Source organism: Lolium rigidum, chromosome 1 (assembly GCF_022539505.1).
Source record: "Lolium rigidum isolate FL_2022 chromosome 1, APGP_CSIRO_Lrig_0.1, whole genome shotgun sequence".
Lineage (NCBI taxonomy): Eukaryota > Viridiplantae > Streptophyta > Magnoliopsida > Poales > Poaceae > Lolium > Lolium rigidum.
This window is the reverse complement of record NC_061508.1, coordinates 203,858,726-203,930,814: the sequence shown is the minus strand read 5'-3', so window position 1 is coordinate 203,930,814 and position 72,089 is coordinate 203,858,726. Positions and strand designations below refer to the sequence as shown.

Sequence of the window (72,089 nt, the reverse complement as noted above, 5' to 3'; positions counted from 1 at the left end):
ATTGCTATATTTGTGCTAGAGCTTTGATTTTGAAAACATGAAACAATTTTGTCAACGGTAGTAATAAAGCATATGCATCATGTAAATTATATCTTATAAGTTGCAAGCCTCATGCATAGTGTACTAATAGTGCTCGCACCTTGTCCTAATTAGCTTGGACTACCTGGATTATCACCGCAATACATATGCTTTAACCAAGTATCACAAAGGGGTACCTCTATGCCGCTTTGTACAAAGGTCTAAGGAGAAAGCTCGCATTTGGATTTCTCGCTTTTGATTATTCTCAACTTAGACATCCATACCGGGACAACATAGACAACGAGATAATGGACTCCTCTTTTAATGCTTTAAGCATTCAACAACAATTAATTCTTTTCTCATTAGAGATTTGAGGATGTTTGTCCAAAACTGAAACTTCCACCATGGAACATGGCTTTAGTTAGCGGCCCAATGTTCTTCTCTCACAATATGCATGCTCAAACCATTCAACTCAGTGTAGATCGCCCTTACTTCGAGACAAGACGAACATGCATAGCAACTCACATGAAATTCAACAATGAGTTGATGGCGTTCCCCAGTAAACATGGTTATCGCACAACAAGCAACTTAATAAGAGATAAAGTGCATAATTACATATTCAATACCACAATAGTTTTTAAGCTATTTGTCCCATGAGCTATATATTGCAAAGGTGAATGATGGAATTTTAAAGGTAGCACTCAAGCAATTTACTTTGGAATGGCTGGAAAATACCATGTAGTAGGTAGGTATGGTGGACACAAATGGCATAGTGGTTGGCTCAAGTATTTTGGATGCATGAGAAGTATTCCCTCTCGATACAAGGTTTAGGCTAGCAAGGTTATTTGAGGCAAACACAAGGATGAACTAGTACAGCAAAACTCACATAAAAGACATATTGAAAGCATTATAATACTCTATACTGTCTTCCTTGTTGTTCAAACTCAAAACTAGAAATTATCTAGACCTTAGAGAAACCAAATATGCAAACCAAATTTTAGCATGCTCTATGTATTTCTTCATTAATGGGTGCAAAGCATATGATGCAAGAGCTTAAACATGAGCACAACAATTGCCAAGTATCACATTACCCAAAACATTTATAGCAATTACTACATGTATCATTTTCCAATTCCAACCATATAACAATTTAACGAAGGAGAAACTTCGCCATGAATACTATGAGTAGAAACCAAGGACATATTTGTCCATATGCTACAGCGGAGTGTGTATCTCTCCCATAAAGTGAATGCTAGGATCCATTTTATTCAAACAAAACAAAAACAAAAACAAACCGACGCTCCAAGAAAAAGCACATAAGATGTGGCCGAATAAAAATGTAGTTTCAGGGGAGGAACCTGATAATTTGTTGATGAAGAAGGGGATGCCTTGGGCATCCCCAAGCTTAAACGCTTGAGTCTTCTTGATATATGCAGGGGTGAACCACCGGGTGCATCCCCAAGCTTAGAGCTTTCACTCTCCTTGATCATGTTGCATCATACTCCTCTCTTGATCCTTGAAAACTTCCTCCACACCAAACTCGAAACAACTCATTAGAGGGTTAGTGCACAATATAAATTGACATATTCAGAGGTGACACACTCATTCTTAACACTTCTGGACATTGCATAATGCTACTGGACATTAGTGGATCAAAGAAATTCATCCAACATAGCGAAAGAGGCAATGCGAAATAAAAGGCAGAATCTGTCAAAACAGAACAGTTCGTATTGACGAATTTTAAAATGGCACCAGACTTGCTCAAATGAAAATGCTCAAATTGAATGAAAGTTGCGTACATATCTGAGGATCATGCACGTAAATTGGCATAATTTTCTGAGCTTCCTGCAGGGCAGTGGGCTCAGATTCGTGACAGCAAAGAAATCTGGAACTGCGCAGTAATCCAAATCTAGTACTTACTTTTCTATCAACGGCTTAACTTGGCACAACAAAACTCAAAACTAAGATAAGGAGAGGTTGCTACAGTAGTAAACAACTTCCAAGACACAAAATAAAAACAAAGTACTGTAGGTAAAAACATGGGTTGTCTCCCATAAGCGCTTTTCTTTAACGCCTTTCAGCTAGGCGCAGAAAGTGTGTATCAAGTATTATCGAAGGGTGGTGCATTCTCAGCGAGGTGTGGAGTTTTCTCAACTAGGCATATTATATTAGATACATAAGTTTTAGCATCTCCCTTTTCATTAGTCTTAGGTGTGCTACTCTCATCAAACAAATTTTCTGGAACAAGCCAAGCATAATCATTTTCTAGTGCATCATTCATAGCTAGGAGCTTGCATGGTATTGGTGCTTTGATCTCCTCTCCATCATCAATATTATTAGTGTATCTTATTCTATCCATATCCATCTTTTCAAGGAGACTAGCAAAATTAGTAGGAGAACCAAGCATATTGAATTTAGCAAACACCTTTCTAGCTTCTCTTGCTAGACCACCAAATTCTCTAAGAAGGGTTTCTAAAACAAAATCTTTCTTTTCCCCTTCTTCCATATCACCAAGCGTGAAAAACATGTGTTGGATTATAGGATTAAGATTAACAAATTTAGTTTCCAACAAGCGAACTAAATGCGCAGCAACAATTTCATAAGTAGGCGCAAGATCTATCAAGTGTCTATCTTCAAAATTTTCAATGGTACTAACATGGTTGAAGAATTCTTCTATATTATTTCTCACGACTATAGACCCACGTCCTACCGGTATGTTCTTTGTAGTAAAATTAAAAGGAAACATGATGAAATAAGTAAAGTGAATGCAGATAAACTAATTTTTTTGTGTTTTTGATATAGCAAACAAGATAGCAAATAAAGTAAAACTAGCAACTAATTTTTTTGTATTTTGATTTAGTGCAGCAAACAAAGTAGTAAATAAAATAAAGCAAGACAAAAACAAAGTAAAGAGATTGAGAAGTGGAGACTCCCTTGCGGCGTGTCTTGATCTCCCGGCAACGGCGCCGGAAAATATGCTTGATGGCGTGTATTTCACACGTTCGTTGGGCAACCCCAAGAGGAAGGTATGATGAGCACAGCGGCAAGTTTTCCCTCGAGAAAGAAACCAAGGTTTATCGAACCAGGAGGAGCCAAGAAGCACGTTGAAGGTTGATGGCGGCGGGATGTAGTGCGGCGCAACACCGGAGATTCCGGCGCCAACGTGGAACCTGCACAACACAACCAAGCTACTTTGCCCCAACGAAACGGTGAGGTTGTCAATCTCACCGGCTTGCTTGTAACAAAGGATTAACCGTATTGTGTGGAAGATGATTGTTTGCGGAGAAAACAGTAGAAACAAGTATTGCAGATAGATTGTATTTCGAGTAAAGAGAATTGGACCGGGGTCCACGAGTTCACTAGAGGTGTCTCTCCCATAAGACGAACAGCATGTTGGGTGAACAAATTACGGTTGGGCAATTGACAAATAAAGAGAGCATGACCATGCACATACATATCATGATGAGTATAGTGAGATTTAATTGGGCATTACGACAAAGTACATAGACCGCCATCCAACTGCATCTATGCCTAAAAAGTCCACCTTCGAGGTTATCATCCGAACCCCCTCCGGTATTAAGTTGCAAACAACGAGACAATTGCATTAAGTATGGTGCGTAATGTAATCAACAACTACATCCTTAGACATAGCATCAATGTTTTATCCCTAGTGGCAACGAGCACAACACAACCTTAGAACTTTACTGTCATCGTCCCAGGTGTCAATGCGAGCATGAACCCACTATCGAGCATAAGTACTCCCTCTTGGAGTTAAAAGCATCTACTTGGCCAGAGCATCTACTAATAACGGAGAGCATGCAAGATCATAAACAACACATAAGCATAGCTTTGATAATCAACATAACAAGTATTCTCTATTCATCGGATCCCAACAAACGCAACATATAGAATTACATATAGATGATCTTGATCATGATAGGCAGCTCACAAGATCCGACAATGATAGCACAATGGGGAGAAGACAACCATCTAGCTACTGCTATGGACCCATAGTCCAGGGGTAGACTACTCACTCATCACTCCGGAGGCGACCATGGCGGTGTAGAGTCCTCCGGGAGATGATTCCCCTCTCCCGGCGGGGTGCGGAGGCGATCTCCGGGATCCCCGAGATGGGATCGGCGGCGACGGCGTCTCGGTAATGTTTTCCGTATCGTGGCTCTCGGTGCGGGGGTTTCGTCACGGAGGCTATTTGTAGGCGGAAGGGCAGGTCAAGAGGCGGCACAGGGGGCCCACACCACGGGCCGGCGCGGCCAGGGGGGCCGCGCCGCCCTAGGGTTTGGCGCCCCCGTGGCCCCTCTTCGTCTCTCCTTCGGACTTCCGGAAGCTTCGTGAGAAAATAGGCCTCCGGGCTTTTATTTCGTCCAATTCCGAGAATATTTCTTTACTAGGATTTCTGAAACCAAAAACAGCGAGAAAACGACAGCGGCACTTCGGCATCTTGTTAATAGGTTAGTTCCAGAAAATGCACGAATATGATATAAAGTGTGCATAAAACATGTAGATAACATCAATAATGTGGCATGGAACACAAGAAATTATCGATACGTTGGAGACGTATCAGGGGGCGGCCCAATAAGCTTGTGGGGCCCACTTTCTTGCTAACGAGCTGGCCCATTTACCAAATGGGCTGGCCCAATAAGCACGTGGGGCCACTTTTCTGTTACAGGGCCGGCCCAGTTAGTGGGTGGGGTCCACCTTAAAGCAAGTGGGCCGGCCCAATTAGTGGGTGGGGTCCACCTTGTATCAAGTGGGCTGGCCCAATAAGTAAGTGGGCCAACCCGTTTAGTTGATGTTTATATGCCGGCATAATAGGCGCTTTAGGATTTTGCGGGCCGGCACATATGTGATTTCGCTTAATTGGGACGTTTAAGGGATGGGAATTTGTGATTCAGATACTGAGAATATTTACGCAGCACATGATTTCTGTCGGATAGCCTCACTTACCACAAGCACCATAGAAAAAATGCGCGAAAGAACTATAAAAACTAACTAAATATTACATCAGCCGCAAGGCTTTGAAAAAATATTACGTAACCCAGAGAAATTGAATGGTAATTAAACCTAGCAATACAATGAAGCGATTCGGCAATCTTTTAAGTTGTCCATGCAACACCTATATCTCGAAACAAAGACATTACAAGTTAAGACAGCAACAATGGAAAGGCAAAGACACTACAATATTGTTTGCCAAAGAATTTGGAACTCATCATTTCGTCGTTATAACAAGATCATTGTAATGTGCACAATAAGCAAATAAAGAGTGCATGCCACATACCAACAACCAATATTACAGAGCACGTTAGAATGAAACAACAGACTTACTACTGTCGAGTCCCATGCAAACCAACATGTTCAGGGAGTACAAAATTGGCATGAACAACATAGTAGCAGGATATAAATTTTGTAACAACGACTGAGCAAGATGAAGTTATGATGGCTACATCTACAGAGCAGGGAATGTAAAGCAAATATAGAAGTTACGATGGCAAAAGCTAAAGAGGAGGGAATGTGAACCAACATGTGCCAAGTGCAATTACTTCAAATTGATCGTGAACTAAATAATACTCCTGAACTTATAGTGAAGGCGATGCAAATCAAGATGTTTCGGGATATAAACTTGTAATGAGCAACACATAGAGGATAGTTAATGCTGGAGCTTAGGATGGACCAGATACAGAATATAGTGGGATCACCAGTGAACTTGTATAAGAGGAATGCAAACAAATATGTTCAGCATTCCATATGTGAGCGTCATGCCAAGTCAGAGAAACAAGTCAATAATGCAGCTTTTGAAGAACAAGATGGCACACAAAATTATTATCTAGTAGTATGAAAAGTTTATTTGTACTACAGGCTAGATAGCAGAGTGATGGCATGCCAAACTAAGTCCTTACTTTGTTAGCTTACAATGAACTAGATACAAAACAATGGCATCACCTGTAGTACAGGGAATGCAATCCAACATGTTCATGGAGTAAAAAATTGGCACAAATAACATAGTAGCAGGCCATAATTTTTTAACAACGACTGAGCAAGATAAAGTTATGATGGCTAGATCTACATAGCAGGGAATGTAAACCAAATATAGAAGTTACGATGCCAGAAGCTATAGAGCAGGGAATGCGAACCAACATGTGCAATTACTTAAAATTGGCCATGAACTAAATAATAGCAGGATGTTACTATAATAGCTAGGAATAAAACAGATAGGAGTTATAATGGCATCACTCATAAACTTGTAGATGAGGGAAACAAATCAATTTGTTTTGGGATATAAAGTTGTAATGAGCAACACATAGAGGATAGTTAATGCTACGGCTTAGGATGGACCAGAAACGGAATATAGTGGGATCACCTGTGAACTTGTAGAAGAGGGAATGCACACCAATATGTTCACCATTCTATATGTGAGCGCCATGCCAATTAAGAGAAACAAGTTAATATTGCAGCTTTTGAAGAATCAGATGGCAGACAAAATTATAATGGAAGTAGCTGCTGTGACGAGTTCAAATAAATTTGTACTGCAGGATGGCAGAGCGATAGCATGCAGGAACTAATAGCCAGCGGTTACTTTGTTAGCTTACGGCGAAGTAGATAGAAATAACAATGGCATCACCTGTAGTACAGGGAATGCAAACCAACATGTTCAGGGAGAACAAGATTGGCATGAACAAAATAGTAGCAGCCTACAATTTTTGGAACAACAACTGAGCAAGATAGAAGTTATGATGGCTACATCTACAGAGCAGGGAATGCGAACCAAAATGTTCAATCGCTTAAATTTAGCAATGAACTACAAAATAGCAAGGTGTTACGGTCATAGCTAGGAATGAACAGAAAGAGCTTCAGACAAACTAGCATCTGAACCCAGAACATGGCGCTAAAACAAGGAACTTACATTAGGAGAAGCACTCTGTGGGAGTCACAGCAGATCTTCCTGGGGTTGATAGATCCGGTGATGAAGTACACTACATGTGCTACTTGGGGTTGGAGAGACGGCCATTACACTTCATGGTTACTCATCTCATCTGCAAAAATGTAATGGCGCGTCGTTAGCACAAACAGGTTCCCACAAGATTAAACAAGAACTTGCAGGCAAGCAATAGAAAAGCGACAGTAGAAGTTTTTAGATCATGCACGGCACCGGTGAAGCAGATCCGGTTCATGCACAGCGGTGTCGGTGAGCAAGATCCAATGCGGTGGACGATGGATCCGGCGAAGCGGCTCCGGTGGGGTGGACGATACCGCAGCTGAAGCGACTACGGTAGACTGCTGGATGAGTATATGGTTTCGAGGTTCGGCGGGGATGATCCGGTCCGGTTGACGATGACGTCGATGAAGCGGCTCCGGCAGGCAGCCGAATGACGAGGATCGCGAGGCCTCGGGTAGGCCAGGGAAGTCCGGCGGGGATGTTCCGGTGCGGTGGTCGTTGAGGTGGGAGAGAGAGGGACTTGAGAAGTTCCGGTGGGTGGTCTCAGAGGAGAGACTGAAGGAAATGTATTTTTTTGGGAGGGTTTCCGGGGCTAGGGAGGTGGTGATCGAAAAAATGACGGGCAGACCCCCCCACCAACCGACTTTGCTGTCATCTCCATAGGGGTAGAATGGGAATTTGGAAGCGTGTGAATTTTTTGTATTTTGTGGGCGGGAAGTTTTGCCGCTATGAGATTTTGAATTTGGCTAAGGTCCAAGTATAATGATAAAAAATTGTGAGACCGTACTAGTACCTCTGTTCAAGGCCAAGTGCAAAATCAAATCATCATCACCTTGAATATCGGTCACTACCATGATCATGATCTTATCTCTGAAATTAGCGTATCCGCTAGATCTTGCAAAGTATAATGATAAATAAAAATTGTGAGACCGTACTAGTACTTCTCTTCTAGGCCGAGTGCAACATCAAATCATCATCACGTTGAAAATTTGTTACCATGATCATGATCTATCTCGAAATTGGTGCATCCTTGCAAAGTATAATGCTAAAATTTTGGGTGACCGTACTAGTACTTCTGTTCAAGCCCGAGTGCAACCTTAAATCATCATCACGTTGAAAATTTGTTACCATGATCATGATCTATCTCTGAATTTGGCGCATCCGCTAAATGTTGCAAAGTATAATGATTAAAAAAATTGTGAGACCGTACTAGTACTAATGTTCAAGGTCGAGTGTAACATCAAATCATCATCATGTTGACGATTTCTGTTACCATGATCATGATCTATCTATAAGAGCATCTCCACCGGCAGGGGCGCCGTCACCTCCGTTTGAGGGGCACCGGTACATCATCCTCTATTTGGGGATGCTGCTCCCACACCGGCGGCCCCAAAACGGCAGCCCCGATAGATTTTAAAATTTAAATTGACATTTAAAAAACCCAAATTCATACGAAATTTATACCAAGGTGGCTCGAATTTAAAAATAACTAAACTTAAACTTAATCCTGGTCTACTGGCCGTTTGTTGAGGCGCTCGACGGCCCTGCCTCGTCGTTGTTCTTAGCCATTGCCGCCTGCGTCCGTGCTCGCTTCTCCTTCGTTGCTTCGCGGCGTTCACGCATCTGGCGGTGGAGAATGGCAGCCGGTGTCGCAGGGGCTTGCCGGCGGCGTTGTCCCCGCGCTTCCAGCCTTTCCCGAGAAGCTTCGATCTCGGCGCGCCTGGCCTGCTGGCGAGCGAACGCGTCGTAGTGGCGATGAGCGTTGAGCTCTGCGAGCTTCTGTCGCTCCGCCTCCATGAGGCGGCGTCCCGCCTCCTCCGTGGCCGCTCGCTGGCGCGATATCTCGAGGACGTGCTCGAGGTTCGCGTCGTTGACGAACTCGCGCTCCTCCTCCCTCAACCGCTGGTATCGTTGTGCGTTCAGCGACGCGAGGATCGCCGCCTGCTCCGGGTCGGCGGGGGCCTGCGGCAGCTCGCCCGACTGCGGTGCCTCCTCCGCCGCCTCTGCTTCCGCTTCTGCTACGTAGACATCGTGCCACGCCTCGAACCGTGGGTCCTCGTCCTCATCGGAGCTGTGCTCGTCGTCGGCCTGCGGCTCCGGCTCCAGCTTCGGCTATGGCTGCGGTAGAGGCAGCGCGCGGCCGTTGAGGCCAAGCATTGAGTAGGTGGTCTTCAGACGGCGCGACATCTTGATGTGGAGAGTAAAGAATGGAGCGGCGGTGGTGGAGAGGAGAGAATGGAGCGGCGGTGGTGGACGGCGTACGTCCTATCTATTGGTGGCTACTACCCACATTTACGGCGACTGAACGCCGCGTGGCCAGTCGCTGCCTCGGTTTCCGCGCGGGAGGCCATTAAACGCCGACGACCAACCTTCCCGCGTCGCGGCCGATGCGAACCGTCGCGTCCTCTCGCCGACAAGGCGCCCCCACCAGCGAAAACCGTCGTTCCGCGAGGCACCCGAGGCGCCTGATTTGCGCCCTTGGCGAAGGAGCCGGCACGGGGATGCCGGCGATTCTATTGGGCTCGACAAATGCCCGGCGCCGTTTGCAGCGCACCGGTGCGAGCCCTAAAACGACGCCGGCCCCCAAATCGCTATCGGGGCCACCGGTGGAGATGCTCTGAATTTGGGGCATCCGCTAAATCTTGCAAAGTATAATGATAAAAAATTGTGAGACCATACTAGTAGTTCTTTTTAAGGCCGAGTGCAAGATCAAATAATCATTACATTGAAAATTTGTTACAATGATTGCAAACTATAGCAATAACAGGAAATAGAACTCAAGTATTACAATAACAGGAAAAATTCTCAAATACAACAACAAGTCGAAATAACTCAAATGATACAAGCCATACAAATGGCATCATCGGCAAAACTGCATTTCTGTTAGGTAGAATTCATCGGAGTGCAAGTAACAGTTGGCTTTCCATTAGATCTGCAGAGTAGATTATTAAGGATATGCTCAATCCAAGCTTGCATATTTTTCAATTCATGTATGTCATTGACTGTTATGTCGATTTTTGAATCTCTTTCATCTCTTTGCTGCTGAATTATATCAATTGATTCGTGTGCAGAGGCAGTGATTGTTTGCGCTGGAATGGCTGGGACAGTAGATATCATCTGACTATCAGATGAATTGGCATTGTCACGGCTGTGCTGTGGAAAAGACCTTGACACTTGATGTACATGCCCTGCCATCTGCCTTCCTTGCTCTATTCAAGGGCTGAAAACAAGACAGTGCAAGTTACAGAACCATACAACTTGAGAAAACAACCATATTAGTTGTCACAGATTTTTGCAAAGCATCAAAACAGATGGCACATTTTCACAAAGCATAAGGCATAATATAACAAAGCAAGCTATCAACCCCAATGCAACAGGCAGAGCAACTGGATGGCAAATATGAACAAAATAAATCAAGTAACTACACAGTCTTTGCCTAATAAAATAAGCCAGGAAACTGCATAACAGAAGTCTGTCAATTAAAATTGACACTTGAAAGGGGTGCTTCAGATCCCATAAGTTCCACAAAAGTGGTCATGTGGACAAAACTACCCAGACATTGTGCAGTTGGAGAATCTCCAACCCCCTAAATTTCATTATTTTAATCATCGGCCAGCCATGGAAATGCCTCGGATAAACGAGAAATATATCCATTTGGTGCCAAATATAAACCAGCAGGACCAATTAAGACAGATTAGACAGCAACCATTCCGGGATTCATATAAACTAACATATTATTTCAATGTTTAACCCATGAGCCCAATATAAGGGAAGGAGAAACAAACAAATGAACCATTTTGTGCCTAAAAATAAAAGATGGGTCAGCCAAAAAATAACAACAAATCTTATTTATGATACATACTGAAGGTGGATTTCCTACTACAGAATGTGGCATTGGATTAATCAACAGTGAAACTAGAAAAAGTCATCGTGGCAAGGTTCATATGTTTTAATCCCACAACAAGCATGCCAGAAAGTGGCAAGGTTTATATGTTTTAATCATCAGTCAACTCAATGAATCAAGGACTAATAACCAATTGAATCATCATCTGACTCATATTCACCAAGCAAAACATTCTTATCATGTATGGATGAAATCCAGAAGACATAAGGGTATGAGGAAGTGCATGAGCAATCAAACATTATGTGGCCGGAATAAAATGCCAGATCATTTAAGTTAAGCAGAACAATTAAATTGGTTTAATCATGATCAAACAAAAAAAGATTAGACAGGCAATAGAACAAATTTGAGAAGCTAGCAGGAAAATGAACGAAGACGTGCAGTCATATAAATAGCATAATTTATTTCAAACCAGTTATCATATCTATATGGAGAGTAAATGTGTTAAACACAAACTGGTTAAAGCACGATAAGCATATCAATACAAAAATGGAAGGTACTTACTAAATTATAGGGGTGATTCACTCCACGATTTGTTGTGTTCCATGTGATAGTGCAACATGAAATTACAGCAAAGAGTTAGGGTTGCAGCTCTTGAAGAACAAAAACAATGAAGAATTTAAATGTACCAGAGCAATGAGGTCACACATGTACTACAGGATGGCAAAAAGGATAGCAGAAAGGAAATAGTAATTGGCATTTACCGTCATTGTTTACAACAAAACAGATGGAAATTAAAATGTAAAACCTTGTGAACACAGAAGAGCACAGAATGGCGGAATATAAAACAACATTTTGCAACGAACAAAATAGACGGCGGCTATGGTCCCAGCACACAACCTGTCACCTGAGAATAAGAAAAGCAAACAAACATGTAGGTTTCCTAACAAAAATAGATGAATTACATAGCATGCAATTACTGTTCTAACATTAGGACGAACTAGATAGATATTAGGGGTGTTTCTTGAGAGTTTATAGAGCAGGGAACGCTTTGCTAGTCTTAGTATGAACAAGATAAAAATTAATACTATTTTTTGCAACACACAGTACAATCATAGACGCTCACATGTACATACATACACTCATCACTCACGCACACACACTCTACCCCTTCGAGCACCTCCAGAAACTGCATCCAAGAAACTGATCCAACGGGTATTGACATTGACGAAGTCACCACTAGCACCACAATGTCATCGGGAACGCCGCATCCCACACAAGAATATTGCTCCATTTTTGAGACACCAAAGCGTCAAATCTGGGGGTGCCACTGCCCTCCTAACCATCCAACCACAGGTTGGTTCTCAGTGATTTGGTACTTGACATGTACTACATTATATCTAATATGAAGTCGGTGTGAGGCTAACAAGCAGGGTGCAGCGTCGTTGCTTGACGTGAGTTGGTGTGATGCCATTACAAGATGAAGTGCATGGTCCATGTGATATGGATTAGGGGATACTAGCATAATACCCGTGTGTTGCAACGGTTTAATAACGAAAGATGGCTCTCTCCAAAAATAGAATAAATGGAATATAATCACAATGTCTATGTCCAGGATGTGTGGCCACATGGTCCTCATTTTTCTTTAGAATATGTGGTACGTTAGTCTCATACAATGTGCATTATTTTTTGTCACCACTGAGACAACTCTGATGCTCGATCGACCGATCCGAGTTGATCAATCGACCGATCTAATTTACATTCTTGAACAAACGATCGAATATTCATAGTATTTATTGAATGATACTCCCTCCGTGCCAAAAAATAAGGCGTCTAAGGATTAGATAAAAGTCAATGTTTTTAAAGTTTGGCCAAGTTTATACACAAAAATATAAATATTTACAATACTAAATCATTATCAATAGATTCAACCTAAAGTATATTTTCTTAATATGTCAATTTGATATTTTAGATGTCAATATTTTTTAAATATTTGGTCAAAGTTTGTAAGGTTTGACTTTTGACCAATCTTTAGACGCCTTACATTTTGGGACGGAGGGAGTATATCGTAAAAGGTGCCTGTTTTACACCATCTTTTTTTACAAAACATGGTACAATATAAATGCTCACTAAGTACATACACTCGCTCCTATGAACGCACAAATGCACATGCTACCTCTATGAACACCTTCGAGATACTTTGTCTGAGAAACTGATTCGTCGAGAACACATGTCGAAATGTGGCCCCAACTGAACAGATATTTCTCTTTATTAATGAAACACCCACGCGTGAAACATGGTTTTTTTAGCGAGAATGTCACTGCGCTCCTAAACATATGGTTGATTCTTGTCACTAACCTCTTAAAAGCTGCAGGGTATGCAAGTTTTGTTTTTGAAGGATTTTTAGTTGCATAAGTGTTGAGATTTGTATGTCCTACGAATTTTAAAGGGAAAATGCATGCACGTGCAAAAATTAGGAAAAGAAACCTAGAGTCATATAGGTTGTCACTGTATGTTTATGAATGAAAGAAAAGTTAGAAAATTTAAAGTAGCACGGCAAGAGGAGCCTAATCAATGGGTCTCTTTTGGACTTTTTCTTTTTTGCCGATCGTGTCGATCTAACCGGGATTGCCGGACACGCGTTGATGAACCACGGCAGATGAGAAAGGACAGATCACTTGCCGATATTTTACAAAACTATGCCAGAAAAGATATAAATATTGACCGGTACAAAAGCCATCTCCATCAATCTACGCTCGTTAAGGGGGGGGGGGTTCCTTAGAGAATAAAAAGGGGAGCGGACGAAAAAGATGTCTGGCTGAACCGATCTATGCTTGTTTTACCGATTAGAATTAGGAAAGTGAAGCTGATTTTGCTACCTAGTGCTACAGATTGGATTTTGGTTGTCACCTAACTAATCCTGATAAGAACTCCTCATGGAGCCGATCACGCTGACCTTACTTTTTATGTTCGGGGTGAGTTATATACATGTTTGACGTACCATCACCAACCACCGCGACCTGTTTTAAATTTAATAGTAAAGATAGTTTATATGACAAGATTATGGGGGAGATTGTTAGTAGTAATATTATCGATGTGGTTGGCTAGTAAAGGAGCTAGCTTAGTCAAGTATCCAAGGTATGTAGAGAGAATTGTAGAATGGGGAATGTTCTAGAGTAAGATATTTACTAGTAGCATGAAATATCTAGAGTTTGTAGAGTATTCTAGAAGTATGGTATACGATTTGGATTCTGGCACATGGCAACAATCTAAAGGGTCATGTACAAAAGTATAAATAGAGTATCACCCCTCCCATGTAAGTAAGCTTTGTACCACTGAGATATCCAATAAAGCTTCCTAGTAGTAGAAGCCCTGTGTGTAAGTGTATGTGAGGCACAAGCTTCCTAGTATTATAAGCCCTGTGTGTGAAGCACATCAAGACAGAGAGCTCGAGGAGTGGCATGGGAAAATGCGCAGGTTCCTGCCATCTGCCACGCGCATTGAGAGCAGGGCGGAGCTGGATCTATGGGACTTCTCTGTCGGTTCTTTTTAAACGGACGAATCAGTATTACCTCGCGGGGGGGGGCATAGGTGTAATTTTTCAGAAATTTATGGGTAGTTTGAAGTTGGACAAAAATTTTGGCACATGGGTTTAACTAGATTGGATTGCATGACAGTAAACCAAGTCTAGATACTTACGTGCTAATATAAATCTCAGTTATGTCTAGATTCGGATGTGTATAGACACATTCTAGTTGACCAAGACATGCTTGAACCTTCTATGGTAACAGACCAAAACGTGTAGGGGGGAGGGGGTCTGGTTACCTCGACGGCGGCTTCGTGTAGTCATACTCGGCATCCTTGTGGGTCACATCGACGACGGCGGGGGTGCTGCGGTTGTGGTGAGCGTCGGCATCGAGGAAGCAGATCTGGGGCGGTTGATGATGGGTTCGGGGAAGCAGATCTGAAATGAGGGAGTCGGTGAAGAAGATCCGGTGCAATGCACAGCGTCGTTGGTGAAGCGGATCAGGTACGACAGACGAGGGAGTCGGTGAACTCAGATAGTGCAGTGCACGGCGGCGTTGGTGAAGCGGATCTGGTGCTGCGGACGAAGCAGTCGGTGAAGCAGATCCGATGCAGTACACGGCGGTGTTGGTGAAGCAGATCTGGTGTTGCGGACGAGGGAGTCGGTGACCTCAGGTAGGTGAGGTGGTAGGCCGGCTAAGTACGGCTGGGATATTCCGGTGCGGTGGTCCGGCAGGTGAGAGATGATGGGCCTGGAGTATTGCGACAGATTTTTGGCGGAATTGGGGAAGACGAAAGGAAGACGGTAGACTATATATAATTATATATCAGAGGGGATGTGTAAATTACGAACGAGACCCCAACCCATGCCGGCTTCACTTGTCTTCCATTGCGTCATTGGTAATATACTAATATGGGTCGAATGGGAATTCAAAATATGTGTATGGAGGCGGGAGTTTTGGCGCTCAACTCGTATTTTCAATCTCCCTGGTGTATAAGCAGTACAGTATACTAGATATTGAATCATAGACCAGGGAAGACAAGTACAGTAGTACAAAAATACTGTAATGTCTACATTGCATGATGTTGATCTACCTTGCGTTAGTGTTTGTAGTGGTAGCTAAGTGGTGCAAGGAAGACATATTTGTAATTTCTACAACTAAGATATGTCTATATACATCCGTATTAGACAAAACTAAGACACCTCCTTTTAGACGAAGGTAATATTACTTTTGAATCTCTTTGTACTAATGTTGATGATTTTTAATAGATCTTCAGAGTTTCGTAGTAGAAAAAAACTAGGCTCCTCTCGAGAAACAAATAAGCATCCAATTAATTAAGTACGTGGGCGGTTATTATTATTTTAACAGGGAAACTGCATTTGTGCCCTATGGCCCGTCATCTTCAAAACCATCCAAATGCATGCATCTAGCGGTTTGCAGGCCCTGGCGTGGCAGTTAACATTCGTCTTCCTCATTTCGTCTTCTCCCTGACACTCTCGCATGTGCCCCTCTCGCTACCCTCCATGGAAGTGTTTTACCACGGGCACACTTTCCTCGCTCATGGAAAAACCACCATTACGGCGAACTATACCAATATGGCATCTAAGGTGAAGGAACACATCAACAAAATCGAGTTGATCTTGGAGAAAGAAGACTCGTACAAAATTGTTAGCCTAGACGTAGAGTACACCTATGGGCCTGGACAGAAGGCTGCCCTCATACAGTTGTGCATGGGCACGGACTGCCTCCTGTACCAGATTTCCTCGGCCGACCAGCCATGCCCCAAACTCGCTGACTTTCTTGGCAGGCCTGACATAACATTTGTAGGTGTTGACATCGGCAACGACATTACCAGGCTTGGGCGTTGCAACCTCTCAGTGGCCAACTTCGTGGACATCCAGAAAAGGTGGAAGCCTGCCGATTCCACTAGTAACAATAAGGACTCGTTGGCTGACTATGCTGCGGCCATTATAGACAGCCAGTACAAATCTATCATGAAAAAACTTACGCATGAGGAACACAAGCTGTGGAAGCAGGTGCCCTTGTCCATAAAGCATATCCTGTATGCAAGCATCGATGCATACGCGACATATGAGGTATACAGGCGAATAGTGAACTTTGAGAAGGGTCAACAAAAATTGGCGGAATTCTAGGACAGCAGGAGTAAGCTGAAGAGGAAGACCACTGAAAAGGATAGCCTAGTGTTAAAAGTAGTACAGTACTAGTATGTATACGATCGTGTGTGTATGCACCCAATGATAAGTAGTTCTGTACATCCAGCTATATTTTATCTTGCAAGTAGTGTTAAAAGTAGTACAGTACTACACCACGCAGGCAGCAGGGCCCTTCTGGCAAAAGCTTTCAGAGCAGGATTCTACTGGCCAACGGTAGCATCGGATGCTCGAGAGCTGGTCCTGAAGTGCGACCCTTGGCAGCGTTTTGCACCCAAACCACATGCTCCCGCAGCAGATCTGATGACAATACCCCTCGCGTGGCCCTTCGCACAATGGGGACTCGACCAAGTTGGACCACTGCCGAGATCATCGCCTGGAGGTCCCACATATCTACTGGTTGCAGTTGACAAGTTCACCAAGTGGATCGAGGTTGTACCTGTTCGAAATCAGAAAGCCGAAACCGCCGTCCAGTTCTTCAGGGGAATAACTTGTCGATTTGGCATGCCTCACAGCATCGTCACAGACAATGGAACTAACTTTGATTCCAAAAAATTCCGGAAATTTTGCGACGACGGTGGTATCAAACTGAAATTTGCCTCAGTGGCACATCCCCAAACCAACGGTCAGGTCGAAAGAATCAATGTCCTAATAGGAGATGGCCTCAAAAAGCGCATTACGGGCGCAGCTGGAGCTTGGGTCGAAGAATTGCCATCAGTACTCTGGAGTCTGCATACTACACCCAACAGATCAACTCAGTACACTCTGTTCTTCTTGGTATACGGAACCGAAGCAGTTTTGCCAGCCGATGTTCGGTTCGAAGCCCCTCGGGTGACCGCATACATGGAAGCAACTTCCAACAATGCGATGCAAGACGCCGTGGACCTCCTTGACGAAGCACGGGACATCGCCTTGGCAAGAACAACGGTGTATCAGCAGGCGTTAAGAAATTACCACAGTCGACGAGTACGCAATCGAAGCTTCAGTGTTGGAGATATGGTACTGCGACTAAAATAGGAAAGACCCCTGAAGCTCGAATCTCCATGGGAAGGGCCGTTCATCGTCACTAAAGTGATACCACGGGGAGCCTATCATCTCAAGAATCCAGCTTCGGGTGAAGACGTCGAAAATCCCTGGAACATTGCAAATTTGCGACAATTTTACGCATAGGATATAACTATCCTTTACTTGTTATCTGACAGCTCCTAAGCTTGTCTTATATTATGAATAAAACTTTTATCGGGCTTCCACCCTTATTCTTCTAGGCCTCATCATCCGAACAATTGTTCGGGGCCTCCGGTACTGGCTCTTAATCCCATCGGGAGCGTAGGCCGAAAATATATCCATACCGTATCACTAATTAAATACTCCCATCGGGAGCTGCTGCGGTTAGTGATACGTAAACAACCCATCCAAGCCTCGAGAAAATACGCGAGTGCTGCAGTTGATGGACAAACTATCACGAACAAGGCTCAAACCGGTGCACCGTGTAACGAAGCCAAGCGCCTAAATCCCTCGATCATTCGATGGGTGTCGCTCTTACAGAACTTATGCATCGACTCCGCAATAAAATAACAATTACAACGGGGTCGTCGGGTGTGCAGGCTGACTTGATCACTCAGCCGCCCTCGACAAAAAATTATTAATCGATTTAGCAAATTCACCAAAGTACATGTTGTATAAAACACACATCAAGTTACATTTGGGATTATCCCTTGTAAGTACAAGGACATTACATACATATATATGCATAATTTCATGGCAGTTTTCCTTGGTCTTCTCGGGCCTTCAGGTCCCTCTCAATACCTGTTTCCATTCGAGAGATGATGACATATGCGGGATTTCTAGCAATGTCATAATATTGATTTAAACTCCTACTGGTATTTGCTATGGCCTCCAAATCTAAGGTCGGATGACACGCTAAAACTGAAGCAAAAGCAAGTTCGGCACCGGCCAGGAGTTCTTTACGCACTAGCAGCCGAATCCTTTCTGGAGATTTGAATCGGGTAAACAAAGTAGATAAAGTTTCAGGTGCCTGGTCCAGAGGAAACAAGGTTCTCCATACCATCGAGAGATGAGCATGATATTTGTCAAAGTAGCAGTGCACTTTCTCTGCTCGGTGTTCGAATTTGGCCACGACAACAGCCTTCGGACGATGGGACCAAAATCCATGCTTCGGGTGAGCAACATTGGTCATCGCCTCGATCTTTTCGTGGATCCTTTTGTTTTCCTCTGATTCATCGGAAGCCACGACTGTCGAAAAGCAAAAATCAGTCAAGAAATATTCAAGCTTCGGTAAGAATCGGCAGATGGATGGACACTCACAGCTCAAGCTTTCAGTCGCAACACGGAGACGATCAAGAGCATGTTGTTCGACTGCGGTAGCAATCTCACTCTTTCTTTTCACCAATGCTTCCATTGCATGAAGGGTGGTTATGTCTCTGTGCAATCGGGATATTTGGTCACGCAAACGACGAACAAGGTCGGATTCATCACTAGCCGAAGAATTTAAAGGAGGATCGGCGCGAGAAGAAGACGAAGGAATCTGCAGCACAATTCTCAGTTCAGAATAGCATTAATAAAAACTCCCATCAGGAGCACGGCGTATATATTACATCCAAAAGATTGTTGGCACTGGCAATATAGCCAGAATAAAACAAGACGAGGTTAAATTGTATCAGACTTTAATTACAGAAACAGAGCAAGAATCCATTCAAGGATGAGCTGATGATGAGCCAGGGGCAGCTTCAGGCACGGCCTTGGCCTTCTCTTTGTCAACTAGCTTGAGCAGCTGGTTAGCACATGTCACTGCCGATTGTTTGAAGGGCTCAAGGTTGACTAGGCAATTGTTGTCATCTACAGGCAATGCCTTGGACAATTTTTTTCTAGTTCGGAGCCTAACCCATGACCCATTAGTAGCTGAAAAGTAAGAACCGCTCCAAACAGTCGGGAGCGACGCTTAAGTACCTCTACAGGCTCAGAAGGGTCGACGAAGAAAGCATCTGCCATTTCGCTGAGAGTCATGTCTTGCTTTATCTTCGGGAATATCATCGAGAACAACGTCGATAGTGCCCCCTTAGTTTTCTTCAGCAGATCAAGAACTTGGATGTTGGCATCAGTGGCGAGGGAGAGCGCATCAGACATTGAGTCCTCTCGAAGCTTGCGTGCTCGATTGATAGGCATGTCGGCAGCACCTAAGAAATAATGGATAAGCAAACCAGAGGATGGTATCACAGAAATATTTCACACTCAAGCATGAAGGAACTTACCAAGCAAGTTCGTGATAGACTCGTGGAGGGCGCCTTCCTTTTTATCGGCAGAAGCGGCGGCCTCGCGCCTGGCATCTTGCTCATCCTTCATCTTCTGCTTCAGCTTCCTTAGCTCATCTTTCAGCAGGATGTTTTCATTCTGGGCTTCGGCTGTGAGCTTGTTAGCCTCCAGCACTTGGTCAGCCGAAACTTTGACGGTCTTTCGAAGCTGAACATTCTCAGACTCTAGGCGAGTAAACTGATCAGCAAAATCTGCCACAGCGTCAACTATGGCATAAATTGGCTGCAAGGGAAAAGGTCAAGGAACTTCAGCCGAGCAAGTAAATTCACCACAAAAGAAGAAAACCAAGTTAGATGGTCCATTTACATGATCACGAGCAGCCGAAGGAAAGGGAGCGCTGCCAAGAGGAATAACCTTCGACACCGGAATCTTCCCCACGGTCGTCCTTGAGGGCGGCGTCGGTTCAGCAAGCGAAGGATTTGACTCCACGGCTGATTCGGCCCTCCCAGAGAATAACTTAGCCCTCTTTGCGAGAGGGAGTTCATCATCGTCAGAGCTACTTGAAAAGCAAGGAAGTTCATCATACAAGGATGAAGAAGGCTAGTTGCCGAGAGAAAAATAAGATACTCACAGGTCTAAGTCATGTTCGGCAGCGAAAAAGCTTGTCAAACTTTTCACGGCAGGGGGGGGCAATGCAGTTTCATCGGCATCATCATCTCGTCCGCTAGGACTTGATTCAGCCGTTGTGATCAGGTCCTCGTTTATCCTCTTGCACCGCCTGCTCCTGGTGAGAATGTCGTCCTCGAGGGCTTCGTCCCCTTGGACGTTGCTGTCCTCGAGAGCGTGCTGAGCATGCTCGGTTTCTTCGGAGTCCTCATCGTCATCCTCTGGTTCTACACCACTTTCGGGTGAAGGAGGATGACATTGGGCTACGGTGGAAGCCTGTTGACAAGTGAGAAATTAGTGAAAGATTAGAAAACAGCATGATCATAAAAATTGAAGCAAGTGCAGCAAAAGTTACCTCAGCCGGGAGGTGTTTGAGATCATATGGAGAGCGAGCCGAGGTCAGGACAATATTGTCCTTCATGCTGAGGCAAGTAAGACGACGCACCTCGTCGCGAAGTTCATCATCCGACAGGTCGGCAGAGCTGACTCTCGACTTGTCGTCCTTGCCAACGTACAGCCATAGCTGGTGGGGCCGAGACATCAGCGGCTGCACCCGACGTTTTAGGAACACTGAGACCACCTCAGTGCCGCACATCGTCAAGCCTCCGGTATTCTTCAGATCTACGACCTGGTCGAATAGCTTGTTGGATATAGCGCTTTCTTCTGGAGACAGGGTGTTTCGCCAGGATTTCTTCGGCTGAGCCACCAGGACGTCCTCAAACGGGGGAAGGTTGGAGCGCCACCCAGATACTGGAGTATCTCGCAGGTAGAACCATTTGTGGCGCCATCCCTGGACAGATTCTTTCATTGGGAAGTTGAAGTAATCAACCTCCTTTCTGACAACAAAGCCAACACCACCGACGACGGGGGGGGGGGGGCGTGATGTCACTGTGACGCTTGACATAGAAGATTTTCTTCCAAAGACCCCAGTGGGGATCGATGCTGAGAAAAGCCTCGCAAACCGTAATAAAGATGGCAAGATGGAGGATGGAATTTGGGGTCAGCTGCTAGAGCTGGATCCCATAGAAAAAAAGAAGGGAACGAAGAAATTCGTGGGCAGGAAGAGAAAGCCCGCGAAACAGAAAAGTGGCGAACATAACAGTCAAGCCCTTAGGGGGCTTTGGGCGAGTGGATGGACCTGGAAGATGGATGTTGTTGTCGAATGAAGAGATGAGGCCGAGGGTGCGCAGCCTGTTCACCTCGCGGTTCGAAATAGTAGAAGCGCTCCAATCGCGGCTGACTTTGCTCGAGCTTGACGCGCTGGTGCTCTTCTTCTTGCCCATGGCGACCGGAGCTTTTGAGAAAAGGAGCAGAGGTGAAAGGCTGAGGAAGAGGATGAGCAGTGAGGAAGTGTAAAAAGTAAAAAAACAATAGGAAGACCCCTTATTTATAGCATGGGCTGATGGAAAATCGTGGCCATAACTCCAGGGCCATCGTGGGAGGTGGAAAGAGATCTAGTCGTACACGTGTCACCCTGAAGAAAACGGAACCGGCGGCCCATTATTCCTACGATGCGCGGAAGTCGAGGAGGCGCCTCGGTGAACGTGCAAGCACTGGTCATTTCCTAAAACTGCTCGCACAGAAGTAGGGTGGGCCTGTCAGGTCACGTCTTGTCAGTCAAACCACAGCAGTGGTGATGTCATCAGTGATGTCATGAAAGGCGTCGACTCTGATTGAAGCATCTGAGGAAAAATTAAAATTATTGAGTGGATTGATATCTACGCACGCTTCTATTCCTGTAGACAGTGTTGGGCCTCCAAGAGCAGAGGTTTGTAGAACAGCAGCAAGTTTCCCTTATGTGAATCACCCAAGGTTTATCGAACTCAGGGAGGTAGAGGTCAAAGATATCCCTCTCAAGCAACCCTGCAATTAAGATACAAGAAGTCTCTTGTGTCCCCAACACACCTAATACACTTGTCAGATGTATAGGTGCACTAGTTCGACGAAGAGATAGTGAAATACAAGTAATATGGATGATTATAATTAGTAATTGAAATCTGAAATAAAAATGGCAGCAAGCGAACATGTAGCGAGAACTTGTTGGAAACGGTGTTTCAATGCTTAGAAACAAGGCCTAGGGATCATACTTTCACTAGTGGACACTCTCAACAATGATCACATAATTGAATAAATAAATGCTACTCTCAAACACTCTCTTGTTGGATAACAAACACCATTCGTTGTGTAGGGCTACAAAAGCACACCTCAAGCCGGAGTAAACAAGCTCCACAACGTCATAAAGGAATCACACACGATGCGCACACTTGTCACCATCACACCGTGGAGAGTGACTCCGGAGTTCATATTAAAGTAACCTCTAGAGTGCATAATAGACAAGAGTAACATCTACATATTCAACTAGATTACAAAGCTCATGATCACATAAAGATCACACCATGGGAGAGAGAGATGAACCACATAGCTACCGGTAGAGCCCTCAGCCTCGGGGGAGAACTACTCCCTCCTCATCATGGGAGTCAGCAACGGCGATGAAGATGGCGATGGAGTCGATGGAGATGGATTCCGGGGGCACTTCCCCGTCCCGGCGGCGTGCCGGAACAGAGACTTCTGTCCCCCGAACTTGGCTTCGCGATGGCGGCGGCTACGTAACTTTTCTTGGAATATGACTGGTCGTTTTAGGCTTTTCGCGACAGAAGGAATATATAGGCGAAAGGGCGGCGCGAGGGGGTGCCCGAGGGGCCCACCCCATAAGGCGGCGCCCCCCCCCCCTCTTGGCCGCGCCAGCCTATGGTGTGGAGGCCGTGGGCCTCCCCCTGGCTTGCCCTTCTGGCTCCGTGTGTCCCTCGGAAAATAGGAGGTTTGGCTTTTGTTTCGTCCAATTCCGAGAATATTGCTCGTGTAGGATTTCTGAAACCAAAAACAGCGAGAACACGAGGACTGGCGCTTCGGCATCTTGTTAATAGGTTAGTACCGGAAAATGCATCAAAATGATATAAAGTATGGATAAAACATGTAGATATTGTCATAAAACTAGCATGGAACATAAGAAATTATAGATACGTTTGAGACGTATCAAGCATCCCCAAGCTTAGTTCCTACTCGCCCTCGAGTAGGTAAATGATAAAAAGGATAATTTCTGAAGTGACATGCTACCAACATAATCTTGATCAATACTAATGTAAAGCATATGAGATGAATGAAGTGAATCAAAGCAATGGTCTATAGTTTGCTAACAAAAAGATAATGACTAAACAACTAAATCATATAGCAAAGGCTTTTCATGAATAGTACTTTCAAGACAAGCATCAAAAAGTCTTGCATAAGAGTTAACTCATAAAGCAATAGATTCTTAATAGAAGGTTTTGAAGCAACACAAAGGAAGATTTAAGTTTCAGCAGTTGCTTTCAACTTTCAACATGTACATCTCATGGATAATTGTCAACACAAAGTAATATGATGAGTGCAAATAAGCAAGTATGTAAGAATCAATGCACACAGTTGACACAAGTGTTTGCTTCTAAGATAGAAAGAAGTAGGTAAACTGACTCAACATGAAGTAAAAGAAAGGCCCTTCGCAGAAGGAAGCACGGATTACTCATGTGCTAGAGCTTTTTTATTTTGAAAACATGGAAACAATTTTGTCAACGGTAGTAATAATTCATATGTGTTATGCATAAAACCTCCTATAAGTTGCAAGCCTCATGCATCGAATACTAATAGTGCCCGCACCTTGTCCTAATTAGCTCGGATTTCCATGGATTATCATTGCATTACATATGTTTCAACCAAGTGTCACAAAGGGGTACCTCTATGCCACCTGTACAAAGGTCCAAGGAGATAGATCGCATTTGATCTCTCAATTTTGATAGATCTCAACTTGAGGACATCCATACCGGGACAACATAGAAAACAGATAATGGACTCCTCTTTTATGCTTTAAGCATTCAACAACAGATAATATTCTCATAAGAGATTTGAGGATTAATGTCAAGCTGAAACTTCCACCATGATACATGGCTTTGGTTGGCGGCCCAATGTTCTTCTCTAACAATATACATACTCACACCATTTAACTCATGGCAAATCTCCCTTACTTCAGACAAGACGAACATGCATAGCAACTCACATGATATTCAACAAAGGTGTGACAGGTTGATGGCGTCCCCAGAAACATGGTTACCGCTCAACAAGCAACTTAGAAGAACTAAGATACATAAGCGACATATTCTTTACTACAATAGTTTTTTAGGCTACTTTCCCATGAGCTATGTATTGCAAAGACAAGGAGTGAATTTTTTTAAAGGTAGCACGCAAGCAATTTACTTTGGAATGGCAGAAAAATACCACATAGTAGGTAGTTATGGTGGACACAAATGGCATAGGTTTTGGCTCAAGGTTTTGGATGCACGAGAAGCATTCCCTCTCAGTACAAGGCTTTGGCTAGCAAGGTTGTTTGAAGAAAACACAAGTATGAACCGGTACAGCAAAACTTACATAAGAACATATTGCAAGCATTATAAGACTCTACACTGTCTTCCTTGTTGCTCAAACACTTTTACCAGAAAATATCTAGACTTTGGAGAGACCAATCATGCAAACCAAATTTCAACAAGCTCTACTGGTAGTTCTCCACTAATAGGTTTAAACCACATGATGCAAGAGCTTAAACATGATCTACTTGAGAGCTCAAAACAATTGCCAAGTATCAAATTATTCAAGACAATATACCAATTACCACATGAAGCATTTTCTGTTTCCAACCAAATAGCAATGAATGCAGCAGCTTTTAACTTTTTCCATGAGCATTAAAAGTAAAACGAAGAACATCGGTGTTCATATGAAAAAGCGGAGCGTGTCTTTCTCCCACACAAGGATTGCTAGGATATGATTTTATTCAAACACAAACAAAAATAAAAGCACACAGACGCTCCAAGTAAAGTACATAAGATGTGATGAAATAAAAATATATTTTCACTAGAGGTGACCTGATAAGTTGTTGATGAAGAAGGGGATGCCTTGGGCATCCCCAAGCTTAGATGCTTGAGTCTTCTTGAAATATGCAGGGATGAACCATGGGGGCATCCCCAAGCTTATACTTTTCACTCTTCTTGATCATATTTTATCACCCTCCTCTCTTGATCCTTGAAAACTTCCTTCACACCAAACTCAAAGCAATCTCATTAGAGGGTTAGTGCATAATCAAAAATTCACATGTTCAGCAAGGACACAGTTATTCCCAACACTTCTGGACATTACCCAAGGTTACTAAAATCTAATGGAGCAAAGAAACCCACTCAAACACAGTAAAAGAGGCAATGCGAAATAAAAGGCAGAATCTGTCAAAACAGAACAGTCCGTAAAAACGATTTTTTTCGAGGCACTTAACATGCTCAGATGGAAAAGCTCAAATTGAATGAAATTTGCGTACATATCTGAGGGTTACTCATGAATTTTTGCAAGATTTTACGAATCTCCTACAGAGAGATCAGCTCAAATTCGTGACAGCTAAAAATCTGTTTCTGCGTAGAAATCCAAATCTAGTATCAACCTTCTATCAAAGACTTTATTTGGCACAACAATGCAATAAAATAAAGATAAGGAGAGGTTGCTACAGTAGTAACAACTTCCAAGACACAACAAAACAGTAGCAAAATAAAAACATGGGTTATCTCCCAAGAAGTGCTTTCTTTATAGCCATTAAGATGGGCTCTGTAATTTTAATGATGCTCTCGCAAGAAATAAGAGTTGAAGCAAAAGGGAGCATCAAAAGCAAATAAGAAACTCTTTTAAGTCTAACCCACTTCCTATGAAAAGGAATTTTGTAAATAAACAAGTCATGTAAGCATAATGCAATAAGCATAGGAAAACAACACAAGCGCAACTTCAAGATTCTCAACATAAAGAGGGGAAACTTAATATTATTAAGATGCATATAACCATGTTTCCGTCTCTCATAATAACTTTCAGTAGTATCATGAATAAACTCAACAGTATAGCTATCACATAAAGCATTCTTATCATGATCCACATGCATAAAAGTATCATTACTCTCCACATAAGCATAATCAATTTTATTAGTAATAGTGGGAGTAAAACTATCACATCCATCATTATAATCATCATAAATTGGAGGCATAGAATAATCATAATGAATTTTATCCTCAATAGTAGATGGACTGAAAATATCATAATCACCATAACGAACTTGAATATGATAGACAAGCTGTATATTAGAGAGATGGTTTTGGGTAATCCCTCCATAACTACGACAAGTTTCATGAGGATGACTGTAATTATAACCTATGTCATAGTATTCTTTATAATAATTGTCAAAGATTGGAGGCATAGTGTCATCATAAGAAATAGAATAGTTATCTTCCAAAGTGTGTTCATCCGTAAACATACCATCATTGTTACTAGAAGGAGATGTATCAAACATATAATCATCAGTAGCAAAAGGATTTTCAAACACCTCATCCCCAAGCTTAGAGCTTTCTATATCATCATGGGTAGAAACATGAATAGTACTAATACTATGGCAATTATTAACATCATCATTTTCAGAATTAGTGTCCCAGAGATCTTTAATATCAAAAGAAGTGTGCTTTTCCCAATCATGATCACTAATATAAATAACAGGCATAGGTTCATCATCAAGTTCAGAATCATCGAATTCAGAATTATAAGTATCAAATAGGAGCAACCAGTTTGGGAGAAGATACCATTTCATCTCTCCTTTTACTCCTCTTCTTCTTCGTTCCCTTCTTCTTCTTCTTTTCCTCTTTAGGAGGGAGAGGCTTGAAAGGAAGCTTCTCCACATAACCTGGTTTATTATTAGAAACAATAGAAGAAACTTGGGAGGATACCTCTCTTTCATTAATAAGAACAAAACACATATTAGTCCTGTCATATTTTGGTAAATTCCCATCCTTTATAACATTTTGTATGTAGGTGTTGGCATGGCAATTATTAACACAATAGAGATAACATCCATGCAACACACTATTCATATCAAGATCACTCATATCTAACAAAGAAATTTTTCTTGATAACTCTTCACACCCCAAAAATAAAGTAAGTTCATCATGCTGATTAGAAGTGATCATGTTATCACAGTATAGACTTGAAGTACTCATTAAATTCGAAATACTATCATTATGACCAAAACATTGAAAATTAAAATGACCCACTTCATAGCAAATTTCACAAATAAAAGGATGGAGGTCACAAACTTTTTCACCAAGATCATCTAGAGCCTTGTACCACATTCTAGTTTTTTCATTCCTATGATGGATACAATATTCATCTTCGATTTGATTAATTCCACAAGGTCTATGCATTCCACAAAAATTAACATGCTTATAAGAAATAGTATTTTCGAAGTTTGGGCATGTTTATTGCAATCATTAACAACAATTTCATTTTCCATGCAAGTGTCTTTAAAAGGTTCATGATACATGTACCAATTTTCTTTAGGAACATTAATATGAGAAGCAAAGGCTCTATAGCAATCGACCATAATTTGAGGATCAAGACCATATCTAGCACTAAGCTCTTGAAAATCAGCAGTTTGAGCGAAAGACTTAATGCAATCATACTCGTAGTTTATACCTGATTCTTTACCTTTGTCGTTCTCCCAATCTTCAGTATTCTCCTGAATCCGATCAAGAAGGTCCCATTTAAACTCTTCTTTGTTGCGCGTGAATGATCTAGAACAAGTAGTATCAAGCAAGGTTTTATCTTGAAAAGAAAGTCTTGCATAGAAATTATCAATGATGATATTACCAGGAAGCTCATGAATGGGGCATTTGAGCATTAAAGACTTCAATCTCCCCATGCTTGGGCAATACTCTCTCCATCATGAGGCCAGAAATTATATATGCGGTTTCGGTCTTTGTGAATTTCACTTGGAGGATAGATTTTAGAATAAAATAGAGGCATAATATCCTTCCAATCAAGAGAATGCCTATTCTTCAGCAATTTATACCAATGCGCCGCTTTACCAGACAGCGACATAGAGAATAGTTTCTTCCTAACTTCATCCATAGAGATACCTGCACACTTGAATAACCCGCATAATTCATGTAAAAACAGTAAATCATCTCCAGGATGGACAGTTTCATCCCCTTCATAGCGGTTATCCACAAAACGTTCAATAATTTTCATAGGTATTTTATATGAAATACTTTCAACAGGTGGATTTAAAATATCACAAGCATCATTAGAGTTATCGCATATGGGAGATAAAGTATTATCAGAGCAAATTTTCTCCCCTAAAGCTGGGAAGCTAAAAAGATCATAAAAACTAGCTTCCCCAAGCTTAGACTTTTCCATAGCATTAGCAGTAATTGCGTTCATACTAATAAGATTGCTACTAGCATGCAAATAATGTTCCATAGGTTTTTTAATTTTCGCATCAAACAATTCATGTCTTAACTCAGGAAAAAGATTAAAAAGCTCACTGTTGTTTTCCATTATGCCTAACTAGTGAAAAATAAAAACAAGAAACAAAAAGATGCAATTGCAGAATCTAAAGGAAATAACTACGAGCACTCACACATCGGCAACAGTGCTAGGAAATAGCTTAGTAGTCGGAGGATGTGAATACCTTTTACCTTACCTCCCGGCAATGGCGCCAGAAAATAGCTTGATGTCTACGCACGCTTCTATTCCTGTAGACAGTGTTGGGCCTCCAAGAGCAGATGTTTGTAGAATAGCAGCAAGTTTCCCTTAAGTGAATCACCCAAGGTTTATCGAACTCAGGGAGGTAGAGGTCAAAGATATCCCTCTCAAGCAACCCTGCAATTAAGATACAAGAAGTCTCTTGTGTCCCCGACACACCTAATACACTTGGCAGATGTATAGGTGCACTAGTTCGGCGAAGAGTTAGTGAAATACAAGTAATATGGATGATTATAATTATTAATTGAAATCTGAAATAAAAATGGCAGCAAGCGAACATGTAGCAGAACTTGTTGGAAACGGTGTTTCAATGCTTAGAAACAAGGCCTAGGGATCATACTTTCACTAGTGGACACTCTCAACAATGATCACATAATTGAATAAATAAATGCTACTCGCAAACACTCTCTTGTTGGATAACAAACACCATTCATTGTGTAGGGCTACAAAAGCACACCTCAAGCTGGAGTAAACAAGCTCCACAACGTCATAAAGGAATCACACACGATGCGCACACTGTCACCATCACACCGTGGAGAGTGACTCCGGAGTTCATATTAAAGTAACCTCTAGAGTGCATAATAGACAAGAGTAACATCTACATATTCAACTAGATTACAAAGCTCATGATCACATAAAGATCACACCATGGGAGAGAGAGATGAACCACATAGCTACCGGTAGAGCCCTCAGCCTCGGGGGAGAACTACTCCCTCCTCATCATGGGAGTCAGCAACGACGATGAAGATGGCGATGGAGTCGATGGAGATGGATTCCGGGGGCACTTCCCCGTCCCGGCGGCGTGCCGGAACAGAGACTTCTGTCCCCCGAACTTGGCTTCGCGATGGCGGCGGCTACGTAACTTTTCGTGGAATATGACTGGTCGTTTTAGGGTTTTCGAGACATAAGGAATATATAGGCGAAAGGGTGGCGCGAGGGGGTGCCCGAGGGGCCCACCCCATAAGGCGGCGCGCCCCCCTCTTGGTCGCGCCAGCCTATGGTGTGGAGGCCGTGGGCCTCCCCCTGACTTGCCCTTCTGGCTCCGTGTGTCCCTCAGAAAAATAGGAGGTTTGGCTTTTGTTTCGTCCAATTCCGAGAATATTGCCTGTGTAGGATTTCTGAAACCAAAAACAGCAGAAAACAGGAACTGGTGCTTCGGCATCTTGTTAATAGGTTAGTGCCGGAAAATGCATCAAAATGATATAAAGTATGGATAAAACATGTAGATATTGTCATAAAACTAGCATGGAACATAAGAAATTATAGATATGTTTGAGACGTATCATGCATCAACTTGAGTCTACGCACGGATTGCAAGCATCCGTACCTAGACTCGGGGGCTACTCCCATCGGGAGCGCTGGACGCGCACCCGGTAAAGTTGGACAAGGAAGAAAGATTGAATACAAGGAGCTTAAACTTTACTCCCATCGGGAGCATAGATTGTGCACCCGACAAACTTTTTTGCACTCCAGGATCATGCCCGGGGACGTGATTGTGTGTAGGGTAGCGTTGTTTTGCCTTCGGTAGTTAACCAGCAAAGCTGGGCACGCTACTTAATATCCTTTACACGTTAAAACGGCCAGAATTTGAAGCCCCGATGCAAATGTATCGGATGACCTATGAAGAGTTGCAGAAAGCTTCGGCAGAAGAAGATATTCGAGTGGCACAACTTGAGTTTACGCACGGATTGCAAGCATCCGTAGCTAGACTCGGGGGCTACTCCCATTGGGAGCGCTGGACGCGCACCCGATAAAGAAAGAAGATGTTGTTGCAAGAAGGATGAAAATTATCGAAGGAGAAGAGCATTTGGTGGAGGCATGCTTTAGTCTCTACCCGAAATATCTTCGGCTAGACACTCGGGGGCTACTGACGTGGGCATTACCCTTCGGGTAACTATTGTTCCCCTATCCTGTGCGGCCCAAATGGAGGCCCATGAAGATAACCGATGGCAAGGAGGGCCACTACGTCGGTGCTGAAGAAGATTCCTTGAAGAACAAGACGAAGAAACGAATCAAAGCAAGGAAAGTCTAGGACTAGGATCTTTTGTAACCTAGTCGTACTCGGGAAGAACTCTTGAGACCTGGCTACCTATATAAGAGCCAGGAGAGGGGCTGCCGAGGGACGGAATCAATCTTAGCAACTTTAGCCACCATAAGTCTAGAGCTAGGATTTCATAGCACTTAGCCTCTCGACGAGATCACAGCCAAAACCTTCGGCACCCCATTGCAACCCAATATTCGCATAATCAAGATCAGACAGGCAGGACGTAAGGGTTTTACCTCATCGAGGGCCCCGAACCTGGGTAAATTGCTCTCCCCGCTTGTTTGATAACCGATGTCTCGTGTCAGTTTACAGGATTCCATCTACCCTAAGCCCCAAACTGAGGGCATTGCCGAGGAGTACCCTCGACACCGCCCTTTCCCACTCACCCTTTCCCGCTACTTCTCTCTCGCCCACCCTTTCCCGCTCCATCTCTCCCGCCTGTCCGAGAAGCCGGACACACCTGGAGGGGTAGCCTTGGATATAAAACCATCTCAAATCACTTTTGTGCAAGCCATGTGGACACACCCAAGTTTTGGGGCCATTCACCCCATCCGAGGCTCGATTTCTGAGGAAACCCTAGTTCTGTTGACCGCGCGGTCTACCCCTTTGACTGCATCCCATCGGAGGTCCCCCGGTGGGCATATGCCTCCATTTGAGCTTGGTTAGGTCATAGGTACATGTGTTAACAAGGATCATCCCATATGATCCCAAGGTTCTCTCCGGTTCACCTCCGAGGGAGTTCCCCCCTATACATGCAGAATCTGCCTAAGTGTAGAACCCCCTGTCCGAGAAGCCGGACACACCTGGGGGGTAGCCTTGGATATAAAACCATCTCAAATCACTTTTGTGCATTCCATGTGGACACACACAAGTTTTGGGGCCATTCACCCCATCCGAGGCTCGATTTCTGACGAAACCCTAGTTCTATTGACCGCGCGGTCTACCCCTTTGACTGCATCCCATCGGGGGTCCCCCGGTGGGCACATGCCTCCATTTGAGCTTGGTTAGGTCATAGGTACATGTGGTAACAAGGATCATCCCATATGATCCCAAGGTTCTCTCCGGTTCACCTCCGAGGGAGTTCCCCCCTATACATGCAGAATCTGCCTAACAGTAGAACCCCCTGTCCGAGAAGCCGGACACCTGGGGGGTAGCCTTGGATATAAAACCATCTTCCATGTGGACACACACAAGTTTTGGGGCCTTTCACCCCATCCGAGGCTCGATTTCTGACAAAACCCTAGTTCTGTTGACCGCGCGGTCTACCCCTTTGACTGCATCCCATCGGGGGTCCCCCGGTGGGCATATGCCTCCATTTGAGCTTGGTTAGGTCATAGTTACATGTGGTAACAAGGATCATCCCATATGATCCCAAGGTTCTCTCCGGTTCACCTCCGAGGGAGTTCCCCACTATACATGCAAAATCTGCCTAAGTGTAGAACCCCATGTCCGAGAAGCCGGACACACCTGGGGGGTAGCCTTGGATATAAAACCATCTCAAATCCCTTTTTTGCATGCCATGTGGACACACACAAGCTTTGGGGCCATTCACCCCATCCGAGGCTCGATTTCTGATGAAACCCTAGTTCTGTTGACCGCGCGGTCTACCCCTTTGACTGCATCCCATCGGGGGTCCCCCGGTGGGCATATGCCTCCATTTGAGCTTGGTTAGGTCATAGGTACATGTGGTAACAAGGATCATCCCATATGATCCCAAGGTTCTCTCTGGTTCACCTCCGAGGGAGTTCCCCCCTCTACATGCAGTATCTGCCCTAAGTGTAGAACCCCCTGTCCGAGAAGCCGGACACACCTAGGGGGTAGCCTTGGATATAATACCATCTCAAATCACTTTTGTGCATGCCATGTGGACACACACAAGTTTTGGGGCCATTCACCCCATCCGAGGCTCGATTTCTGACGAAATCCTAGTTATGTTGACCGCGCGGTCTACCCCTTTGACTGCATCCCATCGGGGGTCCCCCGGTGGTCATATGCCTCCATTTGAGCTTGGTTAGTTCATAGGTACATGTGGTAACATGTATCATCCCATATGATCCCAAGGTTCTCTCCGGTTCACCTCCGAGGGAGTTCCCCCCTATACATGCAGAATCTGCCTAAGTGTAGAACCCCCTGTCTGAGAAGTCAGACACACCTGGGGGGGGTAGCCTTGGATATAAAACCATCTCAAATCACTTTTGTGCATTCCATGTGGACACACAAGTTTTGGGGCCATTCACCCCATCTGAGGCTCGATTTCTGACGAAACCCTAGTTCTGTTGACCGCGCGGTCTACCCCTTTGACTGCATCCCATCGGGGGTCCCCCGGTGGGCATATGCCTCCAATTTGAGCTTGGTTAGGTCATAGGTACATGTGGTAACAAGGGTCATCCCATATGATCCCAAGGTTCTCTCCGGTTCACCTCCGAGGGAGTTCCCCCCTATACATGCAGAATCTGCATAGAACCCCCTGTCCGAGAAGCCGGACACACCTAGGGGTAGCGTTGGATATAAAACCATCTCAAATCACTTTTGTGCATGCCATGTGGACACACAAAAGTTTTGGGGCCATTCACCCCATTCGAGACTGCATCTCTTTCCTGCTACTTCTCTCCCGCCCTTTTTTTCCGCGCACCCTTTCCCGCTGCTTCTCTCCCGCCCTTTTTTCCCGCCATGATTTCCCGCCATGATTTCCCGCCAAGTTTTTCCGCCAAGCTTTCCCGCCCACCCTTTCCCGCCCATTCTGTCCCGCTAAGTTTTCCCTCCGTTTCAGCCCCTCGTCAGCCTATATATAGCCATGTCTTCTCCACTAACATCACCAGCAACATTTCTCCCCTCATCACTTCTCTCATCCAACAGCATCACAAAATCCTCTGAGCTGAGCTACCGCTGAGATGGCTCCTCGCCGCCGTAGCAACACGGGCTTCATCGGCGTTCGCCTGTGGCCTGCGGGACATTTCGCGGCTGAAATCACCACCGGTGGTGCGCGTGTGTGGCTCGGCACCTTCTACACGAAGGAGGCTGCTGCCCGCGCATACGAAGTTGCGGCTTGAAGGTTTGGCCGGCCGCACCACGAAATGAACTTCCTGGAGGTCAGGTCTCTGACGGAAGCTCAGAGTCTCTCTACTGAGCCGCTACTTCGCTCACAGGGTGAAGCGCGGCGGTACAGGTCTGTCCAGCGGCGGATTGATACCACCGAGGCGGTCGAGCAGTTCATGCCACAGTGGCGCACAGACCATCCCGGAGACGTCGAGGCCACGCGCGCATTCTGGAAGGAGAAGCAGACGTACATGAGAGAGAGGAGGGCGGGAAAGCGGCAGACGAGGGCCGAATATGAAGCAGAGTACGCCAAAGGAGAGGCGTCGACATGGGGGGAGGATGATGAACGGTGGTTGTGGAATCTCTCAAGTACCGCTTTAGAGGACACCCCCAGCGAGGACGAAGATTTCGACAACTGATTAATATGTGTGTGTGTCGAGTCCGTGTGTCTAGCGGGTCATGTGTCGACCCAGTGTTAAGTGCTTTGTTCGTGTGTGGGTGTAGTTCTTTAAATGTTTTGGTTCGTGTGTGGGCGTAGTTCTTTAAGTGTTTTGGTTCATGTGTGGGTGTAGTACTTTAAGTGTTATGGTTCCTGTGTGGGTGTAGTTCTTTAAATGTTTCGGTTCGTGTGTGGGTCTAGGTCTTTAAGCGCTTTGGTATGTCTGTGGGTCTAGTTATTTAAGTGTTTTGTATCGTGTCTGGGTCTTAAGTTCTAAAGTGTATCACTTTTTTGCATGCCATGTGGACACACACAAGTTTTGGGGCCATTCAACCCCTCTGAGGCTCGATTTCTGACGAAACCCTAGTTCTGTTGACTGCGCGGTCTACCCTTTTGACTGCATCCCATCGGGGGTCCCCCGGTGGGCATATTCCTCCATTTGAGCTTGGTTAGGTCATAGGTACATGTGGTAACAAGGATAATCCCATATGATCTCAAGTTTCTCTCTGGTTCACCTCCGAGGGAGTTCCCCCTATACATCCAGAATCTGCCTAAGTGTAGGAACCCCATGTCCGAGACGCCGGACACACCTGGGGGGTAGCCTTGGATATAAAACCATCTCAATTCACTTTTGTGCATGCCATGTGGACACACACAAGTTTTGGGGCCATTCACCCCATCTGAGGCTCGATTTCTGACGAAACCCTAGTTCTGTTGACCGCGCGATCTACCCCTTTGACTGCATCCCATCGGGGGTCCCCCGGTGGGCATATGCCTCCATTTGAGCTAGGTTAGGTCATAGGTACATGTGGTAACAAGGATCATCCCATATGATCTCAAGTTTCTCTCCGGTTCACCTCCGAGGGAGTTACCCCTATACATCAAGAATCTGCGTAAGTGTAGGAACCTCATGTCCGAGAAGCCGGACACACCTGGGGGGTAGCCTAGGATATAAAACCATCTCAAATTACTCTCCGATCCTCGATTTCTGGGAAAACCCTAGACCGGGGTCCCGGGGGGATCTATACCGCCCTTATACATATATAGGTTTCCCGCAAAGGGGTTCGCCAAAATAGCAGTGAGAAAGAAATAAACCAATAAAAATGATTGGGATTAACAACTATATGGGTAATAATTATCTTTGTAGTAAAAAAATGTAAAAATAAAAAGGTGGGGCATCATTTGCTGTGCCGACGGCCGTGGTTGTGCCGTGGGTAGCCGTCGGCACAACATGAGAGGGGACCTAGCAGTCAGCTGCTGTGCCGACGGCCGTGCTTGCGTCGTGGGCCACCGTCGGCACAGCCTAGACGACGCCGTGACAGCCCAACAGCTGGGCCCGCCTGTCAGTGCGTGTGCCGACTGTTGGCTCTGTACCGACGGTAACCTTCGGGCGCCACCATCCTGTGCCGACGGCCATATTTTCGCCGAGGGTGACCGTCGGTGTAACCGTCGGTGTGCCGACGGCCGGCCTGTGCCGACGGTCAACTCCGTCGCCGGTCGACGAGGGTCTCTGTGCCGCCGGCCCCGACATTTGGCCGTCGGCACATCGGCTGGCCGTCGGCACACGCCGTCTCTCCCGTAGTGAGTCCTTCGCCATTTTTTTGGCGCACCCGCGTATTTGCAGGGTGAGCCCTGGCGGCATCCAAACAGCCCCTACCATTTCCAGTCAATCACTTTGTGAAGACAGAAATTGTAATATCCCAGGATTGGGGGTTACAAAAAGAGAGAAAACAGATGTGTGCATTGCATTCATGCATAGAAAATCCGGGGAATTTTCGCGCTTGTGTTTAAAACCTCCAAAGGGATCGAGGTTTCTCTTACATCGATGTTGTTGAATTAGTCTTCGATGTGGGTGCGACAAATTTCGACATGACCTTTCTAAATTAATGTGTTTTGGGAGAAATAAATTGAATTCACAATCGAATATGGAAGACAGAAATTCAAATAAGTATTTGAATTCAAATTTGAATTCATATTATAAATTTCTAATTACAATTCAAACAATGTTTGAAATATGAATAAGACAAAATAAGAAGTATTAAGAATAGGGAAATTACATTTTATTAATTATATACACATTTACAAAGTCATTACAATATCCATAATATTACAAATTACAAATATTACAAGAATCTAAAACGGAAAAGAAAAGCTAAGATAAACCTATTTAAATATCTTCTATTCTTTGTTTCTTTGGTCACCTGCAAAACAAACAAAGAAAACAAAAGGAAAAGGAAAGCCAGGTGGCCAGGTTAGAAAGAAACGGAAAGCAAATAAGAAGATCTTTCTCAGTCCATGCTCATCCACAAGAGGGGATGTACCGAGCGAGAGACTTGCGCCACACAAGCAAGTAGCACTGTCACACATGCATGCTATGTGTTGTCTCACGCACACAGCACATAGGCAGTAGAACAAGGCCAAACACAGCTCAGGTCATCAATAAAAGAGGCATCCCTTGGAGCACACAGCTCCTTAGCACAGGGTTCATCGACCAGATCAAGAACACAAGAAACAATAGCTATTCTTCATCCAGGCCATCAAACCATCTTAGAAGATATCCCAGTTCATCCAACCAAGGACCAGTATGGTGGTATCCTAGAAAAGGATCAAGCCGGAGCTAGGAGGAGGTGCAGTCAAACAAGCAGTAGATCAAGATCAACATCACCAGCTATCCAACTTTGCTACAACAGGTTGATCCATTGATTTAATATAAGCATCTCAACATACTAGCTTGCACAACTAAGATCGAGGGAAATAAAGAGAAGAATCCACAACACTCCATCAAACCACCCTTCAACTAGATTTTCATCTAGGAGGATGGAGAGATGGATTTTCCTCTCGATCTTTCATAGAGGTGCTATGCATGTTCATCACCGAGGTTTAGAGAAGCAACAACCCAGATGAGTATCTGTTCATATCATAGATTGTGCCTCAGCCTTTGCATCACGAGCGGGGTCAAGAGATCAAGCACAAGCATCTGTTCTTATCAGTATTAGATCACAGAAAATTGTCAGGGACACATAGTAGCAGATCATGCTGTTTAGATCTACTGCTATGTACACTCCATCAGGGAGGCATCACAGCAGCAGATCTAAAAGCAGCAGAAGCCACCAAGTTGATCAACTCAAGCACATCAAGCTAATTTCCTAGCTTGCATAGCCAGCAACCATCCAAATTAACCACTGTCATGTGGGCAGTACAACCCCAACAAGTAGCCACACTTGCAAATCTTACCAAATAAATTTAAATCATTTTCCTAGTTAATTCAACTAGGAATCATCGCTAGCATATATTCACTGTCATATTGGACAGCTACATAATCATCAGTTTAAGTACAAGTAAGCCCACAAATAAAGCATCCATATATAAGCAGCAGTCCATTGAACACATCTCAATGCACCACCAACACAAGCAATCAGAAAGTACCATACATTTATCTTGCTATTTAAATTCAACCAGAAGTGAATCAGGGCATCAAATTATCATGTCAAGCCGCTCATGCCTAGTATGAATAAAACAAGCGAGGCTACACATGCCAAGAGTGCATAATCATCCCCAATGGAGGCATTACCAATTAGCACTTACCAGTTTTATGTGAATTAGTTTGCCTAGCCCAAGTCACAAGCAACAAATCAAAATAGCAATAGCATAAGCCACCAGGAAAGCTAGCCCATAAAATTTAACTCCACTATAACATTTTGGGGCACCTATCCATCAAGCAGATAGTGTAGCATGTGACAATAGGCAGAGGAGTGGAGAAGAATGAGCTCACAGTACCTTGTAGAGGAGACAGGCGAGACAGAAGACGTCGGGGTTGCGTCGCAGCACCGTCCCGCCGACGCTGAAGGAGATGTAGGCGTCGCAGCAGCAGCTCCATCACGCCAGTCCCAGCACCACAAACCATCCCCAACAACCAGTACAACAACGCAACAGCTACGGGTCGATGACGCCGGGGTTGCAGACGATGCCGTCCTGCCGGCGTCAATGCTAGTGGCGGCGGCACGGCAGTGAGGAGAAGGCGGAGGTTGACCTGTGTCGCGTGGACGCGGCAGCGTCGGTGTCGTCCGGCGACCGCCGAAACAGCAGGGGCTAGGGTTAGCCGAGGGCAGGGCCGCGCGTGAGCGCCGGTCGGCGTCGAAGCGGCGGGCGCTGGCGGTGGATACCGTGGCGGCGTCACGCCAGTGGGAGACGGCGCCAGAATCGGGGCGGTGACGGCTGGAATAGGAGGCGGCTAGGGTTAGTCTGGGGCGCAGTTGCGGGCGACAGGGGCGTCGCGGCAAGGGGAATTTGGTGGAGAAGAAGGGAGAGGGCGGCGAAGCCTCGTGGGCGAGCGACGGCGTCGAAGTCGGCCAGCAGCTGGCCGGGGCGGTGACGGCCGGAACAACACCAGCGACATCGCCAGGAGGGGAACGAACGAGGCTGTCCTCGAGTACGAGTGAGGATGAGAGAAGGAGAGTGGGGGTCGGGTTGGGTTCAACCCAACCGACTCAGTCAATTGGGCCGGGTCTGATCAAACCAATTGGGCCTTGCCCATTCTAACCAAAATTGCCTAATATAAACTTTGATTCTATTCCTATAAGATTATTTTACTAAGTATAAGGACCTAACCATGAGCAAATATTTTCATAATAATTAAAAAATAAATAACAACATTAAGAAAAAATCTAAAATAAATATTAAATTATAATTAGAAGTTATTTCCTAACTTTAATTCATTAGGAAACAATTATTTCCTTAAAACTATATTTAATCCTGCCAAATTCATGAACTAATTTATAACCACTTAAAAATATGGCTTAAACCCTAGAAAAATATTAAAGAGATTAATAGTGTTTCTCTTCAAGTAAATTTAAGTATTTATAAGGTTAATGCCAAACTCAATAGTAAATTAAACTTAAGATTTATTTAATAACTTCAATTTGCTCATCAATTTATTTTATAACAAATAGGAAAAACCAATTCCATAATTCCAAATGCAACTCTAATTCTATTAGGAATAAAATTCTAACTCCATCATTTTATGTGAAACTCTAAAACCCTATGAATTGTTAAATGTGATCATATGAACTTGACCTTCATTCATAGATCCATAATTAGCCACTAAGTGCATATCTATGTCCACATAAAATATAGGAGCCTATCACTAATAAATTAGTATTTCATCCTAATAAAACCTAGTTGATCAAGTAGGATCAACCAAGTCTAAACCCTAGCTCCAACTGCCAAAACCATCATCCTTATTTATCATCACACCATTGTGATGAACTCCAATAACAACTATGTCAAATATTGTGCATTACATACCATACTCCACTAAACCCTACTAGTATTAGATACTTATGAAACCATAATATCCAGGAGCCACATATGCCCTATTTAAGTGGATTCAATAATAAAACCTAGACCACCCCAACCCTAATTAATATACTTCTTATTCCTTAAGAAGTATGTTCTTCAAAAGTTATTCTTTTGAAGTAAATAAGAAAAAGCCATCAACCCTGCCTACTAGAACCTATAAACAATAGCCATCTATCACCAGTAAGATGAACCAACCTTGCTAGCAACCATGTATAAATAATTTCTTAGGATGCCTAGGCTTAACTCAACCTTAAAATCCATAGGTGTCGATGAATCCAAAATTGTTGTGATCATTCTAATCCTTACTCTAGAAACCAATTAGAACCATAGTTAACCATAGAACTCCACAACCCTAATTATCATACATGTTCTTTATCAAGGAACATGTTCTTAAAAAAGTTATTCTTTTGAAGTATATGATAAGTAATCATTAACCATATCATATTGTATTAAAACCCACAACGGTTTACTACAAGTTAGCATTATACCAAATCTCATTGTTATGTGCTTTTAATATTATTGTTGAGATGTATTGCATTACTTATTTATGATACCAAGTAATCAACCTTAATAAGAACCTTGTTTGTGAATCACTCTAAAAGTGCAACACACTCTAAACCAATCATACCAACTCACTAATCCTAAATCATTGGGGTTAGGTCACGCTTAGAGCGATTGCATCTCATACTTATGCATTACTGCATCCTTGCCAATCTTTTAAACATCGTCCTTACCGGACGATGATGCTATTTCAGAATTTGGAGTTATTACGTATCGAAGACCTTGACTCGCATAATCTTGCAGGTCAAGAAAGGCAAGTTCATCACTTGCTCATGTCATTTGAGTATTTTTACCAAATTACTTGCAAAGTACTATATTTATCACTATTGCATCAAAAGCAAAACCACTACTTTCATAACTATGAATATGACTATGTGGTTGGCAATGGAACCATGGATTGTGTTGATATGGTGGAGGTTCCATTGCAAGGGTTTATATCCATCTAGGATTAAACAACAAATGTCGTCCAGTGATTCTTGTGCCGTAAAACTCGTGTTAACCATGAGATCTGGAGTGGGACGGAATAGTCAATTGTATTTCCACCTCTCGTACATCAACGGATGCGCTTACCGTAGACACTTGACCCAGGTTGGGCAAGCGGTGGGGTGGGGATCCCATTCTAATTCCCCACGGTAATGTGGTCTATGATGGGTTGCATCTACCGGCGAAGGAGTTTGGTTAACTAGTCTCAGACTGTCATCGTGGTCGGGGTCCATCCTTAATTGGTATAAGAGGACCGGCGAGGACCCAGGGTCGGGGATTGCAACAAAGGGTGGGTGTTCGAGGTAGCGAAGGAATATGATTGGCTATGACCTTATACCGGGCCTCACACCAAAGGAAGTGTGGACGAGAACTATAGACTCGGTTGGCACCAAGGTTAAGATCTCTTATGGGTAAAGCAACACACCTCTGCAGAGTGTAATGAATCGTGACCTGTCACTCCCTGTTCCGGGTTTGCAACTGCGAACGCCGTCGGAAAGGAACTCCATGAAGTTCTAGTAAACCGGTGAAGGCTGACGGACATAGTTCTTCTGAATAAAAGAAACCTTTTGAAGAAATGGTTATGAAAACCTGCATTGGCATTAGACTTTTTGGTCTAATGTTGTAGCTAGTGCATTAAACACCTCTTCCCTATAATGAACTTGTTGAGTACGCTCGTACTCATCCCACTCTTAAATCCCCTGCTTAGATATGGAGGCATCGAAGGAGGATCTACAGTACAACTCGAAGACCGAGGAGTCAACAACTACTTCAAGGGATATGAACCTATCAGAGGAGTCAAACACCACATCCAACAAGGAGACAACCTAGATTAGCAATAGAAGGGAACTAGCTTCCTAAACCTAGCTCCTATTTAGCTAGAATCTATTCTTAGCCTCTATAGCTAGTTAAATACTCTACAAATAGAGTTCATGATAAGACTAGACTACGAGTCGTTCTTCTGGAGTTTATTTGCAATTTTACCTCATTGTAAAGTAGGAGGCTGTGATGATCTTATGTAACAGAATCAATGTTTTAAGTCTATAGACATGCCTTGGACCCGCATATGTTTCTGGTGTACCACTCTGAGCGATATAATACCAGTGGAACGGTGTTTCATTGGTATTATATCAGACTTGCATACTACACCATGCAGTGGTATGCTGGGTCACCACAGTTGGTATCAGAGCAAATGCTTTGACCCTAGGATTAAAACCCTTTAAAGGAGACCTATAGGATTGGTAGTGTCTATAGGAAGTTGTCATTGGTAAACAAAATACTTCTTATGACTTGAGATGGATATTCACTAGAGAATAATCCTGACACACTTGAGTCAACATTTCTTACCTAACTTACCGAGATAAAGTAAAGTTAGTTAGCTAATCCCAAACATGTAGGACACCATTAAGTCCTTAAAACAATAGATGAGTAGACCATAGTTGGTATACAACACATGGTAGTCCAAAGAGAGGATATAACCATAAGGAAGGTATCCTATTGGAAGATGTGTACCAACACCTGTTATGGTTAAGTAAGAGTCATTCAGACCTGTAATAAGAGTAATATCAAGTGATGAAGATAAGTATATAAGTAAGGTATCCTACTAGAAGATGTATACCAAGACAAGTAATTGGTAAGTCAAATTCATCCAAACTTGTGAAACAATTGATAGTAAGTGATACAAATAAGATATATGAGGTAGTATAGACCATGATGAGTCAATCATGGGAGGAAAGGAAGAGTGATAGGAATAAAATATGTCTACCTACATGGTAGAGATAGTAATCGTATAAGATTCACTTGAGAATCATTAATGTGATGAAGTGGAACATCATAAATATTTAGGGGGGTACAATAAGAAGTCAAGTGTTCAACAATAGTGCAAGAATTATGTTCCTAAACCATGGTGATTGTGCCAAGTATATCAGGACCATAGCCACATTGTAGAAACACTTGGAAGTATATGAGCTATGCTCTAATAGTTATGTACTTAGAGTAGCCATGTTGGAACCTAGAGATATCATGTGAGGTAAACCTCAACATAATGGAATCCAAGTTAGAACTTCCAAGGGAAGTTAGGACAACCTTAAAACATTCCAGACCATTTTTTTCAAGTTTATCTCTTTGCAATTGTGCAATTCAGGTAAATGTCAAGACAAACAGTAGTATTCCATATATACGTGCTAAGTATCACGATGTAAACCTATATTATGTGGTGTTATATACTACACATCTGATCCTGATGTTTAGGGATGTCTTACCCGACTACCACATTCAGGCATATAATGATGTGTATTATGAGCACAAAGCTGAATCTTCTTGGATTTTATTGGATTTTCATTGATTGACTAGATCTGTGCATGAAGTTTGACCTTGGTGTGCAAATGCATGTTGCATCATTGAGTTCTTTCTTGATGTTACAGGTCTAGAGGGTAAATGGGATCGTGTGAGGGAGAGACGAGTTACCAACCAACTGAGGAAATAGTAACGACTCATGAAGAGAGGGAAGCAAAAGAAGGTCAGGAAAGAGAAGCTAAACAGATAGAAGGGGCATTCTCCGCCACTAGATCATCAACATCAACACCTTTCCTGCTTGGGCAAGAATTCTTTGAGCACATGGAAAGGATGGCTGAGGATAGAGTAGCAAACTTAGCACAACAAAATGAGTTTTTCAGTCGTTTGATACGTGAGAATAATGGAGGTATCGTAAATGGAGGGCCAAAAGGAGTGAGTCTTACGGAATTCCTACAAACCAATCCACTGACTTTTGCTACCGCACCAGAACCTATGGATGCGGATGATTGGTTGAGGGACACTGAGCGGAAATTAAAGAAAGTTTGGTGTAATGATGAAGAGAAGGTTAGATATGCCACCTATCTACTATCAGGACTAGCAGCGTCATGGTGGGATAACGTGATTCTAATTCAACCTTCGGGACATGTTTTCACGTGGGACGAGTTTAAGAAGAAGTTCCGAGAAGCCCATGTTCCTGAAAGTATCATGGAGCTAAAGAGAAGAGAGTTCAAGACCTTGAAGCAGAATGACTTGTCGGTATGGAAATATCTAGGAGAGTTCGATCGTTTATCACGTTATGCAGCAGAGGATGTGAACACAGAGGAGAAAAGGATAAAAAGGTTCTTAAAAGGGATGAATCCATTCCTGAAAATGTAGTTGAATCTAACCAAATGCACAAGGTTCCACGAGCTAGTGGATACTGCAATTACTTTGGAGAATGATTATGAAGAAGTGCAGAATGAAAGAAAACGGAAGGCAAGGTTGGAACCACAACCAATTCAGATTCAACAAACTCAGTCAGAGATGAATTTCCAAACTAGAGATGAGACCATCACACCGTTTTATAGTCGAGTTTGATGCCATAACTGTGCAAGAAAAGGTCACTATGCCAAGGATTGCACGCAACAGGATATTACCTGTTTTGGATGTGGACAACTAGGTCATATGAAATCAGAATGCCCGTATCCATATCTGGTACGAAGATCAAATGAAGCAATGAACCAATTTTCAAATCATCGGGGGAGCTCGTCATCTGAGAAGTTCGAACATGAAGTGGATGGAGCACAAGGACGGATGCATAGGACTTTGACCATACTTATTCTGACCCAATCAGTATGTTGAACACAACTTCTTCATTTAGCACAATATTAGTTGCAGAATAATATCTTTAAATTTCTCAAGCTTTCATGGGCAACACACTTGTCCTGTGTAAAGTTGGAATAACCATAGTTGCATAACCAACTAACATATCGTACTGGTATTCACAGCCATGTGGGTACACAACCAATCCAAATAGGATACCCTAGAAAAGTACAATAGAAAGCCAAGGAAAAGACATATAGCCTAACCAAGGAGCTAGTTGGTTGGGGAAGATGAGCTTAGCAACCATTAGGACATCCCTAGGTGGGAGAGCGAGGGATCAGTTGGATCCAATATGACTCAATACTTTGAGCAAGATAGTTGATGAAGGTCTGAACTGAGAGAAAGTTCGATCTTCTTTTTATAAGATTGTTGAACACTACTTTCAGAAAGATGTCAGACCAGAAGTCGAGGTTCATACCTCGAGGAAGTGAAAATTGGACTATAACTTGAGAAAGTAAGGAATACTTACTCAAAAGTACGGAAGCTTAAGTAAGTCATGGTTAAGGAAGTTGGATGAAAGAAATATCAGAGACCAAATAAAGCTCAAATAGGCCAAAGACCGAAGGAGTTAGACCTTGCCAAAACTAAATACAATTAGAAAGATTCCTTTCATGGAACCTAAAGGAACCTAAAATCGTTATAGGTATCAACCATAAACCATGATTGGATGGACTAAATGAGTCTAATCCATTATTAGGGAAATCAACCATCACAACCATTTTCATGTTAAGACTAGGAGCACCAGAAGAAGTCCCAATCATTGAATCTTCAATGAGAAAGGAAACAAGATTATAATATTGAAAGAAATCATGGAATTGAAGTAAGAAGCCACTGCTCAGAGACAGACACTAATGGATTCCGGGAAGAATCTGGACAAGGGATATATTCAATTATATCCAGAGAGATCACCACGGAGTTCGAGAAAAGTTGTAGACTATACAAGTCGGACCCACACTCCGGAAACGTGAGAGAGTTCAAACTTCGAGGGCGAAGTTTAGTTTAAGGGGGAGAGACTGTAATATCCCAGGATTGGGGGTTACAAAAAGAGAGAAAACAGATGTGTGCATTGCATTCATGCATAGAAAATCCGGGGAATTTTCGTGCTTTTGTTTAAAACCTCCAAAGGGATCGAGGTTTCTCTTACATCGATGGAATTGAGTTAGTCTTCGATGTGGGTGCGACAAATTTTGACATGACCTTTCTAAATTAATGTGTTTTGGGAGAAATAAATTGAATTCACAATCGAATATGGAAGACAGAAATTCAAATAAGTATTTGAATTCATATTATAAATTTCTAATTACAATTCAAACAATGTTTGAAATATGAATAAGACAAAATAAGAAGTATTAAGAATAGGGAAATTACATTTTATTAATTATATACACATTTACAAAGTCATTACAATATCCATAATATTACAAATTACAAATATTACAAGAATCTAAACGGAAAAGAAAAGCTAAGCTAAACCTATTTAAATATATTCTATTCTTTGTTTCTTTGGTCACCTGCAAAACAAACAAAGAAAACAAAAGGAAAAGGAAAGCCACGTGGCCTGGTTAGAAAGAAATGGAAAGCAAATAAGAAGATCTTTCTCAGTCCATGCTCATTCACAAGAGGGGATGTACCAGGCAGAGACTTGCGCCACACAAGCAAGTAGCACTATCACACATGCATGCTATGTGTTGTCTCACGCACACAGCACATAGGCAGTAGAACAAGGCCAAACACAGCTCAGGTCATCAATAAAAGAGGCATCCCTTGGAGCACACAGCTCCTTAGCACGAGGTTCATCGACCGGATCAAGAACACAAGAAACAATATCTATTCTTCATCCAGGCCATCAAACCATCTTAGAAGATATCCCAGTTCATCCAACCAAGGACCAGTATGGTGGTATCCTAGAACAGGATCAAGCCGGAGCTAGGAGGAGGTGCAGTCAAACAAGCAGTAGATCAAGATCAACATCACCAGCTATCCAACTTTGCTACAATAGGTTGATCCATTGATTTAATATAAGCATCTCAACATACTAGCTTGCACAACTAAGATCGGGGGAAATAAAGAGAAGAATCCACAACACTCCATCAAACCACCCTTCAACTAGATTTTCATCTAGGAGGATGGAGAGATGGATTTTCCTCTCATTCTTGCATAGAGGTGCTATGCATGTTTATCACCGAGGTTTAGAGAAGCAACAACCCAGTAGTATCTGTTCATATCATAGATTGTGCCTCGGCCTTTGCATCACGGGCGGGGTCAAGAGATCAAGCACAAGCATCTATTCTTATCGATATTAGATCACGAGAAAATTGTCGGGGACACATAGCAGCGAGATCATGCTTGTTTAGATCTACTTGCTATGTATACTCCATCGAGCGAGCATCACGGCAGCGAGATCTAAAAGCAGCAGAAGCCACCAAGTTGATCAACTCAAGCACATCAAGCTAATTTCCTAGCTTGCATAGCCAGCAACCATCCAAATTAACCACTGTCATGTGGACAGTACAACCCCAACAAGTAGCCACACTTGCAAATCATACCAAATAAATTTAAATCATTTTCCTAGTTAATTCAACTAGGAATCATCCCTAGCATATATTCACTGTCATATTGGACAGCTACATAATCATCAGTTTAAGTACAAGTAAGCCCACAAATAAAGCATCCGTATATAAGCAGCAGTCCATTGAACACATCTCAATGCACCACCAACACAAGCAATCAGTAAGTACCATACATTTATCTTCTTGTTTAAATTCAACCGAAGTGAATCGGGGCATCAAATTATCATGTCAAGCCGCTCATGCCTAGTATGAATAAAACAGCGAGGCTACACATGCCAAGAGTGCATAATCATCCCCAATGGAGGCATTACCAATTAGCACTTACCAGTTTTATGTGAATTAGTTTGCCTAGCCCAAGTCACATCAACAAATCAAAATAGCAATAGCATAAGCCACCAGGAAAGCTAGCCCATAAAATTTAACTCCACTATAACATTTTGGGGCACCTATCCATCAAGCAGATAGTGTAGCATGTGACAATAGGCAGAGGAGTGGAGAAGAATGAGCTCACAGTACCTTGTAGAGGAGATAGGCGAGACAGAAGACGCCGGGGTTGCGTCGCAGCACCGTCCCGCCGACGCTGAAGGAGATGTAGGCATCGCAGCAGCAGCTCCATCACGCCAGTCCCAGCACCATAAACCATCCCCAACAACCAGTACAGCAACGCAACAGCTACGGGTCGATGACGCCGGGGTTGCAGAGGATGCCGTCTTGCCGGCGTCAATGCTAGTGGCGGCGGCACGGCAGTGAGGAGAAGGCGAAGGTTGACCTGTGTCGCGTGGACGCGGCAGCGTCGGTGTCGTCCGGCGACCGGCCGGAACAGCGAGGGGCTAGGGTTAGCCGAGGGCAGGGCCGCGCGTGGCGCCGGTCGGCGTCGAAGCAGCGGGCGCTAGCGGTGGATACCGTGGCGGCGTCACGCCAGTGGGAGACGGCGCCAGAATCGGGGCGGTGACGGCCGGAATAGGAGGCGGCTAGGGTTAGTCTGGGGCGCAGTTGCGGGCGACAGGGGCGTCGCAGCAAGGGGAATTTGGTGGAGAAGAAGGGAGAGGGTGGCGAAGCCTCGTGGGCGAGCGACGGCGTCGAAGTCGGCCAGCAGCTGGCCGGGGCGGTGACGGTCGGAACAACACCAGCGACATCGCCAGGAGGGGAACGAACGAGGCTGTCCTCGAGTACGAGTGAGGATGAGAGAAGGAGAGTGGGGGTCGGGTTGGGTTCAACCCAACCGGCTCAGTCAATTGGGTCGGGTCTGATCAAACCAATTGGGCCTTGCCCATTCTAACCAAAATTGCCTAATATAAATTTTGATTTTATTCCTATAAGATTATTTTACTATGTATAAGGACCTAACCATGAGCAAATATTTTCATAATAATAAAAAAATAAATAACAATATTAAGAAAAAATCTAAAATAAATATTAAATTATAATTAGAAGTTATTTCCTAACTTCAATTCATTAGGAAATAATGATTTCCTTAAAACTATATTTAATCCTGCCAAATTCATGAACTAATTTATAACCACATAAAAATATGGCTTAAACCCTAGAAAAATATTAAAGAGATTAATAGTGTTTCTCTTCAAGTAAATTTAAGTATTAATAAGGTAAATGCCAAACTCAATAGTAACTTAAACTTAAGATTTATTTAATAACTTCAATTTGCTCATCAATTTATTTTATAACAAATAGGAAAAACCAATTCCATAATTCCAAATGCAACTCTAATTCTATTAGGAATAAAACTCTAACTCCATCATTTTATGTGAAACTCTAAAACCCTAGGAATTGTTAAATGTGATCATATGAACTTGACCTTCATTCATAGATCCATAATTAGCCACTAAGTGCATATCTATGTCCACATAAAATATAGGAGCCTATCACTAATAAATTAGTATTTCATCCTAATAAAACCTAGTTGATCAAGTAGGATCAAACAAGTCTAAACCCTAGCTCCTACTGCCAAAACCATCATCCTTATTTATCATCACACCATTGTGATGAACTCCAATAACAACTATGCCAAATATTGTGCGTTACATACCATACTCCACTAAACCCTACTAGTATTAGATACTTATGAAAACATAATATCCAGGAGCCACATATGCCCTATTTAAGTGGATTCAATAATAAAACCTAGACCACCCCAACCCTAATTAATATACTTCTTATTCCTTAAGAAGTATGTTCTTGAAAAATTATTCTTTTGAAGTAAATAAGAAAAAGCCATCAACCATGCCTACTAGAACCTATAAACAATAGCCATCTATCACCAGTAAGATGAACCAACCTTGATAGCAACCATGTATAAATAATAGCTTAGGATGCCTAGGCTTAACTCAACCTTAAAATCCCTAGGTGTCGATGAATCCAAAATTGTTGTGATCATTCTAATTCTTACTCTAGAAACCAATTAGAACCATAGTAAACCATAGAACTCCACAACCCTAATTATCATACATGTTCTTTATCAAGGAACATGTTCTTAAAAAAGTTATTCTTTTGAAGTATATGATAAGTAATCATTAACCATATCATATTGTATTAAAACCCACAACAGTTTACTACAAGTTAGGATTATACCAAATCTCATTGTTATGTGCTTTTAATATTATTGTTGAGATGTATTGCATTACTTATTTATGATACCAAGTAATCAACCTTAATAAGAACCTTGTTTGTGAATCACTCTAAAAGTGCAACACACTCTAAACCAATCATACCAACTCACTAATCCTAAATCATTGGGGTTAGGTCACGCTTAGAGCGATTGCATCTCATACTTATGCATTACTGCATCCTTGCCAATCTTTTAAACATCGTCCTTACCGGACGACGATGCTATTTCAGAATTTGGAGTTATTGCGTATCGAAGACCTTGACTGCATAATCTTGCAGTCAAGAAAGGCAAGTTCATCACTTGCTCATGTCATTTGAGTATTTTTACCAAATTACTTGCAAAGTACTATATTTATCACTATTGCATCAAAAGCAAAACCACTACTTTCATAACTATGAATATGACTATGTGGTGGGCAATGGAACCATGGATTGTGTTGATATGGTGGAGATTCCATTGCAAGGGTTTATATCAATCTAGGATTAAACAACAAATATCGTCCAGTGATTCTTGTGCCGTAAAACTCGTGTTAACCATGAGATCTGGAGTGGGACAGAATAGTTAATTGTATTTCCACCTCTCGTACATCAACGGATGCGCTTACCGTAGACACTTGACCCAGGTTGGGCAAGCGGTGGGGTGGGGATCCCATTCTAATTCCCCACGGTAATGTGGTCTATGATGGGTTGCATCTACCGGCGAAGGAGTTTTCTTAATTAGTCCCAGACTGTCGTCGTGGTCGGGGTCCATCCTTAATTGGTATAAGAGGACCGGCGAGGACCCAGGGTCGGGGATTGCAACAAAGGGTGGGTGTGCGAGGTAGCGGAGGAATATGATTGGCTATGACCTTATACCGGGCCTCACACCAAAGGAAGTGTGGACGAGAACTATAGACTCGGTTGGCACCAAGGTTAAGATCTCTTATGGGTAAAGCAACACACCTGTGCAGAGTGTAATGAATCGTGACCTGTCACTCTCTGTTCTGGGTTTGGAACTGCGAACGTTGCCGAAAAGGAACTCCATGAAGTTCTAGTATACCGGTGAAGGCCGACGGACATAGTTCTTCTGAATAAAAGCAACCTTTTGAAGAAATGGTTATAAAAACCTGCATTGGCATTAGACTTTTTGGTCTAATGCTGTAGCTAGTGCATTAAACACCTCTTCCCTATAATGAACTTGTTGAGTACGCTCGTACTCATCCCACTCTTAAATCCCCTGCTTAGATATGGAGGCATCGAAGGAGGATCTACAGTACAACTCGAAGACCGAGGAGTCAACAACTACTTTAAGGGATATGAACCTATCAGAGGAGTCAAACACCACATCCAACAAGGAGACAACCTAGATTAGCAATAGAAGGGAACTAGCTTCCTAAACCTAGCTCCTATTTAGCTAGAATCTATTCTTAGCCTCTATAGCTAGTTAAATACTCTACAAATAGAGTTCATGATAAGACTAGACTACGAGTCGTTCTTCTGGAGTTTATTTGCAGTTTTACCTCATTGTAAAGTAGGAGGCTGTGATGATCTTATGTAACAGAGTCAATGTTGTAAGTCTATAGACATGTCTTGGACCCGCATATGTTTCTGTTGTACCACTCTGAGTGATATAATACTAGTGGAACGGTGTTTTATTGGTATTATATCAGACTTGCATACTACACCATGCAGTGGTATGCTGGGTCACCACAAAAATTTCCATGTAATAATCTAGTGTCCTACATGGGGAGCACACCTCTTAGTTTTTTTTTTTTTTTTGAAACGAGGCAAAAGCTTTGCCTTTCATTGATATAGGAGAAAAGATTTGGCCCGTTTATAAGGAAAACTGGCCGAAAAAACCTTACAACACGACACCACACGCCAGCCCCGAGGCTGCGCTCCACACGGGTCGACGACCAACCAGGCCGACACCACACCTCAACGCAACAGGCGGAGGCGAAAGACCGGAGCCACCGCTCCAACTACCACGCCGGCCCCGAGGCCGCGCCCCACCTGGCCGAAGACGAACTCGCCTCCGCCGAAACCACCAAAACATTCCGCAAGACCCTCTGACCGGTGGACGTCCAAAGCGAGGCCCCAAGAGGCAAAGCGACACAAGAGCGCCGCCCACGCCCGATCCCGCGAGGGATCTAGGGTTTCCCCCGGAGAGCCCGGGCGGAGATCATGAAACACCCGCTTCGACGACGCCTTCAAGAAGGATGTGGCGCCCATGAGCGTCACCGTCGTCGGTCTAGGCCGGCCGCCAAGACTAAGCTTTCGCCCAGCGAAGAGTCTCAAAACCTCGCACCCGCCAACAAGGACCGGCAGAAACCACCACCTGCATTCGCCGCAAAGCGACCCCCGGAGAGCCGCCGCACGCACCCCGCAGCCTCGGACGCTCGTCAACTTGCAGCAACTTCAAGGCCAACCACTAGCCGCCGCCGCGCAGCCCTCCCGACACCAACAGCCAGAAGCCACCGGAGCACCGCCGAAGAGCACCGTGGGTGCCGCCGGAACGCCACATAGAGGGGACGCCGACCAACACCGACACGGGGCTCAAGGACGAACGCCGAAGCCCGGCCGTCGCGACGCCCACGCAGCCACCGCGGCTGCCGAGGAAACTGGGGCCGCCGCCCCGGAGCGCCCTTCACCCTGCTCCTCCTACCAGGGATACCCCGCGCCCGCCCCGGCCACCGCACGCCGGTGACGGCGCGCCTCCACCACGCCACGCCTCAGGCCGCCCCGCCCCGAGCAGGCCAGCTCGGCCGAGATCCAGATCGGCCGCTCGCCATCTGCCCCGCCACAAGCCTCCAGACGCGCCACCACGCAGCGCCCAACCGCCGCGACCCAGCAGCCTCGAGAGCAGCCTCCCGCGCCGCCGCACACCACCACCTCTCCGTTCGCCGACGCGCACAGCCAGAAGAACTCCGCCCGCCACAAGGAGAGGGAGAGGAACCGCCCCGCCGCCACCTTCCCTGGGGGGCGCAAGGCTTTGCCTGCCCCCCTCCGGCGGCGGCGAAGTGAGGGAGGCGGAGGGTGGGGGTTAGAAGTGGCGGCGGCTAGGGTTTCCCCCGGAGTCGCCCAAGGAGGGCGACGCGGGGGGTCGGGGGGCACACCTCTTAGTTCGATGGTGGTTACAATGGGCTAATGCATTCCTGACTATTCAGGTTTGAGTGTCCGCACTCGCAATCTAGTGACGCACACACAATCAATTATAGTAAAATCGCAACGTTTTGAATTTCTTCCACTTAAATCTAAACATTTAGTATACCTCCATTTCAAAGTTTAAGATTTTTTTTTAATGTCAAACCAACTAATGTTTCACTAAACTTTTAGAAAAATATATCTACAAATATGCTATTTTGTAGATACCATATGAAAATATATTTCATTATCTATCTAATGATATTAGATTGTTTTACATGTTAATTATTTTTGGCAAAAACTTGGTCAAACTTGACAGAGTTTGACTTTGTGAAAAAAAAAGATAAGCTTTAGAACGGAGGTATAGTATTAATTAACCAAATCACTAGCCTTGCTCCTCCACCACCAGCTCCTGAGAAGGCTATGATTTGGAGTTTCGCGTTGAAGATGCAGGGCCGTGGTGTAAACTCCCAGGAGCTGGCGACCGGCGACTTCCCGTCCACGGAGGGCCTGTACCTGATCCAAGCCATCAAGAGGTACGGCGGCGGCGGGTGCGCCGCCTGCGGCATCGAGCTCGCCATCGACATCGGGATCCAGAGGGCGTCGTTGTAATTTTTCTTTGTGGGTCTTTCTGTAAGAACGAAACTTTAATGTCATTTCCTTTTCCTCCGCAAAAAAAAAAAGATAGACCCCGATCTAGCTAGGCCACCGAGAGTTGCAAGTGATGCCATGCACACGTACGTGGTCGCAAAACCGTCCCAGATTGTCAAAAGATCGATCGATCCATCGATCACCCGATCGAATGCATTGCGCGCCTTTTTCGAATAGAAAAGGCTAATTAAATACATCACTCTGCTCACAATTTGGAGAATGTGGAGGTCGCACATTGGCGTACGTCATCGAAGATCTTGTGCAAGCCCTTCTCGTTGAAGCCAGGTTCTGCTGGAAGCTAGCTGGTGCCACGGCACTTATCCGGGGTTGCCTCTCCACACGCTTGGCCTCCTAAGAGCATCTCCAGTCGCGTCCCCCAAACCGTCCCCCAAAGCGATTTGGGGCGCGCCGGACAAAAAAATGTTCCCAGCCGCGCGCCCCAAAGGCCCTTTTTGTCCGGCGCGGCCCGATACGGTGTCCGGCGTCCCGAGCCCGTCCCCGTCCCACGGGGACGCACCGGGCACGCCGGACACAACGAAATGAGAGGCGAGGAGGCGCGGGGCCGACCCGTCTGCGGCTCGGACGCTCAACCGCCACATACGTAGCGACGGTGCAGTTGCCAGGAAGCGGAACCGTCGCATTGGCAACCGCGTCGACGACGCGCCAACCCCGCCGGAATGGAGCGCCGACTCCTCGGAAGAGCAACCGCTGCTCTCTTCGACTTCGCGCCGCCGTTCATCCGCGCTCAATAAGACCCGTACGTACGCCGTACGCACGCCACCATTCATCCAAGCCTTCATCCGACACCTCCAGCGACGATGAGCTACATCTCCCAGCTCCCGTCCGACACCTCCGGGCCGAGGGAAAGCCTGCTGGCTGGCGCCATTGGTGGGAGAGAGCCAGGACGCCGAGCAGCGGCGACGATTCCCCGCCGCCAGTTGACAGCGAGGAGGAATGGCTGGGCTGGGAGGAGGACGCGGAGGAAGAAGAGAGCGAGGATGCGGCGGCGGCGGTGGCCCGTGCGAAGGCGAAGGCGGCCAAGGCCAAGGCCGCCAAGGCCAAGGCCAAGGCCAAGGCAAAGGCGCAGCCGACGAGCACCGCCGACGACGAGGAGGACTCCGACGCGTCGGGCGCCGACACCGCCTCTTCGGAAGAGGTGACGAGCAGGAAGCGCCACCGCGATGACGACGACGAGGCGGGGCCATCGGCGAAGAAGAAGAAGTAGATAGTTTATATGTATTTTATTATATTTTTCCGAAGTTTTATATATAATTTGTTTATGTTCAACCGATTTGAATATTAGTAAATAGTTTTTTTCTAGCCAAAAAAAGTACTTTTAATGTTTGGGGGCGGCGTTTGGGGGACGCGGCTGGGGAGCGACGTCCCCCAAAAGCGGCACGAACAAAACACGTCTCCCAAACGCTCGATCCAGCGCCCTTTGGGGGACGGTTTGGGGGACGCGGCTGGAGATGCTCTAATGAGCTAAGCATGGAAGGTTAACAAATACAGTATTAGCTTTGTATAGTTGTTTTTCTATCACTCTTGATTTCTCTTATTTTCTTTTGTAGCTTTGCTACGTGTTGCACTTCACCCGTTTTCTTTGTAGTTTTCTTCTAATATACAAAAAAGACACGTGTTTGGCGTCTGTTCTATCCGAGAAATAAAAAAAAAGGTTGCAATCAGGTTTTTTTATGTTTTAATCTCCTCTAGGAAACTACCTGCAGCTAGGGGCGCGCGCCTTGCATGCACAGGCAAGAATGACTTCAACCCTAAGTAGAACATCATACGCACCCAGCAGGGCAGGCATGCACTTTCTTCTTTAGATTTCAACCGTGAAGAATATGATGCCTTTCGCGTCCACTTGTTTGTTTGTCTTTCTGTCTCACTACATTAGTCAATCCACTTTGCTATAAGATATGTCTGCCAGACAAATCCTAGTACTATATAACAAAAAAGCAATGTAAAGTAGCATTGCATCATATTATCTGATATAACAAAAAAGCAAGCTGTAGTATCCTTACAGAAATTGCTGGAGAATATCTCTCTTGTGTTGAGCCCCGGCTACCCCTGGGTCGTCCCCTCCTGGAAACCCTAACCCCCCGTCGCCGCCTTTCCCACCCCTCTTCCCTCTCCTCGCCGTCCCCTGAGGCTGCCGCCGGTGAAGCCCGGCGCAGCCGGTGATGGGGGAGGTGGGGATCTGCGCGCGGGTCCCCTGGTGCGGCGGTATGGAGGCTGGCCTCCGCGCTGGGGGGATGCCCCCGGCCTGGCAGCGCGGCCCTCCTCTCCCTTCCTCGCCTCGGCCTCGCCGGGCTTGGGTGGCTGCGGGGTGTTGCTCCTCGTCCAGGTCTGGGACCACGGTAGCAAGGGCGGCGACCCTGGATAGCGGTGACGGCGTCGACCTGGCGGCGGGTGGCGGGCGTCCGGTGCTGCTGATGTGGCACCACGGTGGTGGTCTTCTCTTTCGCCGGAGGAGATCGGCTAGTTGTGTGGCTAGCCTTGGCGGACCTCGCGATCCGTCGTCTAGCTCCCGATGGCGAGGCGTAGCTGCCGGTGAAAGCCGGCGCGGACTTCGGTCATGGCGGATGATAGCGGCGCAGTTCGTCGTTACCTTGTTGAAGGCATTGTCTCTGCAGTCCGCGTTTTTCGCCTGGGCTGCTCTAGGGGAAACCCTAGACCCGGGTCTCCCGGATCGGACGATGGCGGCGCGCACCACCGTTCTAGCTGTTGGGGGCATCGTTTTTGGAGCAGACAACATATGGTGGTGGTGTTGAGGTGGAGCAGTGTGCTTTTGCTGTGTCGACGTCGTCGAGTCGCCGCGGCATGGTGCAGTGGTGTCTCGAAGACGGATGCAGTGTGATGGACGCGCGCAGGATGGTGGAGTCGTCTGGCGCCGTGGCGGCATCGATGGTAGACCTGGCATGGTCAATGCGATGATCTCTCTTGAAGATGGAGTCAAGGAAGACGGCGGTAGCAACTTCTATGGCGTGTGCGTTGGCGTGCGCTAAGAGTCTGCTTGACTGGATGTGCTTCTCATCTGCTATTTGGTGTCCTGGGAAGGCATTTGGTTTTTTGGATGATGTGAGTTGGTGAACTGTCACCCCCTTCATCCCTCTGTAGGTTTAGCGAGGTGGCTTCGAGTTTAATATTTTGTATTACTCTTGTAAGATGTGGTAAATAATCTAATAAAAAGCTGTGTGCATCCCTTGGATGCAGAGCTGGGGTGATATTTCCCCCATTTTGAAAAAAAAAATCAGTACACTTCAATACATATTGCATGCATGCCTTGTTTAAAACATAATTTACATATTGCATGCGCATCAAAAGTAACTATACATCTATACATTTTGTAGAAAAAGATTTTTAGTTCATCTCAACGATTATACTGCTCTTGTCCACATATATACAACATATACGTCCTCGGTCCTTTCGCTCCCTTTTAGTTGACTCTAATTTAGTACAACTTGTTCAGCCGAACTACCCATTTCTTGGACTCCACATATGCTGGTATACATACAAGATAGAAAAGAAACCGGCCGGTGTTTTCCATGCATTGAACAATATTTACAGGTGAAACCGCCTCAATCCAGAAGGATTTGTATACATGTATACACATCTTGGCCAAGTGCGCAAATCAACTGACCACTAACCTGCTAAAAAAAACAAAACTGATCACTAGGCAGAGAATAGTAAGATTTTTTTTTAAGAGCGCATCCTTTTGTTTCTAAATAAAGCGGCTTGTAAGCGTTAGTCGCATTAGGCTTTGTCGTTTATGTGAAATATTTGGAAATGCATGTACAGTGCATCCATCCATCAACGACGACTATAAGTAGTCCCCATTCCCCACCCCCCTCGATCTACCCTGCCGAACAGGACCATCAGCGAGGAGGAACGTACTACTGGAACTCGTCAGGTACCTCAGCTTCTCAAGGCTTATAGCCTTCCTTCTTACTGTGCCCCATGCTTCTTATTCTCCTCCTCCTCCTCCTATTGTTTTTACACGACTACTCTATCTAGCTGCTGCACTTGCATACCCTCCTCCTCCTCCTTCTTCTTCCGTTTGCCATTCCGGATATAGATTCAAGGGGTCCGGTTCGGCCGACTTACCCGCTGGACCGAACCTCAATTATGTTACCATTGGGGTAAAGGGTCTACCCTAAATTTTTTAGGTCCAACACAAACCTCACCCGTTCGACCCTAGGGACCATGCTTTATCACGCAAGTGCCTCGATCCGTCCCATGCATACTCCCATGCATGGCAACCTGTGCGCGATCGAGCCACCATCTGGCAAACCTCCAGCCCATGTACGGTCGATGCACGTTTACTTTGGGGATTGGGTAAAACTTTTTCTCTGGCACCTGCATGCAGCCATGGGAGTATCGACGGACAATAATCTACCATCAGCACAGGGCGTACTTGAGTGCTTTCGAATTCCCTGGGTGGGATTTTTTTCCTTTTTTTTTTGCTGTAACTTTGGCGGGCCACGGGGGATGGAATAACCTTTATATCATCAACAAATTTACAAAGTCAGGAATTAGATTTTTAGAGGAATTAGATTTTTAGAGGAAAGCGGGGTAGAAGAGATATATTCAGAGTGGCTCGAAGGAGTCACACCAAGCAACTAGATAATTTTTGACAGCGGGAGAATTACAGCGGTGAGCCCAAAGCCACTGAAAAGCACTAGAACTCTGCAAGTGCTATATATACCTTCATATAGATAACCTTGCCGCGAGAGATATTGTTATTCTGTCATATGTGTTTGTAACTTGTCCTTTTCTTCTGTGCGTATCAATATATGCTGCATGTTTGACTTACTTTGTCTTGTCGTTCGCCACATCTAGTACTGCCTGCCTATTGACAGTGACCTTAAACATATTTTCTTTTTTGTCATTGGTCAAAAAGAAAAAGTGACTGCAACCCTCACTAGGATCGATGTGTGTCTCCTGCTCGATCGAATCTAACTAAACTTCCCTTACACGTGCAGGGAAAAAAGTAATCGCACGGGCCTTGCCATCCTAGCTAAGGTGCAGCTCGGGCGCCATGTGCCGATCCCCACTCTCGCCTGAGTTCGCTCGCAGATGTGGCGTATTCCCGGTGTACCGGCGAAACAAGAAGGTTACTCGCAGATCTTGCCCTTTGCAGTGCAATGAGCAAGACATAGTTGACGGCCTTCACCCCAGTAGTGTAATTGGCAACGCCGACCACCGTCGTCGCACCTCCAAGTCGTCGTCGGTGTTGTACCGTGTTATCATTCAGGGGCAGGGCACCCCGAGGACGATGGTCGTGAAGAAGTTCCAGCACAATGAAACTGGACCAGATGTGGAGTCCCGCTGCCTAGCAGAGGTGAACCTGCTGGGCAGCATGTGTCACCACAGCATCATCAACCTTGCAGGTCACATCCGCACGGACAGTTGTGTCCTCCTCGTCTACGACCACATGGAGAACGGTAGCCTCCACAAGTGGCTGCACCCGAGCCTACCCCAGGTGCCGGCGGAGGGGGAGGAGACCGTGCGCCTGCGGCCGCTAGACTGGCCGACGAGGCGGGCCATCGCCGTCGACGTCGCATCCGGGATTTGCCACCTGCACCACGGATGCAACAATCTCATCGTCCATCACAACATCAACTCCAACAGCATCTTGCTTGACGGCGACCTCAAGGCCAAGATCGCTGGCTTCGGGTATGCGCAGCTCAATCTTGCCGGCCTAGACCATCCGGTGCCAGCATGGGAGCTTACTGGCACCAACATATTTGGCTACACAGCTCCAGGTGATCACCCCCTACTTTACCGTACGTCCTCAAAAAAATGTTGTCTATAAGTTCTTTGTTTATAAAATTAAAATTTAAAATAAATAATAGTACTACTATGAAAATAAGTACTACTTTGTGTTCTATGTGTATTACAAAGTGGGTCAGGCTGTACAGATTAAGATTTTAACTTTTAAACTATACGCGTATGACTAGCTATAGTCAATTTCCGTTGGGTGAATAATAAAGCTCAGAATTATGGATTTGGACATCTCTGTCAACAACTTACGTATAATTATGGATAGACACACGGCCAGTATGTGGTCTAGGACGAATCCAGTGTCTCTTTGAAGTTTGAGTAGCGTAGGTGCGAGTGTGACTACGTCCTGGCTCCCACCAACCACATATATACCCTTTTCAATTAAATCAATCATTCAGTATGACCTGTAGCTCAATATGATCTAGGCCATTTTAGTTTACCAAAATATCTTATAATTGGAATAGAGGAAGTAGTAATTAACAAGGAATATCCTTGCTGCAGAGTATACGACCGAGGTAACCCAAAAGGTGGACGTCTACGGCTTCGGTGTGGTGCTGCTGGAGCTCGTCACCGGTCGGGTGGCTAACCAGGCAGCTGTGGATGGCCACTTGGCGACCTGGGCAGGAAAGCACTGCAACCAACTGCTGAAGAACAATGCAGCAGGTTTCAACAACGATGCTGCCGACCACAATATCCCAGATCGCGCACGGCACCTCAAGGAGATGGCAGCCATGTTCAGGCTGGGCGTCAGTTGCACTGTTAGAGAGGCGTCTGAAAGGCCGTCTATAAAGACGGTTCTCCAACACCTCCGGGGTCATGGTCGCTTTTAGTACCGGCCGATGCTCTCTTTTGAAGGAGCCACTAGCTACATACATATATGTATCTCCATAGTATATATGCAGTTTGGTTGTATTACCAGGTTTATCCCCATGGTTGGTATTCAATCTGGATTGGGTACTCGTAGTGGGTTTCCTGGTAATGCAGGGACTTCCTTTTCATCGATCCCACTTTTGAAACTAATAAATATATGGAAAAGGAGAAAAATTACCAGTATCTCTAAGAAGGTTCTCTCTCAGCTGCCAAGTTGGCTGCCAGCTCAGATGAAGTTGCAGTCGGAAAGAGAGTGTGATGCAAGTCCAGGTTAGCTTCTGCAGCTTTTAAACTGGATTGCCGGATAGCTTAGCCTGGTTATTGAACTACACAATTCCGGTCCTAGAACAGCAAGTTCTGGTAGAAATTCTTGCATTCATGCATCATCTAGTCATAACAAAGCCAGGCACATTTTCGAAAAATAAACAAAATAAAGCCAGATCAATTATACAAAAGGGAAACCTAGTCATACCGCATAATATTTTAGATACTTTCACAAGATGTTCAACTCTATGATGAGTCTACAAAGGGTTAGTTCGTAAAAAAAAAGTCTACAAAGGGTTCGCCAAACAATTAAATTCTAGTATTTTAAATTATTAACTGGAAGTTCGGTTAAGAAGATAAAAGATAACTGTGAACATGTAGAAACCAGCCTTCTTAACCAACTAAAACACTCTCAGTCGTTTTGTCCGATATTACTCCAGCTCGGTATTCAGTTATATTCTCTTCACATCAATCATCTCACTACTCATAATGCACTGGAATTAAATACACATTACTTGGCCATAAAGCACTTGAACAGCTCAGTTGACCAGTACATGAACAAACCATGCATCTAGCATTGTCCCAGCTGAACAAAATAGTGATAACGGAGTAGGTTCATTGCTAGTACAGCTCCAAAATTGCATCTTCAGATATATATAGCAGGATTTTTTTTAAAAAAAGGTACATATAGAAGTATATAACAGACCCCATTTCGTTATGCTCTAAACTACTTTCCTTCACAAACAAAACAAGAAAAGGGCATGGTCAAATCTCATTTCTAGAGTTTCTAATAATAACAATCATAATTTGGTGAGAATCATATATAGCTCCACTACCAAAGATCACTGATGGAGCACACTTCGTCTCAGGCTTTCCTTACATAAATAAAGCCAATCCTATAGCTAAATTTCTCGGCTGATACGAAGTTTCGCGTACCTGGTTACGATGATATATCCACGTTCCCTTCTATAACCCCTAAAAGTCCAAAGAGTTGACAGCTGTAGAATGATAACCCGAAGGACCAACAGAGCGACTGGAAGATTTCAGCCACCTGTTTGTTAAGCACTTAAGCAGTCAGCCAGCCCCGACAAAAAGAAGAGCTTTTCCCCATCACACTTGTCAAGCCTCCACATCAGCTGAACTCCATGTCGTTCAGGAAATCATCCACCGGCTGCCATCCCACCGGAGGCAACTTGATCCCGAGATCATCAAAATGCATCACTGGGATGATGCTGTCCGAGACAAGGTCGAACGCTGGCTGCTCCAGGAAGCCATTGATGAGAGCCTGCTGCTCCGGAAAGTCACCGAGAAGCACCAGCAGCGATGGATCACAGGAAGGGGCAGATGCGTTATCGGGCGGCACATGGGGCGGCTGGGCATCGCCGGCACTAGCAGCGGTAGTGGTTTGGTTCGCCACGCCAGGCAGCTTGACGGACTCCATATCTGAAGCTGTCACGGCCTCCTCGGCTGTACCAGAGCAAGTGAGCTGCAGTGGGATCCGCTGCTGCGGGACCTTCATCTGAGCCGCGTAGGTGCCGCACTGACGCCGGTGCACACCGTGTCCGTGGAGCTCCATGTCCGGATTAGCTGACTTCCTTTCTCTGGCCTGAACTTCATTTTGGTTCAGAGAAAACTGAACCTCAGATTTTACCTTGGCTGCCGCCGGCGACTGCTTCAGGCCTTGGGAGCAGACCTCTCCTTCACCGCACTGACGCCGAGACACGCCGCGTAACTGGGTCGTCCTTCCCTCTGCCTCCGCAGCCGCAGGTTGCGCGAAATTAGTCACAGCCTTCGCGCCGCGCAGCTTGACGTCGGCGACGTCGTACGCTCTGGCGGCCTCCTCGGCCGTGTCGAAGGTGCCGAGCCACTCCTGATTCCCCTGCCCCGACGTGATGTAGGCCGAGCACCTGCCGGACCGCCGCCGTTGCACGCCGCGGAAGCCCGTCCAGGTGTCCGACCGGGCCGCCCTCCTCTTCCTCCCGGCCGGAACGATGGTCACCTCGTCGTGCTCCACCGCCATCGCGCCCGAGCTCGAGCTTTCTCGCCGGACGCTCTCGACCATCATCCTCCCCTGGTCGGTCGACGGCGGCGGCGAAAACCCTCGATGCTCGGTGGATTTGGGGCGCTCTAGTATTACCTTATCTCCAACTTTGATTGGCTGGGCCACAGTCGACAGTAGCTCTATTTTTGAACACAGCGAATTTAAAGGCAACAGTATCTACCAGTGTCATATGTACCATCCACTCTCTGCTTTGAGATTAGTGTGGCTTTTGACATTTGTATAATATATAAAACTAATAATTGAAACACAAGTTAAAAATTTGTGAAACTAAAGTGATACATTAAAAATATTGTGAAACATTCTGATAAAAAGTGAAATTGATGACATCGATGCTAACATCACTCAGGTTTACAAAATATTCGTGTTTCGGTTATATTTTAATTATATTTCAGATTCATTTCATAATTTTGTGTAAGGATTTGTCAACACATAGCCGATGTACTCCTGTCACTCCTACTTTTAGAGAACTCTATTGAATGATCAATGCACACATATACTGATGTGGTGTTTTTTTCTAACCATAACTAAATCTTTATTGATCACTGCACACGTATCTCGGGAAAAGACAACACACATATGCAACATTGGGGGACAATATTTGCAGCATTAAAGCAACATTTGCCCAGAATCATTACAGTATCTTGCTCGTATGTTCACAGCAAAATGCACGAGAGTCTGAAGCATGTCGAAAAACCCATGCAACATTGAAAATCTGGGTAAAAACTAGCCTTGTTGGAGCATTGTCGAATGTTGTCGAATGGGCTCGTGTACAACGAATTCAAACCCTGGTGCCACATCGGGTCAGCCCGACCCATTACTTGTCCTCCTAGAACTAGCATGAAAATATTCGACCCACTTAATTATGCATTCATAATGTTTTCTTAACACAAACATCTAGCGTTTGGGCATCAAAGTTACATTACTTTAGGAATCAAGAAGTACACAGATTCATCAGGACAAAGTGCGTGTTTAGTGAAGACTTCACAAACCAAAACAGGCGATCTTTTTTAGTTCCCGGGTGTTGAAGACTTGGCAGTTGCTATAATATCAGAATAATAACTCTACCATATATTAGACCCATATTCGCGAAGATCTACATCTCTTGCAACTTGCAAGACAGTAAAATCAAGAGTACACACTGATATGATTATATCACAAAACACAGGAAAACAATATCTTGGGATAACTATGCATTACAGAAACAGCTATGTGCTACGACTCACAGCTAAGTCCCTATCATCGGTGGCTAGGAGCTAGGAGTGGACTTCACATCTACCGGATGGTCGAACCGAAGGAAGAAATTCAGAGGACACAGCAGAGCGAAACAAGGCCCTTGAATATACATGATCTGTTGTACACCTATTGACTTCTGTTAGCCAGGATGAGATCACTTCCGTCCAGTTGCGATTCTTGGCTTTCCTTTCACCTCGGCTTCCTGTTCAAAATGAGGCAGTTTGAGTGCCAAAGCATAACAACATATAAAATTTCAGGAATATGATCATGGCGAAACTACCTGTGGACTGTGGAGATAAATGGATGTCTTTGCAGTTGCAGGATTATGGTTTTCAGCGCCACGGCTCCAGTCATAACAGACCTGCTCTCCAGTAATGATAATTATTATGGCTATTCAGAACTTGGAATTCAAATTTAAGTTATGACCAGATTATTCATTTAAAAACAGCAATTCAACTGGAATAGGAACTCTTCAATAAAGCCGAACATCAGGAACTGATTTCCTCGGCATATTTAGGCGCAGGAGCAAATCACAGATGTGTCACATATCTAAACTCACCCAATTCAAAAACATGGTGATGACATTTCACATGAAGGGTCCTAATTCTTACAAACAATAACAAGACACTCAAGCATCACTTGACTTACCCCATAAGCAAATATTGAGCCATCGTTATTGAAGGTACTGCAAGAAATTGGTTGAGGGCACCGACTAAAAGCCTGTACAGAATCAGTGCAGATAAAATGTGAGAATATGCAAAAGGTGTATGATAAACAGGAGAACTGAAGCAATAAAACTTTGGCACACCCAAAGAGCCCTCTATGCTAAACAAGTAAGCAACTCTGAGAATGGAACACTGAAGTAAGCTATCAAGCTATATCTACAAGCTAAAAGGATATCTGATAGCAAATTACAACTCTGAGAATGGAACACTGAGTGAATATGTAATATCAAGAATAAAAGTGATGACAAAAAGGCTGGCATTGCAAGGCTGGGAAAATGGGAATGGATGGCAACATTATCAACTAATGTTTTCTAGCTCATGACCATGATAGTAAGTTTTTTAGCTTGGCCTTGGTTTCATTTCCCAACATGCATGCACATTGACAAATAATTTATATGCAGGCCATTAACATGTCCACGGATCACAACACAGAAAAACAACATTGGAACAACTAGCAAACAACACAAAAATAATAGACCAACAAGAGTAGAGCTTCAAAACAGGATCTCGAAAACTGACAAACCTTCAGTCTCTGCTTGCTATCCTTATCCCAAAAATTGAAAGCACCATCAGATCCAGCAGTGGCAAATGTGTGATGAACCTGTGCCACAACATGAAATCCCAGATGAAACTTCACTAACAAAATTATCACCAGTAAGTTGGCACTGTTTATTACATTGTCCAGTGATATATAGCCAACAAGCACACTCAACTCAATGGATCTGAATTATCATCATTCAAGCACACCAATCCAATGAATAAGATGTCAAAGTAACCAAAAAGAACAAGACAGAAGCAGAAAAGTTGCTACTAAATGTGCCTGAAACACTAAATAGGTACGATTTGGAGTTTACTCAATCAACCTAAAGCCAATCTGTTGGGAGCATTTTTTGCAACACATTATTTTTTAACATATATGTATGCCTATAAGTACGGTGGTTGTTTGATTAGGTACAGTGTGGTATCAGAATCAATATTAAGTTCTACACCTTTTTGGAAGAGAATAAACTGAGCCTTGGTATTTTGCAGATTAACAGAGACACACTGACTAAAACACAACTACTTTACCATTTTCCATAATAGCAGAAGTGGGATAATGAAACAAAAGACTGGCACATGATAAATAAAGAGAGAGAGAGAGAGAGAGAGATCTCACAGGGTGAAAGTTGAGTGAATTGACAGAGAAAATGTCATTTCCTTCCCTGTGACATTTGAATGTGAAGTTTTTGCTTGACTGTGCATCATCAATATGATGCACACCAACTCTCCCTTCGATGGAGCCCACCTTTAAACAAAAGTAAGGGGTCAGCCACATAGAAATACCCCTTTTGCCTAAAAGTCACATGTTGATGTAGAAAAAGATAAGTATGCACCGGCAAATATTGATTGGTCACCGCATGAATAGATCACTCGCTAAACATATGCCCATATGCAGGTAAACAATAGGAATATATGCAGATCTGCAAATATATAAAGATCTAGAGTTCAAATGCTTGAACCCTTGGATGGTTTTACTATTTGTACTTCAACATGATTTCATGTTCAGGTCGGCATTAACTGCTCTATGCTAAGATCCCTTCTAGAGTTCTGGGGAAGCAAATTGTTTGCAACATAGTTGGAGGCTTGGGAGGTGGTCAAGGCATTAAGATAAACTGCATTCTTTTTCTATGCAACTCTTAACCAGTGGTACTTATATTTGAGCAACATTTCTAGTAATACTCCCTCTGTAAGGTATATTTCAGTATTTGACTGTCCAAATTCAAGCTTTTACTGTAAATTATTCTATCAGATTTTATCAATCGTTTCAAAGTCATAAGAAAGTCCTTTTGAATATGAATCCAATGGTATCAATTTTGTGTCACATAACTCCAATGGTATAGGAATTAATAGTTAGCCACAAGGTGACTTCACAATCAATGTACACAGCCATATATATCCTGAGGGATAGGAAGTTCAAAATACAGGTAACTAAGACTAGTCACAATGGGAGTATCATACGTAGTATCATGCATGCCATGAAAATCTGAGGTGGCACAACAATTAATGAGAGAGGTGAGAGTGCTATCATAGGTAGATACCGTATCATAACACATAAAACAAGAATATTTAATGTCAAATACATCTTGTACACAAATTTGCATTGAGATTCTATAAAATATTAACAATGATAGAACTATGACTACATCATACTATGCATTAGAGGGGTGATATCATAAATTAGTATCATATGCATGATACTAGTGTATGATACTTACCATTGTGACTAGTCTAAACAGCACTCATTTACTGCAAATGATGTCAGGCCAATATCTTAAATCTTGTAAAACTCAAGCTAGATTAAAACAAGCTAATTGGGCAATAAAATCATATGACGTGTAGAAAAGAACATATGAATAAACTTTAAAGCATTGTAAGAATTGGTCATGTACTTGAACAAAGGGGATTTTGGTTTTGTGTGGTAATGCTGATGGTGAAGGACGCAAGAAAATATAGCATTACCAGGAATCCTTGTTGATCAGGGAATGCAGCAACACACCGTGTCTGGTATTTTAGAGGTGACTGAATACGCTTGAACTCCGTCTAACATACCAGAGATGGGATTAAGTTAGTAAGTTAAGAAACACAAGTGAACGACAGTGAAAACGTGAGCCCCACCATCACCAAAAGAACTGAACCAATGAACAAGTGCATAGTCAGTTCAGGAACACAATGACCTGAGGACTCTGCAAGTTGAAGATGACAATATGACGATCAGCTGTTCCCACAATCATGAGGGGGTAATTCACTGCAAGAGAGTAGCAACGATCTGGCAGTTGCTGGACATGGGCTGGATTTGCTTGCCTCGTGTCCCAATACCTATAAATAGTATGACGGTCAGCATTGAAGGGGGAATAGAACAAATCATAAGCATCAGGATTAGAGGTAATGTTAGTATGTGTTGTGATGAGGCAGTCAAAGCTCAGCCCAAATATTGGTCTTAGCATGATACAGATAAAGTAAGACACAAAGAAACCACAAGTACATAATGCAAGCATACTATCTACACTTACAGCCAGAACACATATTGTTTCCTAAATAATTCTCAGAGATAATCAGGACCTCTGATCCATGCTAAAATTCAAAAAGAACATGTCTAACATTAATAGCATGATGAAGATTTAATATAGTACCCCCTCCATTCCATGTAGAAATGTGTCTAGAAACATCCAAATCAGCGACAACTAATATGGAATGGAGGGAGTAACTATATGCATCGATTGTTAATTTGTAGCAACTTCCAATCTTCCACCATGAGCAAAATCTACTGTAGGTGTAAATAGTACAGATATCTAGAAAGTGCACAACCTTTGATAAGAATATGGCAATACAATTCAGCAAGTAGTAGATCTTTGAGGATCAAAGAAGACATAATGAAATGAGTGGACAGATAAATTAGATGTGATACACCCTCTGCAATATTTGACATAGGTCTTATTGAACTCGGTATTGGCACTTTTCTTCATAAATTGCACATAATTGCTGTTAAATAACTTGGCCAATGTACTATATAAACGTAAAAAACATGAAGTAAAGAAACTACTGAAAAACAACATGAACCCCATAATGCAAACCAGCCATAGGTAGGATTTAAGTTCGAATGGGTGATAAATTTCAATTTCTAAGTAAAGAATACTGAGGGTGCAGAGGATTAGAGTTCCTGCACCTTAGTGTCTTATCCCAGCTTCCCGAGACAAGAAGATTCATTTGAGATATCCATGCGATGTCCTTGACAGGTGCATCATGCATTGCAACCGTCTGAGCCTGCCCACCAGACAGCAGAGGCCACATTTTGACCTGTTTATCGCAGCCTCCAGAGAAGACAGTCGTTCCATCATCCTTCCAAGCCGAACAGAGTACCTGATTGACGGAAAGAAAACAATCATTATACCAGGTAAACTAAAACCACTCTAAATATGGAAGCTCTCTCTCTCTCTCTCAGGAGAAATATATCAAGATCATACTGGCTGATCGTGCGATATGGACGCCTTTGCCTGACTGGTACCGTTGGCTATCTCCCAACACCTCACCTACACAAACCTCAAAGCTATTCACAGTAAGATACATCACAACAATAAATACTGACTGACAATTACAGCAGAAACAAAATTACCTGGTTGTCCCAGGAAGTTGCCACAAGCAGATTACTCTTGGGGCTAAAACTGAGGCTAGAGAGAGAGTCGCCTGGATTAGGCAGGACCTGCATTTAAATGCAAACGTTGCAGAGAATATGTAGTGTTTACCGAATGAGAAAAAGAAAAAAAAAAGCAGAACATTGCCGCAAAAGCATCGCACCTCGAACGACTTGTTCGGGTTTGCGTTTGATGTAAGGCTCGTTAGAGTAGCCATCTCTCCTTGTGCCTGAACCTTGAAATTCTGATTAACCATAAGCAGCAAGTAAAAAAAAAAAAATCAGAACAAGCGCAAGCAGCCCACACGATCTATCAAGCACGAGCGCGAATTACATGACTTAAAGTATCTCAAAGAAATGCATACGCTACAAAAAGTGAACAATGTCTACACTTCATGTGATCACAACCAAGCATCCGCATTAGGGAAGTCATTATTAAATTTTGCGCCACAAAAACTCGCGCCATAACAAGCGTAGGCGCTAATACGTGGTATGCGCAACTTTCCAAATCAAAATACATGTGTGTGCCACTTCGGCATAGTAGTATTGGTCCAAATTCTGTAAAGGTTAACAGAAGAGTAATGCGAGCTGGCGCACATGAACACTTGGACTGGGATCACTTCCCAACACTACAAATGGTGATAACCTGACCACTTATGTGCCTCCAGGACATAAGTGATAAGTGGACTCATTAGTCATTACTGAACAGTGAAATCACTACCTCACTAGTACGAGCTGAACATCCGAAAAAACGCCCAAATGGAACAGCAGGAAGGGGGCGGGACAAAACCTATTCAACAGCAGGAGCAGTACGGGCGCGGCCAGAACCAGGGAGGAGCGGGTGAGGGGAATCAAATTATTCGAAAGCGTTGCTTGCACGAGCCGCTCGATCTCGCTAATCCGCTCCAGGGGCCGCCGGCTAGCAGCGCCGAGCTCGGCACCGACCGCCGGATCAGAGCTCCCCAACCAGCAGCGAAGCGGGAACTAGCACGAGGCGCCGCAGCCACAAGCATTGCGCGAAAGCACAGCCCAGCACAGCACAGCGCCGCCGAATCAAAATCAGGAACCCTAGGGCTAGGAGACGGTGTCGGCGCGGCGGCGGGGTAGGGTTCGGGGGCTTACCGGATGCGATCGCCGCCGCTGGGAATGGGGCGGCGCGGCTGCGACTGCGAGTGGCGCCGAGGAGAAGATTCTCGAGTTCTATGGGGGGACGGTTCCCGCAGGTCGTGGGGTTTGCTGCTGGCTGGCTACAGAGGGAGAGGGCGATGAGATATTATAGGCTTTGGTCTAGCGTCCGATGCACGCAGTGTGGTGGATGTGGTGTCATCCGGTCCGTCCAGATGGAGGGCCAGCCTGCCGTCTACTGTCAGGAGGGCGTCTCCGGTACAGGAAAGCGTACTTCCTACACAGTAGAAGGCGTATTATGAAGAAGAAACATTAGTAATTAAAATAAGTTGTTCATTATATATGTTTTTGGGAGAGTCTGGGGACCGGTTAAAATGTAGTTGTTCATGGTTTAAAATTTAGGGATTAGAAAGCGGGGGGATTGAGTTGAGAATATGTGTCTTGTGTGATTGTATGCGTGAAGCACTAGATGGCAATTGGGGAGTTGAGTTGTTGGGGAATCAAATCAATGAAGAGGAGAGAGAGCACATATTTTTTGGGTTAACCTATATGATGGGCCCGTTTTAAAGAATTCGGCAACACGAGATATAGAAAAATAGAAGGTTTGCCATATCTACAGACCTCACGCGCAATAATCGGTCGCTTTGTCTCTCCCACGCGCAAAGTGTTATTTTTCTCCAACGCGTTGCATCTTGCTCGCCATGTTGACTGCTGCTTTACTGTTACACACCCAAAGCTGGTGTCGATCCATGCCGCTGCTTCGACCACCGCAAGGTTGATCCATGTCGCTCCTCCGCCGACGGTTGCTGCCCTCCTCCTTCCTCCGTCATTGAAGCGAGGCACATCGGCGAATGCTTTTGCATCTTTTTGCTGAGGGATGGACGCAAGAAGTTGCAAGGAAATGCTCCTACCACCCTTGCTCCCTTAAACGACGGCATCTCAGCTCGTGGTGGAGCTTCGTAGTCGTGGTTGCCGCCTGTTGTGTTGATGCCCTACTCCATGGATGCAAACAAGGTCCACTCCCATGGACGAGCTCATTTGCTTAAAATTGAAGGCCATATCATGTCATAGTTGGGGGAACATAGTGGAACCAAGGAGAATGAGTTTGTCCTGACTAGATCTTTCGCCAACGCGGCGGTGAGCCGATTTGGTCGCTGATAAGACCGATCCTACGAGGCTGGTTCTCCAAAATAATGTTAGGTCTTCACGGGTCTATCGATGTTGCATACGTTCTTTCAAATTCTAACAAACTTGTACATTTTTATTGCAAAAGAAGGTGGGAGATGTTGCAAGATTTTCTAGATGTTTGCTATAAGTTGTGTTTTCCTCGATTTTTTCGATGTTTAGTACTTGTTTTTAAATTCTAACAAACTATTATGAAAGCACATGCGAGATATTGCAAGCCTTTCTGGGTGTTTGCTACAAATTCTGTTTCTCTCCAAAAAAAAATATGTTGCATACGATCTTTCAAATTGTAACAGACACATGGTTTTTGTTGTTTTAGTTTGTGATTGTTGTTATCGTAGAATGTGTTTTTTTGCTGCAAATGAATCTGTAGCAAACTAATTGTCGCGTAATCACTTTTTATTGTTGTAAAACATATGAGTTTTGATTTACTTGTTTGTGATTTTTTGTCTCTAAACCAATCTGGAGCAACAAAAATAGTGTTTAACCACTTGTTTTCTAACATAACTTTTTTAAATGTTGCGACAATTTTGTTATAGTAGTATTTCTTTTGTACACATGGTGACGCTATTTGTTTCAATACTCTCTATCATAGGGATAAATGACCAAGGTAATATATTTGTTCTAAATATCTAAAAGATCAAGGCCAAAGCGACATACTCTTTCTTTTAACAGGAGAATCTTGAGATTGCGAGTTAATTTTGTAAGAACCGAGGGGGGAATGCAAAATGATGTGTATGCTACTTTTGTACGTTGGATGTCAACCCAAAGGCTGAAAATGACCCCTTTTTAGCGAATCCATCAGGAAACCTATCATTGTTGTTTTATATATATTATGTGGTGAATTTTGTGTGGGACACTCCACCATGAACGGTCTAAGAGCATATGTAGAAAATACATAATAACCTGCATTAAAGAAAACACATTTTGAGTATGGCGTGGCTTGTGACATAATATGTACTCAAAAGTATCGCACGAAATAATTCTTTTAATATGTTCTAACTTTTCCATGCATATGAGCCATAACAAAACTTCAATTTGACA

General features: G+C 44.2%; 2 protein-coding genes across 2 annotated transcripts; one reads left to right on the top strand and one right to left on the bottom strand.

Moving 5' to 3' along the window:
- The first annotated feature begins 58,667 nt into the window (after nt 1-58,667).
- On the top strand, nt 58,668-60,243 carry LOC124654354 (probable inactive receptor kinase At1g27190). The gene is made up of 2 exons (XM_047193367.1): nt 58,668-59,394; nt 59,915-60,243. The coding sequence occupies exons 1-2, from the start codon at nt 58,668-58,670 to the stop codon at nt 60,241-60,243; spliced, it is 1,056 nt and encodes a 351-aa protein (XP_047049323.1).
- A 3,413-nt stretch (nt 60,244-63,656) lies between these two features.
- On the bottom strand, nt 63,657-69,966 carry LOC124688322 (protein RAE1-like). The gene is made up of 12 exons (XM_047222016.1): nt 69,858-69,966; nt 68,900-68,980; nt 68,718-68,804; nt 68,569-68,634; nt 68,271-68,464; nt 67,282-67,423; nt 67,067-67,147; nt 65,724-65,852; nt 65,091-65,168; nt 64,491-64,562; nt 64,123-64,203; nt 63,657-64,044 (listed from the first exon to the last, which is right to left on the bottom strand). The coding sequence occupies exons 2-12, from the start codon at nt 68,951-68,953 to the stop codon at nt 63,997-63,999; spliced, it is 1,032 nt and encodes a 343-aa protein (XP_047077972.1). The 5' UTR covers nt 68,954-68,980; nt 69,858-69,966; the 3' UTR covers nt 63,657-63,996.
- Nucleotides 69,967-72,089: the final 2,123 nt, after the last annotated feature.

Coding starts and splice junctions, on each gene's coding strand:
- LOC124688322 (XM_047222016.1), bottom strand. CDS start 68,953: ATGGCTACTCTAACGAGCCTTACATCAAACGCAAACCCGAACAAGTCG. Junction 68,805..68,899: donor ACCCGAACAAGTCGTTCGAG/GTGCGATGCTTT, acceptor ATTTAAATGCAG/GTCCTGCCTAATCCAGGCGA. Junction 64,563..65,090: donor ATAGCAAGCAGAGACTGAAG/GTTTGTCAGTTT, acceptor GATTCTGTACAG/GCTTTTAGTCGGTGCCCTCA.
- LOC124654354 (XM_047193367.1), top strand. CDS start 58,668: ATGTGCCGATCCCCACTCTCGCCTGAGTTCGCTCGCAGATGTGGCGTA. Junction 59,395..59,914: donor ATTTGGCTACACAGCTCCAG/GTGATCACCCCC, acceptor TCCTTGCTGCAG/AGTATACGACCGAGGTAACC.